Consider the following 72,089-nt stretch of genomic DNA (forward strand, 5'->3'; position numbering starts at 1 on the left):
CTATTCATGGCCAGACCATTCCTACTTGCAAGAAAGTCTTGGACACGCTGCCCACTCCAGCTGTGAAACAAATGGAAGTTCTTTTAGTAAGTTAAAGGAACGGGTGTTAGGTAATTAGTAGTGCCTCTCAACAGAGAGAAGTGGGATTTGCTTCTTGGGCCTCAGAGGGAAAAATGCAATAAGAGGAAAATCAGGTATATTCCGCTCTGAAGGCATTTTCCTCCCCTTTATTTTAGAATCCTTTGTTTATACTTTCCTTGTAAAAGAACATTCGTAGTTCTATCATTTAACATTTCAATCATACCGATCTATTTCCTACAATTTTCCCCAATCATAGTGTCATTTGTTTTATATAGTTGTAACCATGAGGTAGATAAATTTTGAGCCCTACATTTTTCTTTAAAAACATTTCAAAAGACATTTACCATTTTACTGCATGCTCTTTCTAAACATAATTTTCACTGTTGCTGAATATTCCACTGAAATTATTTTCTATAATTTACTTAACCTTTTGCCCATGTTTGATCTATTTTCTTCTTTTAAATATTTTGGCTTTCTTTTTAATATTAAAATAATGATAGATAAACATCTTTGTTGCAGTTGTTTTATTTTTTATGGCTTAGAATTTTGAATTATGTACAAAGAGCCATGTATTAGATTTGGAATTACTCTGTCAAGTAATAGGATTATTTTTAGTCTTGATATATATTTTTGGTTTTAATAGTCCCTGTTTCCAGGGTTAGCCTTTAGCAAAATTATGAAATTGGGTGACTTTAGATTGTCTTTGTTTCTGTAACCTTCCATTCTGTAGATCATTTATTTTTGGTGTATCTCACATTCCTTCCCATTTTCAAGTATCCGGTGCTTTTCTGCTCGTTTCCCCCATTTATATCCTGCTTTCAAAATGGATCTAATTTTAATCATTTATGTCACTTTAAAATTAAGTCAATATTTCCTGGCTCCCAGAGAATATTTGGAGAGGTAATGTACCTTAGTTACAGACTTAGTTTAAATATCAGTTTTGTCACTTACTTGCAATGTGTGACTTGAAGGAGTACTTCACATTTCTGAGCATGGTTTTCTCATCAATAAAATGAAGATGTTAACACCTTTAAGTCAGCGTTGTTATGAGGATAAAACAAGATAAATAGATAATATCTTAGATATTAGATATTAGATAATTAGATAATCAGAGATTTCAGCATGCTGCTAAGCCAATAGTCAGTATTTAATAGATTCTAGATATTATTAATCATAATTATCATCTTCATTTTAACACCATTTATACTCATGAAATGAAAACATTATTTACGCATAAGGAAACTACCCCAGGTTGAATATCACACAATATCTTACTCCTAGTATTTATTCAAAATATCTTTGATGACTTTTCTTCCCCTACTATCCACTAGAGAATCCTCTATAGAGTCCTTTAGATGATGTAATGTGAATACTCACTGACTACTGTGCAAATGGTGGCCACCATGCCAGGCTAAAGTCCTGAACATTTTTACTCACAAAAATTTCAACATAAACATTTAATATTTACATAGGAGACAGTTTTTTTTTTTTTAAAGAAACAACAAAATACAGTAAAATGTGTGTTCACTTTTAGACATAATGTGAATTGAAAAAAGAAATAGTGACATGGCCAGGTCGGGCCTGAATCATTAAGACATATCTTTGATGTAAATGTCAAAAAAAAAAATGTTTTAGGATGCATGCTTCCATAAATTAACCAATATAAACAGTAAATAGATTTTTAACAGTGAAGAATTAAAGCAAAAAAATGCTAGCAATTTCCTTGGGATAGTAAAAATTATTAATCATGACTATTAGAACCATCAACTTGTTCCATTCTTTTGTTAATTGAAAGAAATGTAGGCTCTGGCTTTATTCACATGCTTCTTTGAAACAAACAAACAGTACAAAACATTAGCCAGCAGAAATTAAGTCAATTTCAGCAAACATTAATAATTCCCTCAACAACCTAACAGAGCTAAAGCATGTCTCTAACCCAAGCCATCCCCTTTTGAAAAGGCAGTAAGGCAAGAGGGAAAAAAAGAAAAGAAAAGCAAATGCTACTGGCTTGTATATTTTGAGGGCCAGGGGAAAAGGAGATGAATAAAGGCTGAAGAAGAGAGCAAAGCTTGACAAAAATGAAAGCACTTTTTATGGTTGTGTCAGTATTTTCTACTACAGATATCCAATGTGTGGAGGTTTATAACTTTGTTCTAATAATTCATCTGCAAGTGGCAAAGAGGGTGGCAATGTGGGAATAAAAAAATGTGTGCATGTTTTTATAGAAAGATTTATAACTACTGAATTGAAAATCACTTACTTATTCCAGTGACAAAAGTCAGAACCAAATAAAATTCATGCTAGTGTTCAAAACCCCGGAATAGCTAGCTGTTGTGTGAATCCTTACAAAGAGAACAAAATTATGCATGGCATAAGAGACACTAATATTTGGTATTTTCTTTTGCTATCGCCTTTGTTTTATAATGTCACCTATTGAACAGATTCAATAAGGGACATTTGAAAAAAATTTCCCCCTTGATTAAAATTTCCAATAGTTAAGAGCTTAGAGACAATGAAAGTCTGCAAACTGAGTGCCACCCATTAGCACTGACCTTTACTAACATTGAACTTGACGTCTGTCTACTCTTTCTCAAGCGACTCCTCAGATGTAGGCATTCCTCTGACACTAGTCGTAGCCATTCATCCACATTAATTTTTTTTTTTTTTGTCTCTGTGGAAATTGTAGCTACTTCATGACATCATCTACCATGGTAAATGTTACCAAGTTTCTGAAACCTTCTTGGAATTTTCCCCAGCAGCATGAATCCGTGTTCTCATAGCAATCTGAATATCCCAATTAGAAGCTATCATATTGTTAGAGTTCCAGTACATTTTGACAGTGTCCTCTTGCAAACATCTGTGACTCTGCCTGAGCTTAACTCAGCCCTTATATAGAAGGGGCTGGCAGGGAGTGCTGAGTTTGGAGAAATCCTCAGCCAATATGGGATGGGAGTTGGAAGACACTCCAGCTTCCTCAAGGGGCTAAATCTTCAGACACATTTAGTACTGTCTCCCAGAGATCCCACTCAGAGTGGAAGGAAGCACAGGGTTACCTGCTTGTTCATACACCTTGTATTGGCTTTCTTCGTTCTCATTCTCATTTCTTATTCTGCTGATGCTTCCTGGGCATCGTCTCCCAAATAAATAACTTTCTTTTCAATCTTTGTCTCAGCATCTGCTTCTTAGAAATCCCAAATTAAGATAGTATCAGAAGTGATTCTAGGAAGCAGAACCTCAGAAAGAAAGGCTGGAATGAGACCACTTACCACATGAGTGCTAACAAAGATTCACTGATGGTGGTGAGAGGAGAATTGCTGATGGGTCTTGGCCTGTTGTAGCATCATGATTACAAAGACTTTCAGGTGTGGTTAAACTGGGACGGACTATAGCTGCATTAGCTCCAGTGCCCCAGAGATACGGTGGGAGTGAAAGGCGATGATAAGGATTGGATTCAGCTGGCTGTTGTTAACTGTGATTGGAGCCCTGAAGAAGGAAAATTGCGAGCTGAGGTCAACCAGCTCTCCAAATGTACTGTGAAAGTCAGAATGCTCCTCGGCGGCCATTAAGGAGATTCTCATATCCTAGAGCCAGAGGGCAGAAGGTGCTGAGAATCGCTACCAAGATCTGGTTTTAAAAGGGAGGTAGTTACAAAGAAGGCAGAATAAGCAGCTCCAGCAAATCCTAGGCTAAAGGTAAGCCCTGATGGGGAAAGAGGAATGCTCAGAAGTGGGATGGGGACTTTAAAAAAATATATTTATTTATTTATAGCTGTGCTAGGCCATTGTTGCTGTGCGTGGGTTTTCTCTAGTTGTGGTGAGTGGGGGCTACTCTCAGTTGCATGGGCTTCTCACTACAGTGGCTTCTCTTGTTGCAGAGAATGGGCTCTGTGGCTTGTGGGCTTCAGTAGTTGTCCTGTGCCATGTGAGATCTTCCTGGACCAGGTATGGAACCAGTGTCCCTGCATTGCAAGGGAGATTCTTAACCACCGGACCACAAAGGGAAGCCGGGCTGGAGGCTTTTGAAAGCAGGCCCTTGAAAAACCTTGAAGCAATAGATCTGCTCTCTTTTACCCTCATTGCTTCTACCAATAACCGGTCAAGTCTCAGCACGGCCTGCACTGGGGAGTTGCGTTCCAGCTCTACCGCGCAGATATGTACCAGTAGGAAATGGGAAAACATACCTGAGAAACATGTTGTGGGTGCTGGACTGGGATGAGGGTCACTGAACTTAAAGCTGGTTAGATATCTTATTGAGGCACTCTTCTGAATCAGAATTTAAAGTCCTGGCAAGGACGGGTGTGCGTGCATGCTGAGTCAGTCGTATCCAACTCTTCGTGAACCCAGGGACTGTGGCCCACCAGGCTCTTCTGTCCATGGGATTTACCAGGCAAGAATACTGCCATTTCCTCTTCCAGGGGATCTTCCCAACCCAGGGATCAAACCCATGTCTCCTGCTGAGCCTGGAACCCCCCTGGTGAGGTGGCTGGGAATACCTTGGCAGAGTATTGAGTATCATCAAAAAACTTAGAGAAGTGAGCATTGGTGTTTTATTATTTTTTTAATTGAGTATGGTTGTTTTACAATGTTGTGTTAATTTCTGCTGTGCAAAAAAGTGATTCAGTTATACGTATATATACATTCTCTTTTTTTAATATGCTTTTCCATTATGGTTTACCATAGGATAGTGACTATGGTTTTCTGTGCTATACTGTAGGACCTTGTTTATCCGTTCCACATATAAAAACTTATATCTGCTAACCCCAGTCTCCCATTTCATACCTTCCCCAACCCTCTCCTCCTTGGCAACCACCAGTCTGTTCTCTATGTCCATGAGTGTGTGTTTTGTAGATAGGTTCATTAGTATCCTGGCCTGGAGAATCCCATCCATGGACTATACAGAACATGGGGTCACAAAGAGTCAGACATGACTGAATGACTTTCACTTCACTTCATTTGTGTCATATTTTAGATTCCACATATAAGTTATATCATATGGTATTTGTCTTTCTCTTTCTGACTTACTTTAAGTATTGAGCATTGTTAAATAGATTTTGGAAAGCCAGAGAAGTCTTTAGTGCATGACATTTCTAGGAAGGTAGCTGTAAGTTACATAAACAAATAGTCCAAACCTCCATGCCACCCACCTCTGTGCTGACATTTATCCCTGAGCTTTCACCTATGACTCTATAGAATCTTCCCAGTGATTAACTGATGAAAGAGTTAAAATTCTGTTCTGGTATATGTGTGGCTCAATGTGTTAGTGAAAGCAGAAATGAATACATCAAGCCCTACTGAGGGGTGGCCTTAAATGATGGAGTGATGGTGAAAATACCTGAGTTTTGGGTGCTACACCTGCTCATCAACTTGTGTGGTGGGCTATTAGGCCTCAGCTAAGACTATTTGGAAACCTTGGCAGTGGTAAATGACTTGGCTTGTTGGCTGATGCTCTTTGAAGGAGCACAATGGGAAAAACAAAGATCAGAAGTCAGATGAGAAGGCATGTGGCTGTATCTCTGGGAGTGGTCAGGTGTAAAGTCTGTGAATCTTTGTTTTGAATGTCAACGTCTATTGAATATCATTCAGCACAGAAAAAGCACTGCATTAGAAAGGGAACAGGATGATTGTCCAGTGGACATCAGCAACCTCTATCCTTAGCACCCCAGTGGATTCCTTATGGCACGATGATTCCCCGAATGACGTAGCCATGTGGGCAGGATGAAGGTTGCACATGGGTACAGCAGCACGGGCCTCTCACACCCAAGCTGGTCTATCTACTGCCATGTCTGCACATCCAGCCTGTCAGTGGCAGAGAACAATGATGAACCCTCAGTGGAGGACCATCTTTAAAGGAGAATAACAGCTGATGACAAATAGATTACATTGAATCCTTGTATTAGTTTCTTAGGGCTATTGTAACAAATAACCCCAAACTTGGTGGCTTAGGACAATAGAAATTTATACCCTCACAGTTCTGAAGGCCAAAAATCAGAAATCACCTAGCCAAATTCAATGTATTTGCAGGGCACTTCTCCCTCCCGAGGCTTTAGAGGGAAATCCTTTCCTGTCTCTCTCAGCTTTTGGTGGCTGCTAGCATTCCTTGGTGGGTGGCCACATCACTCCAGTGATGGTCCATACTGCCTTCTTGGTCCCACTGCCTTCTTCTCTGTGTGGCAGAGACCCTTTGTCCCCTCTCTTACCACACATTACTGAAAGGGTTTAGGACCAACTGGAATAATTCAGGATAATAGCCCCGCGGCAAGATCCTTCATTTAATCACATCCACAAAGACTTTTCCCCATACTATGACACAGTTTCCAGGGATCAGTACCTGATCTCTTTATTCAGACCACTGTATACCCTCCGCTTAAGATGAAGCAGATATCTGTTCTTACTGAGGTTGACATGTGTTTCTGGTATGGCTTTGGCTTCCCTGCCTGTGATAGTAATGCTGACACTAGTACCTGAAAGTTCACAGAGTGTCTTATTTACTATTATATCGATAGAATGCCATGGAACATAGCCTTATACACAGGGATTCACCTTCTGAAAGGTGAAATTGGGAGCTGTATGCACGGGTCCCTGGGATTCCCTGGTCCTCCCATATGCCTTATTGCCTGGTCTATTTTCATGTTTAAATGGCTGAAAGGGGAGCTTAGAGATGAGAGTTTATAAGTTTGGGACACTGTTCAAGATTCAAGAAATGTGTGAACCAACAGCCACTATATAGTTTGCTGTATTCTTCATAGATAGAATATACAGATTCGGGAAGAAAAAAGTGGAATTAGGAATTAACTTTCTCATTATTAGTCTCAAGGTCCCCACTTGGGGAATTTATACTTCCCATTCATCCATATTTAGGTTAAGTTGAACTAGAAATTGTAGCTCTAGAGGGTGGTGGTGGAATCTACCAGGGGACAAAGTGAAGTGCCACTAAAGCTAAAGTTAAAGGTACTGAGAGTGACTATTTTGAGTTCCTCACATCAGTAGATCATCAAGCAAAGAGAGGATTTACTATATAGTCCTGACTGATTGAGCCTGATGAGTATGAGCAGATAGGATTGTTGCTACACAATATTCACGCGTGTGTGTGCTCAGTCGAGTCCGATTCTTTGCGATCCCATGGCCCCTAGCCTGGCAGGCTCCTCTGTCCATGGGATTTTCCATGCAAGAATACTGGAGTGGGTTGCCATTCCCTTACATAATATTGGGTTGGTCAGAAAGTTTGTTTGGATTTTTCTAACCCAGGCAGAGGGAAGTATTTTTTTCTGGAACTCAGGAGACTCACTGGAGTGGTCCTTGGTGCTTCTCTGCCTGCTGATAACCTTGAACACGCAATTGCCTCAATCATGGCCTGAAAAGGACAAGGTAACCAGGACCCCAGTTTCCACAGGGCAAGAAACCTAGACCAGCACAAGTGCTGGCCAGAGAGATGAGAATCAGGACTGGGTGTTAGATGTAGGAAATGAAAAATCTTGCTTCTGGCTTCAAGATCACCCATAGTGGTATGATACTTGTGTTTAAAAAGACTTTGTTCTGAATTTTTTTTTTTTTTTTTAAGAAATGATGACTGGCTGAAGAAGCAGTGCCAAGACAGAATAAACTTAATGTGGACACAAGTGGAACTGAATGGTGCAAGGGGTGGATGACAGCACATATTCTCAAGTGCCCCGTTCACATCCCCTTGGCAAAAAGTGTTTGAATGTTATGTTCCACAACATAGGTATAAGGGTACAATACACAAATGACTATCAAAGTGCTTGGTAGTATAATAGGTACTCAGCAAATGTTTGCTGAATTAATAAATGAATACATGGATGTATGAGTATACAGATGACTTCTGTGGTAAGCAGAATTATAAGATGCCTCCTCTTTTCTTAGTTTTCTTTGTTTTGGGGCCATACCCCATGACATATGGGATCTTAGTTCCCTGACCATGGATAGAATCCATGTCCCCTATAGTGGAAGTATGAAATCTTACCCACTGGACCACCAGTAAAGTCCCTCCTCTTAATATCTGTTATCTCCTCATGTTACTCCTGTGATGCTGTTAGCTTACATGGCAATCAAATGAAATTTTACAGACATGATTAGGTTATTAATAAGATGACTTTAATATAGAGAGATTATCTTGGTAGACCTAATCTTATCACATTGGCCTCTTAAAGGCAGAGTTTTCTCTGGCTGAGAGCAGTGCAGATATCAGAAAGATTAGAAATGTGAGAGGGATTCTTGTGAGGGAGTTTCTCTTGAGATGGATGTGGCCACAGGCCAAGAATCTAAGAGAGGTCTCTGGTTGCTGAGAACAATGCCTGGGCAACAGCCAGCAAGAAAACAGAGATTTCAGTCATATAACCTCAAGGAATTGTATTCTGCCCACAACAGGAATGATGTTGGAAGTGGATTCTTCCCTTGAGTCTCCAGACCAACATTGACTTAGGCCTTCTGAGCCCCCTTGCAGAAAAATCCACCTGGACTTGTGATGATCAGAACTGTGAGGTAAAATTATGTGTCATTTCAAGCCACTAAATTTGCAGTAAGTTGTTACAAGGCAATAGAAAATTAATATGACTTCTAAACCTAGAAACCTTATCCAGATCTAGGCTGAAGCTTCTGTCTTGAATGGGCCACTGAGTGCCAGAATGCTTGAGGATATTTCCTTGTCACCTAAAACCAAGTATGCATAAATCAGAATCTGTCATGGTCTATGACCTACTAACTCATCTTCTGGGAATTCCTGTGACCCCCAAAATCTTTTCTGTAAATGTGACTCCAAACCTCTGAGCTTTCATCCAAGCCAAGGTAGCTTTTGTCATTTACTGTAGTATTGTCAAACTCCAGTCTATCACCTTCAACATTTTTGCTTCACAGTAAAATTAGCTACAATGCTCTTAATATTTTTCTGTACATCCGCTCATTCTTTTACTTAAATGCATGCATGATAAAAGCATATCACTACCATAAATGGCAAACTAGTATCATTGACCATAAAAAGAGGGTAACTGTAAAAATAAATACAATGAAAATAAACTTTTGAATTTCAGCTAGATACTGCTGGCTGCTGAAGGCTCTGAACATAAGGCCTGCTCACTCTTTGTTTAAAAAAGGAGATTAGCAAATGTTAGAGAGGTGTTAAGTCAAAATAGCTCAAATAGCTCAAATTGAGAATTTCTCTTGATATAATTAGAGGGATTGAAAGAGGTTTAAAATGGAAATAGCATTTTTCCCTATGTGATAGTTACATTCTTTAATGCCTTTTCCACTGCAATTTAAATTATTTAAATATCACCCCAAATCATCTTGGATACCTTGTGGTGAGAGTCCAACACTCTGCAAAATATTCTGAGTGACTAAAAATTAGCTTTCCATCTAAGAGAACTGTGTAAACTTGGGCATGTACTGAGTAAATGTTCAAGATGTATCATTATTGTTATTATCACCAGTATCATCACATTACCATCATCGTCTCCACCCTCCTCCACATTCTTTATCTCAAATCAGTTTTACTCTATATAAAACATATCAGTGGTTTCTCTTACAGTTATTACTCCTCCCCATTCACTTTCTAAATCTTTATTTTGGAAAAATAATTATTGTCTCCTAATAAATACTGTTGTGTAAAAATCCTTTGCATTACCACTAGCTTTCCTTCTAAAATTAATGTTTGATCACTTCTGAATAACATAAGATCAGAATGTAATATTGGGGTTATCATGAGCCATTGAGTAAGGCAGGCTCTTCTGCCTCACCCCCAGTCACTCCCAGGGCATTTATCCTCATTTGTAAATTTTCTTATTTTTGGTGGTTTTGTTGAAAGTCAATCTCACTCGACCAAAACATAAACTCAGGGAATATGAGGACCTGGTTTTTCTTTGTGTCTCAGTGCAGCATCAGAGGAGCACCTGCCACATAATAGGTCCTCAGTGACCTTGGTTAACCTTTGCCTCCCTAACCTTCATTTCATAACCTGCAAAATGGAGATAACAGTGCCCAGCTAACAGTAGTTGTGAGGACTAAATGAGATTACTTATGTAAAGATTCTGGAACATCAACAAAAGCTATTAGTATATCTTCATATTTTTGTTGGAATAAGGTCCATCTTAGACTAGTATTCAAAGGCTTGTAGACTTATGTCATCAATTTCTATTTCTCAACCCATTTTTCACGTTAACCTGATACTCCAGCTCTTGTTGTAATATTTATTTATTGATTGTTTGACTTAGGCTGGGTTTGGGGTATACAAAACAAAAAGACCCGGTTCCTGCCCTCATAGAGATATAAGATAAGAAAGACTCATAAAGGAGACAAAAATGGTGACAATAACCCTAATGAAATAATGCACAACATGTAGTGCAGATATTAGAGAAACAGTGTCCTGGGCTACCCGGCTAGGAATGAACTAGGGGTGGAGGATGCAGGGGAAGAGGAACAAAATGCCATTGTTGCATAAGCAGGGCTTTTGCAGCCCTCTGGGATGCCTGGGCTTCCCGGGTGGCACTAGTGGTAAAGAACCTGCCTGCCAATGCAGGTAGATGTAAGGAACCGGTTGGATCCTTGGGTGGAGAAGAGCCCCACCCCAGTATTCTTGCCTGGAGAATCCCATGGACAGAGGAGCCTGGTGGGCTGCAGTCCATGGGGTCGCAAAAGTCAGACACGACTGAAGAGAGTTAGCAGCAGCAGCAGTGGCAAGGATGCCTTTGTGTCCTACTTAAATATCTCTTTTTATATGAACTTGCCTCCAAATTTCCTTAATAGCATTTACCCTGATTTTTCCTTTACTCCTTCACTCCTAGCTCATACTTTGTTGATGTACTTCTTCCAGATTCCAAGCTCTCCTATTTAATTTTTACTTTTTTCTGTTCATTTCACAAGATAGGGAGTTTCCAAAGCATGGTAAACGTTTTTTGTTTGTTCTTCTCTACAGACCTTGTGGTTATTTTGGAAGTTACTTTGGTAAAACTAGAGCTTCTGTCATTTCTTTGGGTCTACAGGTCCCAAATCTATTCCTTCAGTTTACTGCAAACTATCAGTATCTCTGCCTAAGAGCATTATGTTCTTATAAAATATTAATTTTATGAAAGTAGCCATATATAACTCTTTTTATCATGTGTTGGAAAAAGGATTTAAAGCACAGAACAAGTCACTAGGCACAATCCGGTGCAAACTCTAAACTGGTGCTTGAGTTTAAATGAGACTGAATATGGGAATAAGAATAAATGTGGGAAAAAGTAGAAGTGAGTGAAAAATGGTTGTGGCAAAATTACCAGCTGTTATTTATAGTCTGTGCCAAGTATAAATATGTCCTTGCAAAACTTGAAGAGATGAGTCGTCAGTTATTTCAAGACAAATTTCTGACTTGCCTTATATTATTTAAGAGTATTTTATGGAGACAGTATTAAAAATTCTGTATATAGAGGGACAGATAGATGGAAGGACATTATGATGTGACCAGTGGGCTTCACCTAAAGATGAGAAACTTGTGATCATCAAATCTTTTTGGTTTTTCATACATGTCTACTTTTTCTGAAATAATATGGAAAGAAATACATTCGAGTTTACAGTAATCATAGCACTTCACAGCTTAACACCAGTTTACCAGGCTCATGACAGAGAGCCTTTGGTCTGTAGCTTCTCCAAGGTAAGATCAAAGCAAGAAGTTTCCTGCACTAAATACACAGATCTCAGCCACTCTGCATATTTTGTTTTGTGGTTGCTATTTCTTTTGTCCCTAATGGTGATTGCACATATTTATTTAATGTGGGATCACAGTGGGCATGAACTCCCAAGAAAATGAATCATGACCTTCTGCTTCCTTTATGCACTCAAGAATGTCTTATGTGTAAGGCTCTGTGCTAGGGGCTGGGATAAACAAGAAGGAAGACAGCAAAATCCCTCCCTTCAAGAAAGTTATAGAAAAGTAGAGAAGCTAAGATAGAGAATACAGAAAATGGAAAGACAGAGAAGTCAATCCTTGACAATATGGTGTGATATTCAAGTAGTGCATATTCAGCGTTGTTGGGTCACTAAGTCATGTCCAACTCTTTGTGACATCATGGACTGCAGCACCCTGGGCTTCCCTGTCCTTCACTATCTCCCAGAGTTTCTCAAACTCATGTACATTGTGTCGATGATGCCATCCAACCATCTCATCCACTGTTACATAGCTAATCACTGTTTCTTGTCGTCAGGGTGGTGTCTCCGAAATCCTTACCTCTATTCACAGCTTTCATCATACAGGATCCAACCTGATTGTTTCATGTAGATCTTTTTAATAAGAACGGGCATTTGTGATCATCCAAATCACTCATTTTTATAGAAACCAAGTTCACCCAAAGTTTAAACAGCTAGCTAATGGTTTAGTACCTTAGAATCCAGGTCTCCTGATTTACAACCCCAAATGCTACTTTAGCCACATTCATCCACATCTTCACTCTCTAAAGGAATGTAGCACAGAACTGTTAACAGATTAACTGATAATAATATTTATAATGCTTGAAAAAGTTGATCAGACTCATGAAGTTTCATATCTATTACTGTATAGCACCCACGAGCTACTTAAAGGAGAAGGCAATGGCACCCCACTCCAGTATTCTTGCCTGGGAAATCCCATGGACAGAGGAGCCTGGTGGGCTGCAGTCCATGGGGTCGCTGAGAGTCGGACACGACTCAGTGACTTCACTTTCACTTTTCACTTTCATGCATTGGAGAAGGAAATGGCAACCCACTCCAGTGTTCTTGCCTGGAGAATTCCAGGGATGGGGGAGCCTGGTGGGCTGCAGTCCTTGGGGTCGCTGAGAGTTGGACACAACTCAGTGACTTCACTTTCACTTTTCACGTTCATGCATTGGAGAAGGAAATGGCAACCCACTCCAGAGTTCTTGCCTAGAGAATCCCAGGGACGGCGGAGCCTGGTGGGCTGCCGTCTATGGGGTCGCACAGAGTCGGACACTACTGAAGCGACTTAGCAGCAGCAGCAGCTAGTTAAAAAAAAAAGGATTTATTGAACCCACTTTAAATCTTATTTAAAAGTATGTAGATAACTGAATCTCACTTGAGGCAACAAATATTTATCAGATTTTAGTAAAAACAAATCTTTTGTTGTTGTTTTTCTTAATTTAATTTTTGTTTTATATTGGAATATAGTTCATTGACAGTGTTATATTAGTTTCAGGTATATAGCAAAGTGAATCAGTTAAACATATACATATATCCATTCTTTTTCAGATTCTTTTCCCATATAGGTTGGTATGGAATATTGAGAATTCCCTGTGCTACGTCCTTGTTGATTATCTTTTATATATAGTAGTGTGTATATGTCAATCTCTAACTCCTAATTTAGCCCTCCCTTCAATGTTTCCCCTTTGGTAACTGTAAGTTTGTTATCTATGTCTGTGAGTTTATTTCTATTTTGTAAATAAATACATTTTTTTAGATTTCACATATAAGTGATGTCCTATGATATTTTTCTCTCTCTCTGTCTTATTTAACTTAGTATCATAATCTCTAAGTCCATCCATGTTGCTGCAAATGGCATTATTTCATTCCTTTTTATGGCTGAGTAATATTCCATTGTATATATGTACCTCATCTTCTTTATCCATTCCTCTGTCAGTAGATGTTTAGGTCGCTTCCATGACCTGGCTATTGTAAAGAGTGCTGCAGTGAACATTGGGGTGCATGTCTCTTTTCAAATTAGTTTTCTCCAGATACATGCCCAGTAGTGGAATTGCTAGATCATATGGTAGCTCTATTTTTAGTGTTTTAAGGAACTTCCATAATGTACCAATTTACGTTCCTATCAACAGTGTAGGAATGTTCCTTTTTCTCCACACTCTCTCCATCATTTATTATTTGTAGACTTTTTGATGACGACCATTCTGACCAAAGTGGGGTGAAACCTCATGTAGTTTTTTTTTTTTTAATGAGAGGATAATTCTTCTACAATATTGTGATGGATTTTGCCATACATCAACATGAATTGGCATTATGTGCCCACCCTCTTAAACCCCCCTCCCAGCACCCTCCCCGTCCCATCTAGCTTGTCACAGAGCACTGGGTTTGGGTACATTGAACTCCCACTGGCTATCTGTTTTACATGTAATGATGTGTATGTTTCGATGCTATTCTCTCATATCATCCCACACTCTCCTTCCCCAACTGTGTCCAAAATGTCTGTGTCTCCTTTGCTGCCGTGCAAGTAGGATTGTCAGTACTATCTTTCTAGATTCCATATATATATATGTGTTAATATATGATATTTGTCTTTCTCTTTCTGACTTACTTCACTTTGTATCATAAGCTTTAGGTTCGTCTACCTCATTAGAACTGACTCAAATTCGTTCCTTTTTATGGCTGAGTAATATTCCATTGTGTATATGTACCACAACTTCCATATCCATTCACCTGTTCATGGACAACTAGGTTGCTTCTGTGTCCTAGCTATTTTAAATAGTACTGCAAGGAACATTGGGGTACATGTGTCTTTTTCAATTCTGGTTTCCTCAGGATATATACCCAGTAGTGGGATTGCTGGGTCATATGGTAGTTTTATTCCTAGTTTTTTAAAGACTCTCCATACTGTTCTCCATTGTGGCTGTATCAGTTTGCATTCCCATCAGTAGTGCAGGAGGGTTCCCTTTTCTCCATACCCTCTCCAGCATTTATTGTTTTTAGACTTTTTGATGATGGCCATTCTGCCTGGTATGAGATGACACTTCCTTGTATTTTTTATTTGCATTTCTCTAATAATGTATTTATCTCTGTCTTCTTTGGAGAAATGTCTATTTAGGTCATCTGCCCACTTTTTGACTGGGTTGCTTGTTTCTCTGGGATTGAGCTGCATGAGCTGCTTGTATATTTTGGAGATTAATTCTTTGTTAGTTGTTTCATTTGCTATTAATTTCTCCCATTTTGAAGATTTTTTTTTCATCTTGCTTATAGTTTTCCTTCATTGTGCAAAAGCTTTTAAGTTTAATTAGGTCCCATTTGTTTATTTTTGTTTTTATTTCCATCATTCTAGGAGGTGAGTCATAGAGGGTCTGGTTGTGGTTTATGTCAGAATGTTCTGCCTATGTTTTCCTCTAAGAGCTTTTCATTGTAGTTTTGATGTGCATTCCTGTAATAATTAGTGATGTTAAGCATCTCTTCATGTACTTTTTGGACATCTGTATGTCTTCTTTGGAGAAATGTCAATTTATTTATTTATTTAATTTTTCTTTTTTTAATTTTACTTTATAATACTGTATTGGTTTTGCCATACATCAACATGAATCTGCCACAGGTGTACACATGTTCCCAATCCTGAACCCCCCTCTCACCTCCCTCTCCATACCATCTCTCTGTGTCATCCCAGTGGACCAGCCCCAAGCATCCTGTGTCCTGCATTGAACCTAGACTGGCGATTCATTTCTTATATGATATTATACATGTTTCAATGCCATTCTCCCAAATCATCCCACCCTCTCCCTCTCCCACGGAGTCCAAAAGACTGTTCTATAAATTTGTGTCTCTTTTGCTGTCTCACATACAGGGTGATCATTACCATCTTTCTAAATTCCATATATATGCCTTAGTATACTGTATTGGTGTTTTTCTTTCTGGCTTACTTCACTCTGTATAAGAGGCTCCAGTTTCATCCACCTCATTAGAACTGATTCAAATGTATTCTTTTTAATGGCTGAATAATACTCCATTGTGTATATGTACCACAGCTTTCTTATCCATTCATCTGCTGATGGACATCTAGGTTTCTTCCATGTCCTGGCTATTATAAACAGTGCTGCGATGAACATTAGGGTACACGTGTCTCTTTCAGTTCTGGCTTCCTTGGTGTGTATGCCCAGCAGTGGGATTGCTCGGTCATAAGGCAGTTCTATTTCCAGTTTTTTAAGGAATCTCCACACTGTTCTCCATAGTGGCTGTACTAGTTTGCATTCCCACCAACAGTGTAGGAGGGTTCCCTTTTCTCCACACCCTCTCCAGCATTTATTGCTTGTAGACTTTCGGATCGCAGCCATTCTGACAGGTGTGAAATGGTACCTCATTGTGGTTTTGATTTGCATTTCTCTGATAATGAGTGATGTTGAGCATCTTTTCTTGTGTTTGTTAGCCATCTGTATGTCTTCTTTGGAGAAATGTCTATTTAGTTCTTTGGCCCGTTTTTTGATTGGGTCGTTTATTTTTCAGGAATTGAGCTGCAGGAGTTGCTTGTATATTTTTGAGATTAGTTGTTTGTCAGTTGCTTCATTTGCTATTATTTTCTCCCATTCTGAAGGCTGTCTTTTCAATTTACATTTGCCCATTTTAAAGATTTTGGTTCAGATGTTTATCACTCCCCTGACCACTAAAAATTCTATGAGATTCTTTTAAATTCTCTTATTCTTGAGGGGAAGTCATGAATTTTAAGCTGGATTGTCGTTTTTGAAAGTATGGTAAAGGGAAATACTGGAATAACTACTGGAATTGTTGCACCTTTGTTTTGTTTTGTTTTGTTTTTTTCCCCACAAGTCTGGGAGGAGTCTGAGATGCAAAAGGTAAGCATCATATGGATGTCTATGGTTAGCATGTCAGGAATTTGTATTTCAGGGTTGAATGAGTCAATAAAGTCCCTTATCTTGATTAGATCGGCTACTTGGGAGGAGAATTTTGATTGAGGAGGTGGGTGACTTTGAAAAAAGAACATAGTAGAGGTTAGGGCAGAATGTTAAATGTAGGTGGTAAATTACAGTTACAGTAGCAGCAAGATAATGTGTCCTTAAAAGATGAAGGATGGTGACACTGTATTTCTTCAATGCTTATACTATGACTGATAGATTTCTAAGCACTTTATGGGAATTAACTCATTTAATTGTCCGAACAGTCTACTAGCTGAGTACTATTAGTATCACCATTTAACAAATGAAGAAACAGTATTATGGTCTGATCCAAGTCCATTTGATCATACTCAACTTTAAGTTATTTAAGGTAGATATTTGTGGCAGCCATTAGTTAAAGGGGGTGGTGAAGGCAGCAGGCTTCCCTCATCATCTCACTATTAGGAAGTTTACTGTATAAGCAAGTTTGATACCTTTACACCAGTATTCATTGTAGCACATTTACAATAGCCAAAAGGTAAAAACAACCCATGTCCTTCAACAGATGGATGGATAAAAAAATGTGGTATATAAATACAATGGAATATTATTCAGTCATAAAATAAATGGAATTCTGATGCATGTTACAACATGGATAAATCTTGAAAAGAGTATGCTAACTGAAATAAACCAGACACAGAAGGACAAATATTTTATAATTCCGCTTATATGAGGTACCTAGAATATGCAAATTCAAAGAGACAGAAAGTAAAATAGAAGTTACTAGGGAATGAGGGAGGAGTCAGGGTAGTTATTATTTAATGGTTACAGTATTTCTCTTTGCGATGATTAAAAAGCTCTGGTAATAGATAGTGGTGATGGTTACATAGCATTGTGAATGTGATTAATGCTGCTGAATTGTATAATTAAAAGTGATGAATTTTTTATTTTATATATTTTACTACAGCACATTTTTTTTTTAAATTTGAAGATGAATTTAAGAGACTTCAAGCATTTGTGAAACAAAATTTATTAGTCAGCAGGCACAAAAAGAACTTAACCCATCCTGTAAACTCAGTAAAGTCTCAGGGTGGGTGTTCGTACCATATCTTACATGCAGACCCTACAGGAGGAAGACACAGCAATCTAGGAGAGTTCCAATAAATTTACAGTCAACATTAGGTGTAGACAATGCTATAAATTATTGGTTGGATAGAGGACAAGTTCAGAATCAAACTTTGGCAACATTCCAGAAAACCAGGAGCTTGTTTGTTCCCTCTATCAGATTGATGCAAGGATGCAGAGGGCCTCTCAGAGAGTTTAACCCATCCACACATATCCTGGATGTTAAATTGCACTCTATATCAGGCAGTTTCCTAGCAAAAAAACACTCACATGGCATAGTCAAATGTTATAGTTGGGAAAAGTTCGAGAAAAGGATCATTCTTTTAATTGAAGTCTAGTTAATTTAAAAATGTTGTGCCAGTTGACTCAGTTATACTCATGTAGACATTATTTTTTAATATTCTTTTCAATTATGGTTTATCACAGGAAATTGAATATAGTTCCCTGTGCTGTACAGTAGGACCTTGCTGTTTATCCACCATATATATGATAGTTAGCATCTTCTAATATTCATAAAAAGAATGAAAAGGATCATTCTTTATTATAGAAAGCAAGCCAGTAAAATATGAAGTTTTAATATCCAAACTTCATAGAAGTTATGAATCTCTCTATATTTTTTATTCAAAGTTTATACCTGGAAATTTTGTATTTATACCCATTTGACTCAATGTAATATTAAAAACACACAATGTGAAGAAAAAGTTTCAAGTTACATTTCAAATACAATTTCTAGAATTTCATAATCTAGTGTCGATATTAAAATGCAGACTGACTGTCAACACATGGGATGTGTGGGATTTGGGGATTAAATAGGTTTTCGTGTGTTGACCAGCTCACCAGTTTTTTGATCCAACTGTATTTAATTCAAATATATATGAAATTTGAAATAAATCTGTTTGTACCTAGATATTACTATTGATCCCAATATATTACCTCTTTTTCTGTGCTTCAGAGTTCTTACTACCCTTGGACTTAAGGGGAAGCATTGTCAGCAAAGGAAATTGGCATTCCTTTCTCCTGAAAGATTTTTCTCTTGTTTTGGCAGGAATTAGAGGAAGGGGAAAAATTTCACTCTGCCTTCGTTCCTCCAAAATGTCTTACCTAACTGACCATTCCTCTGTAGAGTCTTCTTCAGCACTGATGCTGTCAGCCCCTACTTTACAAAGAGGTACTACTCTGACACTTGGCTTTGTGGGTTGTTTAGTATTTTTCTTGTGTGTGTGTGTTCTGCTTCCCCAACTAGGCTGTTGGATCTTTGAGGGAATGTGTCTCTTATTTTGTATTCCCTAAGTCCTGGTGCACTAAACACTCAGGTTTCAAATGCACAGGAAGCACACAGTTGTCAAGAACTTCATTTTAGCCAAAGAAAGAATGGAGCCACCATGTTTCCAAGCAGAGTTTTACAAGTGCTCCCTACCCTGCATCTGAGATCCTGAGCTTTCACTCAGCAGAAGTAGATGAAAAGATTTGTTAGCATTTGTCCCTGATCATTATTTCATTTGGTTGTAGGACAGCTCCTGGGTATCATGCTTGCCTTAGGGGCTGAACATAGGGAAGACAAGGCCAAGAAAATTCTGTACACTATCTGGGACCAAATGCGAAGTGGGAACTAATGCTGTTCAATATATTTTGTCCCTTGAAAATGTCTACTTTTTGTGAAACTAAGGGGAAAAAAGGGAATAAGAGTGGATAGAATGCTGTAGGTGTCAGAAAACTGTGACCTATTGGCCAAATGCAGCTCACAGCCTGTTTTTGTAAATAAACTTTAAAGGGACCACAGTCATGGCCATCTGTTTCCATACTGTCCATGGCTGCTTTGGTGCTGCCATGCATAAGGGGACAGTTGTGACAGGGATCCTATGGCCCACAAAGCCTCAAGTACTTACTCTGTGGCCCTTAAGAGAAAAAGTTTCCTGACTCCTGGAACACTCGATCCATGGAATTTTTTTTTTTAATCCTGACTTTTAAACATTGTTTTAAAATAAATAAGTAAATGAAAATTTAAATGGCTGGCTTCTGTTTGCCCAAGGTGAGAGCACTGCTTTGGAGTTCATGACTCCTTCTGTGGTATGATTTGAGGCACTGCTTTGGAGTTCATGACTCCTTCTGTGGTATGATTTGAGGCCCATGCTTGTCCCAGAAGAGATGGGCCCTTTCCTGGCAAAATGTGAGGAACCTACCACTACGCTGCTGCTGCTGCTGCTAAATCGCCTCAGTCGTGTCTGACTCTGTGCAACCCCATAGAGGGCAGCCCACCAGGCTCCGCTGTCCCTGGGGTTCTCCAGGCAAGAACACTGGAGTGGGTTGCCATTTCCTTCTCCAAAGCATGAAAGTGAAGTCGCTCAGTCGTGTCTGACTCTTAGAGACCCCGTGGACTACAGCCCACCAGATTCCTCCATCCATGGGAGTTTCCAAAGCAAGAACACAGGAGTGGGTTGCCATTGCCTTCTCCAGGGAATCTTCCCGACCCAAGAATCAAACCCAGGTCTCCTGCATTGCAGGCAGATTCTTTACCAACTGAGCTATGAGGGAGGCACCTTGTGTGGATGCTTGAGCCCTTTTCCCCTACCTTGCCCTGTGCATCTCTTCCATCTGGCTGTTTCTCAGTTATATACTCTTATAATAAACCAGTAATCTAATGAGTAAAAAAGAAAATAATTTAGATACTCTTGTGGAAGGTTGCTCAAACTCTGGTCTTTCTGTTCCTTGTGTATGTGTGTGTGAATTAACCTCCATCTTTTCATTCCTGCAAGATGAGGAGGGTGAATGACAGAGTGATCATTAAGAGTTGAACACTGAGCTGGAAACATGGAGGAAATAGCAGAGAAGGAATGGAACTGATGTTATATATATTATCTCATTGGACCTCACAACAATCCTGTGAGCTTCATAAGGTATAATTGCCCCATCCTTAAATAAAAGGAAGCTACGTCTCAAAGAAGCCAAGTGAATTGCCTAAGGTTAAACAGTTAATAAATAGCAGTGAAGGTCTTTATTCTCGCTCTGAGATTTTTTCCCATTATACTCCATTGCTTCTTCAACATCTTGCCATCTCCCCTGAGGCTACCATGCTAAAAGTGTAATTTCCTCTCTCCTGGAAATATGTCTGCCTTCTGGAACTTAAAATCATTCCCATAAGAGTTGTTGCTATAAGTTGGTCCCACCTAAAATCCCCAAATTAAAATCAAACACTCACCATTTAAAGATGTTTCTTAAATTCTGTCTAGATATTCAGTGGGCAACCCAACACTAAACCGATACCCAGTAATAATCACTCTGTTTTATCAGATGTGATAGAGGACATTGCTCTGTACTGAATTATAATAATTCAGGTGATACAAGTCCTGAATTAAAATCAGGCAAATTGTCTTTTTTCATATAACTAAATCTCATAATTAAGCATGTATAATAATTAGTTTCAAAGTGGGGTAAATCATCAAAGAAAGTTAGATATCCTGGGAGTTATTTACATGAGAATAGATGCCTATGGTAGTTAAATGGAGTGTGGAAATTTCACAGCATGCTGTAGTAGTAGAGATAAATTAATAAAATGATCACATATCAAGTTATGTCTGGTATGGTATGAAATAGAATTTTTATATATTTTCAAAGATTCCTATTTTCAGGAGCAAAAGATAGGGGAAGGTTCAAAATAGTTATTTCTGTCAGTATGATTGCACAAAACACCACCACACACAAATACACCTAACTTCATACATACAGTGTATATATACAAATACACATACACAGAGTGGACAGAAATCAGGAGCAACAATTTTGAAAATCCAAAAATGATTGCTGCATGGACACTATCAACAAGCTACTATTGGAATTGGAAGGCGCTGAGCCCCTGCTTTCAGGTAGGACCTCATAAACACACTCAGATGGATGGTTCCCATAACTGTAACAAACATCAGAGCCTATCAGGCATTTGAGTTTCACCTAGATCAATGAAATTACAGTTTAAGCCTGTTCCTCTGCCCTGCTTCCAGAGAACTGAGGTCAGGTAGGAAAAAACCACCCTCTTCCCTCCTTAGTTCACACCTACCGTATTGTCTCTAGTTGACTTTCAAATATCTTTGCCTGGAAAGTGATATTTAATCCTATACTATTGGTTAACTTTGAAATGCCCTAATTAAGCATTCATACTTCAGGTGTGGTAAATTAGCATTGCAACAGATTAATTAGAGTATGCTTTCCTGTTTTGGCTTCAGTTGTCTCATATCAGAGCAATGCAAGAAGGTTGACTAATTTGCATATGAGCTATTGGAGATTATTTTTCACTGTGAAAAGAACGGTATTTCAATACGTAGACACTGGTTGGAAAGAATGAACTGATGCCTCTGACCCCGCATGAGCATGACAAACCCTCTGAACCTCCATCTTTATGTAGGGTTCTGTTTAGCACACTTGGGTTCAACAAAGTCTGTGGTCTTTCCCAAAGTTAGCTGAACCTGGCCACTAAATGTAGTTTATGTGCCTCAAGTGAATCTTTCATGCAGACTTCTTGTCAAAGAAACAAAAAAGGCAGAGGGTTGTAACGTTATGAATTTGTAAGAATGGGATGTTTGTGAGCTTCTAAGTATTTGGAGGTCTGGCAGAATTTTGCACTCTTCAGCACTCCTTGACATGTACATACATCGCTCCAATCTCTGTTTCTGTTGTCACATGACCATCTTCCCTCTGTGTCTGTGTGTCTTTATATGGTGTTTTCTTCTCTGTGAGTTTCTGTGTCCAATTTTTTTTGCTTATATGGACACAGTTACATTGGATTAGGGCGCATGCTAATGACCTCATCTTAACTTGAATATACCTGCAAAGACCTTATTTCCAACTCAGGTCACAGTCACAGGTACTCAGGATAAGTACTTCCGCATGTATTTTGGGGGGAATCAAAGTTCAGCCCATGATAGTGACCATTCTTGTTCAGTCGCTCACTTGTGTCCGACTCTTTGTGACCCCATGGACTGCAGCTTGTCAGGCTCCTCTGTCCTCCGCTGTTTCCCAGAGTTTGCTCAAATTCATGTCCATTGAGTCGGTGATGCTCTCTAACCATCTCATCCTCTTCCACACACTTCTCCTTTTGCCTTCCATCTTGCCCAGCATCAAGGTCTTTTCCAATGAGTTGGCTCTTCATTTCAGGTGGCCAAAGTATTGGAGCTTCAGCTTTAGCATCAGTCCTTCCAATGAATATTCAGAGTTGATTTCCTTTAGGATTGATTAGTTTGATCTCCTTGCAGTCCAAGGGACTCTTAGGAGTCTTCTTCAGCACCACCGTTCGAAAGCATCATTTCTTTGGCCCTCAGCCTTCTTTATGGTCCAACTCTCACATCCATACATGACTACTGGAAAAACCATAGCTTTGACTAGATGGACCTTTGTTGGCAAAGTGATGTCTCTGATTCTTAATATGCTGTTTTGGTTTGTCATAGCTTTTCTTCCAAGGAGCAAGCGTCTTTTGATTTCATGGCTGCAGTCACAGTCTGCAGTAATTTTGGAGCCCATGAAAATAAAATCTGTCATTGTTTCCACTTTTCCCCCATCTATTTGCCATGAAATGATGGGATGTAATGGCATGATCTTAGTGTTTTGAATGTTGAGTTTCAACTCAGCTTTTTCATGCACTCTCCTCTTTCACTCTCATCAAGAGGATCTTTATTCCTCTTCACTTTCTGCCATTACAGTGGTATCATCTGCATATCTGAGGTTGTTGATATTTCTCCTGGCAATCTTAATTCCAGCGTGAGATTCATCCTGCCCAGCATTTCACACGATGTACCCTGCATATAAGCTAAATAAAATACAGCCTTGATGTACTCCTTTCCCAATTTTTTTTTTTTTTTTTTTTGCCATTTCCTTTCCCAATTTTGAACCAGTCCAGTTCTAACTGTTGCTTCTTGACCTGCATACAGGTTTCTCAGGAGACAGGTAAGGTAGTCTAGTAGTATCTAGTTCCCATTTCTTAAGAATTTTCCAGTTTGTTGAGGGTCAAAAAATGTATGCTGTTACTAAGTATTTTGGAATGATAGTTGTAAGCTGGCACTGTCCCAGGCATACTTGGATATATGATCATCCTATCCATCATATAGCCTGGCCCATCCCTCCAACTCTTATTCCCCTAGTAAGCCTATCACTTCCAGTCAGTACCCTAGGCCACATGTTGGCAAACTTTTTCTATAAAAGACTAGATAGTAAATATTTTAGGCATTGTAGGCCATGTAAGCTCTATCTTAACTATTCTACTGTAGACAATATCTAAACAAATGGGTGTGGCTGTATTCTGATAAGGCCCCTTGGATTTGAGCTGAGGGTGGAGTTTGGCAATGGTTCAGTTCAGTTCAGTCGCTCAGTTGTGTCTGACTCTTTGCAGCCCCGTGAATCACAGCACGCCAGGCCTCCCTGTCCATCACCATCTCCCGGAGTTCACTCAGACTCACGTCCATCGAGTTGGTGATGCCATCCAGCCATCTCATCCTCTGTTGTCCCCTTCTCCTCCTGCCCACAATCCCTCCCAGCATCAGAGTCTTTTCCAATGAGTCAAGTCTTCGCATGAGGGGGCCAAAGTACTGGAGTTTCAGCTTTAGCATCATTCCTTCCAAAGAAATCCCAGGGCTCATCTCCTTCAGAATGGACTGGTTGGATCTCCTTGCAGTCCAAGGGACTCTCAAGAGTTTTCTCCAACACCAGAGTTCAAAAGCATCAATTCTTCGGTGCTCAGCTTTCTTCACAGTCCAACTCTCACATCCATACATGACCACAGGAAAAATCATAGCCTTGACTAGACGGACTTTAGTCGGCAAAGTAATGTCTCTGCTTTTGAATATGCTATCTAGGTTGGTCATAACTTTCCTTCCAAGGAGTAAACGTCTTTTAATTTCATGGCTGCAGTCACCATCTGCAGTGATTTTGGAGCCCAAAGATAAAGTCTGACACTGTTTCCACTGTTTCCCCATCTATTTCCCATGAAGTGATGGGACCGGATGCCATGATCTTGGTTTTCTGAATGTTGAGCTTTAAGCCAACATTTTCACTCTCCTCTTTCACTTTCTTCAAGAGGCTTTTTCGTTCCTCTTCACTTTCTGCCATAAGGGTGGTGTCATCTGCATATCTGAGGTTATTGAGATTTCTCCCAGCAATCTTGATTCCAGCTTGTGTTTCTTCCAGTCCAGCATTTCTCATGATGTACTCTGTACAGAAGTTAAATAAGCAGGGTGACAATATACAGCCTTGACGCACTTCTTTTCCTATTTGGAACTAGTCTGTTGTTCCATGTCCAGTTCTAACTGTTGCTTCCTGACCTGCATACAGATTTCTCAAGAGGCAGGTCAAGTGCTCTGGTATTCCCATCTCTTTCAGAATTTTCCACAGTTTATTGTGATCCACACAGTCAAAGGCTTTGGCATAGTCAATAAAGCAGAAATAGAGGTTTTTCTGGAACTCTCTTGCTTTTTCCATGATCCAGCGGATGTTGGCAATTTGATCTCTGGTTGCTCTGCCTTTTTTAAAACCAGCTTGAACATCAGGAAGTTCACGGTTCACATATTGCTGAAGCCTGGCTTGGAGAATTTTGAGCATTACTTGGCAATGGTTACCTGAGACCATATAAAGGGGAGAGAAAACTGGATGTTCTGTGAATTCTTAAGGGTATACACACACACACACACATAGGTATATATATTGGTGAGGGGCTTCCCTGGTAGCTCAGCTGGTAAAGAATCCCCTGCATGCAGGAGACCTTGGTTCAATTCCCAGGTCGGGGAATTCCCCTGGAGAAGGATAAGCTACCTACTCCAGTATTCTTGGGCTTCCTTGGTGGCTCATATGGTAAAGAATCTACCTGCAATGCAGGAGAACTGGGTTTGACCCTGAGTTGGGAAGATCCTCTGGAAGAGGGCAAAGCAACCCACTCTAGTATTCTTGCCTAGAGAATCCCCATGGACAGAGGAGGCTGGTGGGCTCCATACAGTCCCCAGGATCACAAAGAGTTGGGTACAACTGAATGATTAAGCACAGCACATATTGGTGAGACTAACCCTTTCTTTGTGGTATGGACTGAATTGTGTTCCCTCACAATTCATATGCTAAAGTCATAACCCCTAGTACCTCAGAATTTGACTGTATTGGAAATGGGGCCTTTAAAGAGATAATTAAGGTAAATGAGGTCATATGGATGGGCCCTAATGAAATGACTGGTGTCCTTATAAGAAGAGATTAGAACACAAACAATGGGCTTCCCCAGTGGCTTAATGGTAAGGAATCCACTTGCCAAGAGGAGATGCAGGTTCAATCCCTGGGTCAGTAAGATGCTCTGGAGAAGGAAATGGCAACCCGCTCCAGTGTTTTTGCCTGGAGAAGTCTGTGGACAGAGGACTCTGGCAGGCTACAGTCCATGGTGTCGCAAAGAGTCAGACATGACTGAGTGACTGATCACTAGCTTGATTTAAGAGAAAGAGACCAAAATCACTCTAAAGTCCATCAAATGTGCACTGTTTGAATAAATATGGGACATCTTGCTCTGTAGCAGTGTGGAGAGATGGGGGTGAAAGGGGTTGAGAAAATTTGACTGCAAAGTCTTTCTGTTGAATTATTTGTAAGACATTGCATGAAAGAGAGAAATGAAGGAAAAGGAAAAAGGGAAAGAAAGATCAGAAGAGAACGTTTACTAATTATATGTTTTATAAGAAATTGAATGAAATATGGATATTTATCCACTTATATTTTCAAAAATAAAATTTTGTTTTATAAGCAATTAATATGACTGTAAAAGGGAAAAGAAGAGACTGAAATGGAAACTAGACCTCTCTGAATGTGCAGCATTTTATAATTTAACATAGGAACCATGTAAATTTATTTATTTTTTTTGAACTTGGTCTCACTTTCTTTTTTATTTATTTATTTTAAATTAATTTATTTATTTTAATTGGAGGCTGTTTGCTTTACAATATTATAGTGGTTTTTTGCCATACATTGACATGAATCAGCCATGGGTGTACATGTGTTCCCCATCCTGAACCCCACTCCCACCTCCCTCCCCATCCCATCCTTCAGGATCATCCCAGTGCACCAGCCCTGAGCACCCTGTCTCATGCATCAAACCTGGACTGGCGATCTATTTCATATAAAATATACATGTCTCAATGCTATTCTCTCAAATCATCCCACCCTTGCCTTCTCCCACAAAGTCCAAAAGACTGTTCTTTACATCTGTGTCTCTTTTGCTGTCTCGCATTTAGGGTCATCATTACCATCTTTCTAAATTCCATATATATGCATTAATTTACTGTATTGGTGTTTTTCTTTCTGGCTTACTTCACTCTGTATAATCGGTTCCAGTTTCATCCATCTCATTAGAACTGATTCAGATGTATTCTTTTTAATAGCTGAGTAATATTCCATTGTGTATATGTACCACAGCTTTCTTATCCATTCATCTGCTGATGGACATCTAGGTTGCTTCCATGTCCTGGCTATTGTAAACAGTGCTGCGATGAACATTGGGGTACACGTGTCTCTTTCAATTCTGGTTTCCTCAGTGTGTATGCCCAGCAGTGGGATTGCTGGGTCATAAGGCAGTTCTATTTCCAATTTTTTAAGGAATCTCCACCCTGTTCTCCATAGTGGCTGTACTAGTTTGCATTCCCACCAACAGTGTAAGCAGGAACCATGTAAATTTAAAAACAAAAAAATTATATCAAAAAGTTTAAAAATATATATGAAATTGAAAGCAATGACCTGTGTATCAAGTTGGTGGCATAATCCCAGGGAGAGGAATTATAATATTTCAAGTAACTTTAAAACATAGTACTTTGACTGAATAACCTATATTCCAAAGACAAAAATAATATCAAAGTCATCTTAAAATTTCATTTAGCAGATTTATTGTTAATATTAAAACTCATATAGTTGTTTTGCAATTACATACACACATAACAACACATACCCAAATACATACATATATGTATAACACACACACACACACACACACACACACAAATATATATATAAGAAGAGAAGTCCCTCAGTTGTGTCCATCTCTTTGCAACCCCATGGACTGTAGCCTACCAGGCTCCTCTGGGATTTTTCCAGGCAAGAGTACTGGAGTGGGTTGCCATTTCCTTCTCCAGAGGATCTTCCCGACCGAAGGATCGAACCCAGGTCTCCCGCATCGCAGGCAGATGCTTTACCATCTGAGCCACCAGGGAAGCTCACACATATATATATATATACACACACACACAGTTTAGCCATGTGAAATTGCTACTATTCTATAACTTTGATCTATAAATCTATTACTTTAAGATGCCTCAGCCTTTATGTATATCTATGATGAAGAAGGCATCACTGACTTAATGGGCATGAGTTTGAGCAAATTATGAGAGATAGTGAAGAACAGAGAAGCCTGGCATGCTGCAGTCCATGGGGTCTCAAAGAGTCAACACAACTTAGCACCTGAACAACAACATGAAGAAGAAGAAAAAAGTGAAGCAAACATCTGTGCAGGTAGACCAGATAGTATAAGGACTGAGAACTGTCCATTGGTTTTAGAGATATTAGAGGTTGCTGGTAAGAACTTGATAGATGTGTTTTTCTTGGAGTTGTGGAGGTGTAAAATCAAATGAATTAGTTCTAAGAAAAAATTAGAGGAACGGTAAGCACAGGCAATTTTTTGGGAAAAGTTTTGCTGCCACAGAGAGCATAGAAATGGGGTCATATCTACTCTGGGAAAGAGCATCAGGGGACATTTTTATGAGATGAGAGATCATGCAGCAGGTTTGTGTGCTGATCAGAATGGTCTGATGAAGAGAGAAAAACTGATGCAGTAGGCTAGATTGAAGATAATTTCTAGAAAAATGCTTTTGAGGAGATAAGAGGTATGCTTGAAATGGGCCACTTCTGACAGAGGTGGGACCCCTCTGGGATGCAGCGGCTGCTGGATTTCCCGCACCATGGCCAAGACCCTCCCACAACTGCGCTCCAGTCTAATGCTCTTACTGGATTCTCCTTCCAGTTTACAGATGTTAGATCTACACTGAGCCCTGAAATCTTCCCTTGACTTCTCTCACTCCGTCACACTTGATCTTTCACATGCAGTTTTCCAAAAGATTTTGTGCACTTCAGATCTTGTCTTGATGTGTGCTTCTTGGAGAACCCAGATTGACTCACCTAGTAGAGCTGTCAATAGTGCTTCATGAAATAGCCATTAGATAAATTTTTTCCTAATTCTCCTATAGAAATCCGGTATTATATATCCTTTATTTTACATTAGTTTGGTAAATTAATTTTCCTAGCACATTATCTATTTCATCCCAAATTTCAAATTTATTTATGTATAATTGAGCAAAATAGCATCTTATGATACTTTTCATTTCCTCATCTATTTCTTATTTATTCTTATTTACTTATTTCTTATAAGTAATTACTTAAGTACTTAAGAAATTTACTTATTTCTTATTTACTTTCCCCTCTTTTCTTAATTTGGTTAATGCAAAAGTTAGCTACTTAATTATTCCTAATAGATACTTTTTAAAAATTGAAGTGTAGTTGATTTTTAATACTTTGTTAGTTTCAGGTATACAACAGAGTGATTCAGTTATATGTATTCTTTTCTATTACAGGTTGTTAAAATATACTGAATATAGTTCCCTGTGCTATACAGTAAATCCTTGTTCTTTATTTTATATATAGTAATGTGTATATGTCAGTCCCAAATTTGAGGAGAAGGGGACGACCGAGGATGAGATGGCTGGATGGCATCATGGACTCAATGGACGTGAGTCTGAGTGAACTCCGGGAGATGGTGATGGACAGGGAGGCCTGGCGTGCTGCGATTCATGGGGTCGCAAAGAGTCGGACACGACTGAGTGACTGAACTGAACTGAACTGAACTGAACTGAATGTGTATAAAGTGAAGTGAAGTCGCTCAGTCGTGTCCAAATCTTTGCGACCCCATGGACTGTAGCCTACCAGGCTTCTCTGTCAGTGGGATTTTCCAGGCAACAGTACTGGAGTGGGATGCCATTTCCTTCTCCTGGGGGTCTTCCTGACCCAGGGATTGAACCCAGGTCTCCCGCATTGCAAGCAGATGCTTTACCCTCTGAGCCACCAGGGACTAATTTATCCCTCACCTCAACCTTTCCTCTTTGGTAACCATAAGATTGCTTTCTATGATTGTGAATCTGTTTCTGTTTTGTAAATAACTTCATTTCTATTATTTTTTAGATTCCACATATAGAGTGATGTCATATTTGCCTTTCTCTGTCTGACTTCGCTTAGGATGATAATCACTAGGTCCATCCATGTTGCTGCAAATGGCAGTATTTCATTCTTTTTTATGACTTAGTAATATTCCATTATATATATTTAACACATCTTCTTTATCCATTCTTCTGTTGTTGAACAGTTAGGTTGCTTCCCTGTCTTGACAATTATAAACAGTGCTGCTATGAACATTGGGGTGCATGTCTCTTTTCGAATTACAGTTTTCATTTTTTCTGGATATATGCCCATCCATAGTGGACTTGCTGGATCATATGATACCTCTATTTATAGCTTTTTAAGAAAGCTGTTCTCCATAGTGGCTGCACCAATTTACATTTCCACCAACAGTATAAAAGGGTTCCTTTCTCTCCATACCCTCTCCACCATTTATTATTTGTAGACTTTTTGATGACCATTCTGACCAGAGTGAGGTGATATCTCATTGTAGTTGTCAGTCTGGATACATAATTTTCAGTGATTATTTTCTAGATACTCTTAATTTTCCATTAGTATTTCCTTTTTGGGAGAAGGCAATGGCAACCCACTCCAGTACTATTGCCTGGAAAATCCCCTGGCAGGCTGCAGTCCATGAGGTTGCTAAGAGTCGGACACGACTGAGCGACTTCACTCTCACTTTCCACTTTCATGCATTGGAGGAGGAAATGGTAACCCACTCCAGTGTTCTTGCCTGGAGAATCCCAGGGACGGTGGAGCCTGGTGGGCTGCTGTCTATGGGGTTGCGCAGAGTCAGACACAACTGAAGCGACTTAGCAGCAGCAGCAGCCTTTCCTTTTTGGCCCAACTAATATACGAAAGTATGTAAAAATTTTAGTAGATAAAAAAGTTTTTTTAATTTCTGGGGTTTGTTATTAACATCTTGATGTATTCTCATTAGAGAATGTTAATCATTTATTCTGTTTCTACATTTTGCAGTTGTTGAGATTTTCTTTGTGGCTAACATATTACTTATTTTTGAGAATATTTTAAGATTTTTTTAAGATTGGGTTATTTGAAAAGAATCTGTATTGTCTTCTTTAGTAATACAGCATTTGGTTCACTTTATATTTTATTAAATATTCTATTTTCATATACTATTTCTTAGAGATTTTTTTGGTCTTTTTGATCTTTTATAGACCAAGAAATGTAAATTATTATCTCCCGTCACCAGTGTTAGTCTGTCTCATTTTTCTTTTACTATTTGTAGTATTTGCCTTATGAATATTTTTGCCACGTTATCCGATGTATCGGTTCAGTCGCTCAGTCGTGTCTGACCCTTTGCGACACCATGGACTGCAGCACACCAGGTTTCCCTGTCCATCACCAACTCCTATTCATAAGTATTACAACCTCATTGTGAATTTTGCCATTTATTTTTAAAATAATTTCTTTTATTTTTGGCTGTGCTGGGTCTTCATTGATGTGTGGGCTTTTCTCTAGTTGCAGTGAGTGGGAACTATGTTAGGGTCCACAAGGGGCTCATAGCATATCATTTAAAAATGGCCCATTGTTGTCATCTGACAAACAAGGGATGAATTCACAGTGGCCACATTGCTCTGGTGGCATCCTGCTTTTTCCTTAAGGTGATATCCTGTTTTTTTCCTGCTGGTGCCAGTTTCTCAAGACTACGTGACCACCCAAACCATGAGACCCCTCCAACTACATGATCAGAAGAGCCCAGCTGCAGGCTCAAGATAAGCAAAGGCCCCCTGCCTTCGGGGCACAATTTCCCATCAATAGGGTATAAGAAGGGTTGGCTGTAAAGGGTGAGCGCTGGTTTCTCTCTAAAGTCAGTCACTTTCTTCCTATAATAAATCTTTCTCTGCCTGAATGCCTGGTTTGCTCTCTTTTTCCTCCACGTTCGCCGTACAGACTAGTCGTTAGTTGTGGAACACAGACTTCTCATTGGAGTGGTTTCTCTTTTGGCAGATAACGGGCTACAGGGCGCGGGCTTGCAGTAGTTGTGGCATGTGGGCTCAGCAGTTGCAGCTCCAAGGGTCTTGAGCATAGGCTCAGTAGTTGTGGTGCACAGGCTTCGTTGCTGCATGGCAGGTGGGATCTTCCTGGATCAGGGATTGAACCTATATCTCCTGAATTGGCAGGCAGATTCTTTAGCACTGAACCGCCAGGGAAGTCCCCATTTATTTTTATAAAGTGTACTTCTTTGTCTCCTTTGAGACTTGTGACCTGAACTCCAGTTAAACTAATATATTAAGAATAGTATTCCAATTCTTTTTTATTTGCATTTATTTATATAATTTTGCCATCCATTTATTAGTTAATTTTGTGGAGCCTCAGCTGAACAGATCAATTAAACATAATTATTGGTTTACAATGAATTATCATCACTGATTCATGCTTGGCCTTCATTTGTCTGTTTATTACATAATAAATCCCCAGGAATTTATCACTCAACCCAATCCACCAAGAGATCCTTAACATTAGCTTATTATTCACAAGCTCCTTCTCTATTGCATTCCCCTGCTTCCATCACTCCCTCGGGTATTCACTATCCCAAATTTGGTATTTATTATACTCTTACTTTAAACATACATTATTTAGTTTTGATTTCTTTTGACCCTTAAAAAAAGACATTAAGCTATTTGAGACTGTGGATTCAGGGAGACATGAACAAATTGTCAGCCATTGTTAACAATCTACCTATTGGTAGGCATGTGGTATGTGCATGTAAGGTTCACTGAGGTGTTGTGTTAGAATCCCTGGTGGCTCAGATGGTAAAGAATCCTCCTGCAATGCAGGAGACCTTGGTTCGATCCCTGGGTTGGGAAGATCCCCTGGAGGAGGGCATGGCAACCCACTCCAGTATTCTTGCCTGGAGAATCCCCAGGGACAGAGGAGCCTGGCAGGCTACAGTTCATGGGGTCACAAAGAGTCAGACACGACCGAGCGACTAAGCACAGCACAATGGATTCAGAGTCAGCCTGAACTATTTAAGCTCTTTCATGTTGGAAGATGTAGAGATTTACTTAGATAACCTTTGTTAATGGAATATTAACAAAGGTTATCTGAGTAGTGGCAACATCTGCTTAGAGGTACTGGTAAATGAATGAAAGGTAACTCTGGATAAGACAAATGACTAGTGACTGTACTGTTATTTTCCCTTCTCTGGTTTTCTGACACTTTTGTGATTCAGCTATTTCCTTGTTACTGTCAATCAATTGGTTATAGTTTGGAGTGACACTTGGATGAACTACAATATTCACCAGGTGCTGTGGGGACTAATATTAGGTGGAGCCTTTGTGCCTTGTCACCCTTGACTATCGGTAAATTATTAGGTGACTATTACTGAGTCAAATCTTCATCACTAATTCAGGCTAGCCTAAAGGGTCATTTAAATATATATCTTTGTGTAGGGGGATCCCATTGGATGACACTAGCCAATATTATCTTCTCTACCCTTCCTCTAACTCTTCACATTGTTCCACTCCCATTGAGTCCTCTGAGTTTAATGAGGCATTTAATTATTTGCTCCAGGGAAGGTAGGACACAAAAGATTTCAGAAACAACAAAAGAATCAATTGAGTTTCTAGATAAGGTTTTAAAACTCTTTTATTTATGTGCAGAGTTTTTTTTTTTTTTTAACTTGAGGTATAGATGACATACAATATTAGTTTTACATGTATAACAAAATTATTTGACATTTGTATACATTGCAAAATGATCCCAAGTCTGGTTACCATCTATCACCATAAAAAGTTAACAAAATATTATTTACTGTATTCCCATGCTGTGCTTTAAATCTCCATGTCTTAGGGTTTGTACTTCCCAATTCCCTTCTCTCATTTTGCCCTTCCTCCCTTCCCTCTAGCAACCACTAATTTTTTTCTATACCTGTGAGTTTTTATTCTGTGTGTTTATTTTTTAGATTCCACATATGGATGAAATCATGCAGTATTTGTCTTTCTCTGTCTGACTTATTTCAATAACCATGATACCGAGGCACATACTCTTGATTATCAAGACCTAAGTATTTTGAGAGAGAAGCATGAGGATTTTGTTGCTTTGTTTGGCTTCATTTTACATCTGGAAGCTTAGCATCAGAGTCAGGACTTCAATTTACTTTAGCATCATGGATAAAAGCAAAGATAAAAGAGATAGACTACATCATCCTTAGGAAAAAGACTGGGAAGGGTTAGTGAGGGTATAAATGCTTTAAGGGAAATATTGCTGGGCCATCAGATAAAAGGTACTCTCATTAGCAGGAGGCAGAGTTGGCATTTGCAGACTGTCTCCCTAGTTCTGGGTCTCCTCCTCATGGTTTCACACCTACAGCAGCTGGTCAAGCATTTGATCAGTCCCAGGAGGGCATCCTCCCTTTTAAAGGTCCAGGAATGTTTTAGCATGGGGCTTAGAACAGCCAGAGGAGACTTTTTCCTGTTTGCCCTGGGAAGCACTGAGGGAAACAAGACTGTTTTCCTGAGATAACCAGGAGAGTGGTGAAACTCTTTAACAAGTGAAAACAAGGGTGAATTTGTATGGGATAGGCTTTGGACTATTATTCTAGATGTCTTTCTACCCTGTGTGACCCTAAGCATGATATTCATGCCTGCCTATTATCCTAGGTTTTCTCAAGTATAATATATAATCATAATGTGTAATATACACCTGTGCTTACCTTCAATTTTAGGTTATATTTGAACTGATCCAGATACAAAGAAGGAAATGTACTGAAACCGTTTACCTCAGATTGAGACTCAGACCCAGCCAAAACCCTGCTTGGGACTTGAACCCAGGTGCTAGGACTCGAACCCAGCCAAAACTCTGCTTGGGACTTGAATCCACATGGCTGGGACCCAAACCCAGCCCAAACCCTGCTTGGGACTTGAACCCACGTGGCTGGACTCAAACCCAGCCAAAACCCACAGTACATGGTTTCAGGACTTAACGAAGTTCTGATGTCTCATTACAGAAAGAATTCAGAGAGAGACAAAGTGATGGGTAAGAAGTAGATTTATTTAGATTTAGAGAGAAGTACACTCCACATTCAGTGTGTGAGCCATCACAGAGGGCAAATGTGTTGCAAAATGTGGTGTGGTTAGTTTTCATGGGCCCACATGCTAATGAGGGGGAGGATTATTCCATCTATTTTGGAGATGGGGTGGACGTTTCCAGGAATTGGGCCACTGCCCACTCCTTAGTCTTTTGAGAGTGGCTTGAACTGTCGTGGCACCTCGGGGTTTATCTTTTTGCTTGCTCATTGAAGATCAAGTCTTGTCTTGTCTGCCATCTTGGTCCCATTTGATTCTAATCATTGGTTTATGTTGTGTCCTTGGGTTATGTCATTCTTTCAAAATTTATGCCCTGCCTCTTTCCCCACTATTAGAGTACCAGTCAGTCATTTTCAACTCACTGACTCATCTTTGCTGCTTGTGTGTAACTTGCTAGAGGCACTTGACTTCACTTTTAAAAATAAATACATCTTCAAATGTGTACATTCTTTGTACTTAGGTGATTTTTTAACTATTCGAGTCACATAATTTGGTGCTGACTAGTTTCTTATGAAGACCCTACTGGTAAAACAATCTCCAGTTGCCTTATACATTTTCTTGGTGAACTATTCCCCTCACCACCCCAAGGAACTGGTTCAGGATGATTCAGTATATGAAACTGGAAAATACTGATAAAACTATCTTAATAGAAATGTTTTCATAGAGATATATAAAGTATAACAATGTGTTCAATTAAAATATATGAAGTTTCCATTTATGAGAGATTTAGTAGCAGCAAAAAGTCAGTCTCTTTTCCATGAATTCTATTAATAGAACAAGAAGTTTCACACCCCACACCTCCATGGGTTGTTTTACCCCAGCTATTCATTGAAATAGACTGTTAAATTGTACACAACTTAATCCATAAAGTCTCCAGCTTTACACACATTGGAGGTTTGATTTTTTAAAAAATGTTAAAACTTAAAATACAGTACTGTTGATGAAAAATTAATCAGTTGATCTAAGAAAGAAATGGAAATTTTTACTTAAAAATAAAATTGAGAGTTATTACCTGGAAACGGGCTTCCCTGGTGGATCAGAGGGTAAAGCATCTGCCTGCAGTGTGGGAGACTTGGGTTTGATCCCTGGGTCAGGAAGATCACCTGGAGAAGGAAATGGCAACCCACTCTAGTACTCTTGCCTGGAAAATCCCATGGACGGAGAAGCCTAGTAGGCACCTGGGAACAGGTTCTCAGAAAGTTCTGAGAAGTCTTCCTCTGGTTGAGGATCAATGCACAGTTATATAAATATTGAGACAGAGGGCTGTACATTAAATGATGTATCATTGACAGTTTACACAGTCTAGTGAGTAATGGGTTATGGGTCATCATGGCCCCTCACAAGATTAAAAAGAAATGTTATCTTTAAGGAGTTATCTTGTTGATGCTGAGAGAATGTTGCTTTTTATAAGCAGGTATTTCTGTTGATGGGGGAGGCTTGATTGATCTGTAATGTAGATACACAATGCACAGTGCAGGGAGAGAGTAGGCCAAAGGGCAGAGAACATTTTTTTTAATGTTTAAATTTTTCTTGTCTTGTCATAAAATATGAATTTATTTCATACTATTAATCCATATAATATAAGGTCATTTTAATCTTATAGTACATTCTGAGTAATCACCCAGAGAAGTAAAAACTATATATATAAACTAAGGACTTCCCTGGTGGTACAGTGGATAAGACTCCATGCTTCCAGTTCAGGAGGATGGGTTTGATCCCTGGTCAGGCACTTAAGATCCCACATGCTGTATGGCATGGCCCCCAAAATAAAAAATATAGAAATAACTGATGTGGGGAAGTAAAACTTGCCACCTGAAAATGTCTCTTTGGCATGCAGATTTTTCTGCAGCCGAAAACAATCCAAACCCAAAAAACTCGGGAGGAAGTTTTGACCTTCCCCCTAAACTGCCTAAATCCCCTGGAGAAGGAAACGGCAACCCACTCCAGTGTTCTTTCCTGGGAAATCCCATGGACAGAGTGTTGCAGAAACCAGTACTCGAGAAACCAAGCACCACACTCGGAGAGGTGGAGAACTCAAGTTTATTATGCTGGCGCACCCAGAGGAGTTAACATTCCAAGCTCCGAGCCCCGATCAAAGGGGTTACAGAGTGTTTTATACACGGATAGACATGATTAAGTGGGTTTGCAGGGGCTGGAGCGATTGCAAAGAGCAGGACAGGGGTGAGTGAGATAAGCTCCAGTTCCTACTGTGAGTCCCCACTTTCTGAGACCTACGTGATCTAGACTTTGCAAGGAGCAAGCTGGATTACAGAGGCAGAAGGAGCAGGAGGTTATGTAAAATTTTAACTTTTCCTTTTCATTCCCCCCTCTTGATGCTTCTATCAGTCGTTGTAGAAAGCATCATCTCATGTTTTGGTAGGACATTCAGAGCTCCTCATCATTTAGGGGGCTATATTGAGCTATTATCATTTGTAACTTTATGGATTTAATCTGAGAGATTATGAACTGGTAATTGCATTGAGAATACAAGGGCCAAACAAGAGTGCTGCAAAGAGCATGAAGAGAGGACCTGTTAAAGGGAGAAGCCACGATGTCCAGCTCCAGATATTGTTTGAATTACCCCAGGAATTAGCTAGTTTCTCTCTCCTTTTTATGATTTGTTCCCTTAGCTGTTGGGCCATGTCCCTGACTACTTCTGATTGGTTTATATAAAAGCAGCATTCTTCATTCAAGAAGAGGCAGAGTCCTCCCTCTTCAGCTGTCAGTAGGTCTAGCCCTCTCCTGTTCTGTAAGACCACCTCAGCCAGGGAGTCGAGTTGGTCCTGTAATGAAGAGCACAGCAATAATATCGATTAGGAATAGAGGCCAGGGTTCACAATGAAAATCCATCGATATTTTGATAGCTGGATCCTCAAGCTTTTGCCGTGCATCAGCCAGCCAGTTGCCGGATTGTGGCTGGAGCAAGGCTGAAGAATCCTCAAGCTTCTGCTGTGTGTTGACTAGTCAGCTTCTGGAGTGACTAGAGCAGGGCTCAGCATCCTTCATGGGCGAGGGCTGTTGTCTTCGGAACCAGACCTTGAGGAGGTTTTCGAGGTCCCACACTGCTTTTCAAGTGTCCTCATCACAGGAAGCTGCTGCCTTCTTGACTCTGGTGTGGTGGATCCAAGGGATGACGCCTGTAACTTTAACAGCAGTAGGGGTTGCCACGATGACCATGTGAGGGCCTGTCCACACTGGCTGAAGTGGTTCCTGTTTTGAGTCTTTAACCCATATCTCATCTCCTGGCTGATAGGGATGAACCCTATTGCCCAAAGGAATGGGTGTCCTTTCTAAGGTTTCTCGGGCGACATGGCGGAAGCCTTTTCCCAGGGCCTGGAGGTGCTGGGACATCTCCAGGTCAGCTAGTTGTTGGTGGTCTCCCTTGAGCTTTTCTATCACTGGTGGTGGTCTCTCATATAAGATCTCAAAGGGGAGAATAGCCTGAGGACCTTGGGGTGCATTTATAGAGGGAGATGAGAGTCCACAGAATGATAAGGCAGCTTGTTCTAGCACTGTGGGGAATATAGTTTTTGTACTACTACCTAGAGAAACAAACTTAACAAGAAAGTTAAAGATATATGGCCCAAAGATTAATAGATGTAGGAAAACTGCTGAGGGGCTAGCCAGGCTGAGAACCAGGTCCAGACATTGATTTGTGACATTAGTTTCTCTAGCCATAAGAAGATACAAGAATTTGGACTCATGAAAATCTTTACCTGAAAACATCTGACTATCTGAAGGCCTGTTTTTCTGGTTTTTTTCCGGAGCACCCAACACACTGCAGAAGCTTGATTTTATTTTTTGTCTCCACCTTGAACTCCTTTCAAGGGGGTGTTGAAGGTCAGCATCTTGTAGTAGTCATGATTTAATCTTTGTAGAGGCAGCTGGCAAGGACCAACTTCAGTCAGCAGGGCCCCTTCATAGCCACATATTTGCCCATGTTTTAGGGGTATTTCATGGTCATTGTGTCCCGTGGTGCTGGGAAGGCTCATTCCCAGGTCTAACGAAGATTCCATTGACAGGCCACTCAATGTGTTGTCTCTAGACCAGGCCTTGTAAGTAGCTAAAGTCTCTGGACCATACCTGTCTTACTAGCCTCTTGGTCCAGGAAAATATTTCCTCTTGTTGCTTTTTTTAATATCTAGATTTGCATTATTACCATTATTTATCTCATATGAAACTGTATATCAGCATTTTATCACAGGCTTAGTCACACATTTAATAATGTGAGAAATAATCTTCTGAAGCAATCTACACAAAAAATAGTATAGCTAGCAGTTATTAGTAAGATCCTAAGGAAGAATTTATGTCAAGAACTTTCATTGGGTGTAGCCCGGTATACCCCAGGTCATCTGACTCAGTTAAATGGTTATAGCCAAGCGTTAATCTCCTGGTTGTACAATATGGAACATCTGACCTTTATCCAAAGACTGGTTACTGAGATAAGCTTTAGAAACAATCTTAGAGTGTCCTTTTAATAACTTAATTAAAACTTTCAGCAATATAAAATATAATAAGGAACTATATCAAAAGTGAGTCTTACTAAGCACAGACCTTAATTAACAAAATTAGAACTTAATATTCAGTGAAACATAATATATATGTATTTTTGATAACTCATTGTGAGGGCATTAACACTGTAGCCAGGTAAGGCTTTAACCCATCAAATAAAAATGAGGTCTGTCAGGGAGCCGGGAAAAGCCAAGCAGCCATCTTGGATTTCCCATAGCCCTGGGTCTTTGATTTTCAGCTGTTGTTTCTCTATTTTTAATTTCCTGATTTAGGAGCAGACTATTGCCATATTTTAAGGACATCAGGATAGCAAAAGTCTAACTGTGAAGTCTAACTATTTTTTGTTGTTGTTGAAGCAGAAAGAGCTTTGTCTACATGTACCATAATCTTAAATAATGTTTATTTACTTTATCAAAATAGCAAAAAGATTTTTAAAACAAATATAAATCACTTAAGGGCAAGGAAATTCATAATCTGTTATCAAAAGCTGCATTTTAAGAAAACTTTGTTCTTTAAATAGAAGACCAAATTTCAGTCTGGTACCAGCTTAATGTTAATAACAAAATTTGTTTATCTGCTTAACCTTAGAAAGTCTTTTCTGTAAATCTTGAAGAACTAGCAGTATTTTTCTAAAGACATGAGAGTAAAACCATAGAAGGCATGTTTAAAACCTGATTATATTGCAATTGACAAAGAAACCTGATCATAACACTTTAAAATGATAACTAGAATTATAATTGACCATATTTTATGAAGGTATATCAGATCTATATGAATTTTACACAATTTTAGAATATCTATATTAGTAGCATCAACCATACAGTATAATCTGAAAAGATTTATCACCCCTTCAACAGTACTTCCCATGTAATTTAACATGTCCAGTGAACCCAGGAAGCTTAATAGCTCTTTGGGATGTCTCAGGGGCCCTCTGAATCATCCCAGAGTTAGCTAGAAGTCAAGTTATTTAGGAAGTTGTGTCAATAAATATCAAAAGGGTTTATAACACTCAGTCAGGTAGGATCACATAAGTCACTGTGAAATAATAGCTATTCACTTAGCCAAAGTTAATAAGATTTTAAGGTAAATACAGAACAGATCAATTAAGAGGTAAAGAAACTTAAATCTATTATTAAAAGCTGTTCAATGTCTGAAGAAAGTACGTCCTTTTAACAGAGAGAAAGGCCAAATTCAAGTTTTGCATCAGCTTACTTTAAACTCATTTAGGTAAACTTAATTAAATTTATTTTAAACTTAGTTAGTCCTAACCATGCACAAAACTTTTTAGGGTCCACTTTCCACAAACCTTTTAATCACTTTCTGTAACAGCCACCTGTAAATCAGACCTACTTTATTTTCTCTTTATTAAACATAATTTTATTTTTTATATCTTCTTTATTAAAAACATACATCTGACTTCTTTATTAGGTTAACAAATAAGCACTAATAGTAGATTTTAAATATTCAATATTTCCCAGTTTATGTGCATCTGAAATTTATTTAGGTTAATTTTTCTTGTATTTAGAATTGTTTGATTTGTAAGCACTTACTTTTTTAGGCCAATTAAATTAAAATGCATTTACAACTTCAACAATATTATCAGAAAACAAACAAACAAACAAAAAACACAAGACATACACTGAGACATACATAAATCCAGACAGACAGACAGAGATTTTATAGTTTTCTGTTTGAGATTTAAAATATCTCTTTGACCCCTCCTTTTTTTTTTTTTTGCTTTAAGTTCTAATTTGCCCAAGACTGAGGTCTCAAGCAAAGTGGGCTGTGTATTTCAAGGGCATGGAAAGGGTTAACTTCAAGCTTTTTTCCTAAGCAGGCCTTTTAACAAGCTAATTGTTTTTAACTGTGTATGTAAAAGAATTAGCTTTGCAGTTTCCGAAAAAATTTTCTCTCACTCTGTTCAATCAGCAATCACGCACTCACAATCATTTAGAGGCTATCACAATGTCTCCCTTCTCCTGAGTCCCCAGGTTTGCTTAATTGTTGCTCCCTTCCTGGGAGCCCCAAGGAGGTTATCAGGCACGATGCCTCCCTTCCTCCCGAGTCCCCAGTTCTCCCTATCTGATGCTCCCTTCCTGGGAGCCCAAGGAGGTGATCAGTCTCCTTTTCTACCTGCTGGGGTATATCCTGACTGGGGACTGGCCCCAGAGCCTTACCTTATCCTGTGGCCATTCCTGGTGAGTTGGTCCATCCCTCCAATCAGTCTGGCTGGGGCTTGGCTATCCAGAGTCAGAACAACAGTCTGAAAGAGAACCCGGAATACCACTAGCCTTCTCATTCTTCTTGGGGTTCATTGGCTCCAGCCCGGTGGAGCCACCAGTCTGGTGGCTCAAGGGGCTGGCGTGGTTGGAATCTTGCTGGGGCCTCCAGAAATGTTGCAGGAACCAGTACTTGAGAAATCAAGCACCACACTTGGAGAGTTGGAGAACTCAGGTTTTTTATGCCCATGCACCCAGAGGAGTTAACACTCCAAGCTCTGAGCCGAACAAAGGGGTTACAGAGTGTTTTATTCATGGACGGGCATGATTAAGCGGGTTTGCAAGGGCTAGGGCGATTGCAAAGAGCAGGACAAGAGTGAGTGAGATAAGCTCCAGTTCCTATTATTGTCACCCTGCTTATTTAACTTATATGCAGAGCACATCATGCGAAATGCCAGGCTGGCTGGAAGAAATATCAATAACCTCCAATATGCAGATGACACCACCCTTATGGCAGAAAGCAAAGAAGAACTAAAGAGCCTCTTGATGAAAGTGAAGGAGGAGAGTGCAAAAGTTGGCTTAGGGCTCAACATTCAGAAAACTAATATCGTGGAGTCTGGTCTCATCACTTCATGGCAAATAGATGGGGAAACAATGGAAACAGTGAGAGACTTTATTTTGGGGGGCTCCAAAATGACTGTTGATGGTGACTGCAGCCATGAAATTAAAAGACACATGCTCCTTGGAAGAAAGGTTATGACCAACCTAAATAGCATATTCAAAAGCAGAGACATAACCTTGCCAACAAAGGTCTGTTTAGTCAAAGTTATGGTTTTTCCAGTAGTCATGTATGGATGTGAGAGCTGGACTGTTAAGAAAGCTGAGCACCGAAGAATTGATGCTTTTGAACTGTGGTGTTGGAGAAGACTCTTGAGAGTCCCTTGGATTGCAAGGGGATCCAACCAGTCCATCATAAAGGGAATCAGCCCTGAATATTCATTGAAAGGACTGATGCTGAAGCTGAAACTCCAATACTTTGGCCAACTGATGTGAAGAACTGACTCATTTGAAAAGACCCTGATGCTGGGAAAGGTTGAAGGTAGGAGGAGAAGGGGACGACAGAGGATGAGATGGTTGGATGGCATCATTGACTCAATGGACATAAATTTGAGTAGGCTCCGGGAGTTGGTGATGGACAGGGAAGCCTGATGTGCTGCAGTCCATGGGGTCACAAAGAGTCTGATATGACTGAGCGACTTAACTGAAGAACCTAGAAGGGTAGAGGAAAATTTCTTCCTTCTATCACTGACATACAGTATATTGTGCCATAGGTACAATTCAAGGTTCAATTGAATTCTTTTTTCTTAAAATACCCAATAAACTCATAATTCTTGAAAGTTCCAACAGTCAATTCTGGGGTTTAGGTGTGGGGGATGAGTGGGTATAATGCTGGTGAATATTGATAGCATGTGATTGTCCAGAAGACCTAAGTGATCATAGAGACCTTATGGCTGCTTGTTCTGATGACCCCATGGAGAGGAAAATGAACAATTTTAGGGCCGAAGAGGAAAGAAAGTCAAACTGAGAAAGAATATGAAATACTAAAGAGAAAGGAAAGTAAAAAGAGAAAGGGCAAGGCTGAAGCCAGTAGGGGAAGAAATAACATGAGAGAGTGTGGATGGCTGGTTGGATAAGTGATTTAGGAATGAAGGGGAATGGAATCATAGGAAATTAGGATATGAACACTTCCTTTCCTGGATACAGTGAATTGTCATCTCACAGTAAGTAGCTCTTAAAGACAGAGGAGCTCTAATTATCTCATTTTTTAGGTGAAGCAGCTGAGTTCATAGACACTAATAAATATAGAACCAAAGTTGAGATTAAAAGTGGGAGCAAGTGAATCCTAGATTAAGGAGTCAGGATTCCTCCCACCAGCTTTTACAGATATCAGTATAAACCATCTCTTTTTATCAACAGTCAAAATATTTGCAATGGAAGCCAAAGGTGAGACCTGTTAGTCTGCACACATTAAAAAAGTGATATCTGTATATTATGAAGAAATTTAGAATAAGAAAAAAAATTTCCTATAAAAGGACACTATTTCCAAGACCTTACTTTACTGCAGTGGGGCAAATTGATCAACTTGACAAGTTTTGGGGAGCAGTGGAAGGTTCTTAGTATGTAGATTTTACCTGTAAGTGTGCTTAGACCAGAAAAGATTATTGGGTCCCTTTTTGTCTCCATTTTCATTGAAGAGTCAAAATATTTCACACAAGCCAATCCAATTGCATATATTCTTTGGATTATTTGTGAGGATGCTGTGGTGTTTTAAGATTCCCTGAGTCATTAGAAAGTTTCAGTTCAGTTCAGTCGCTCAGTCGTGTGCGACCCCATGAATTGCAGCACGCCAGGCCTCCCTCCCGGAGTTCACTCAGACTCGCGTCCATCGAGTCTGTGATGCCATCCAGCCATCTCATCCTCTGTCGTCCCCTTCTCCTGCCCCCAATCCCTCCCAGCATCAGAGTCTTTTCCAGTGAGTCAACTCTTCACATGAGGTGGCCAAAGTCCTGGAGTTTCAGCTTTAGCATCATTCCTTCCAAAGAAGTCCCAGGGCTGATCTCCTTCAGAATGGACTGGTTGGATCTCCTTGCAGTCCAAGGGATTCTCAAGAGTCTTCTCCAGCACCACGGTTCAAAAGCATCAAATCTCCGGCTCTCAGCCTTCTTCACAGTCCAGCTCTCACATCCATACATGATCACAGGAAAAACCATAGCCTTGACTAGATGGACCTTAGTCGGCAAAGTAATGTCTCTGTTTTTGAATATGCTATCTAGGTTGGTCATAACTTTTCTTCCAAGGAGTAAGCATCATTTAATTTCATGGCTGCAATCACCATCTGCAGTGATTTTGGAGTCCAAAAAAATAAAGTCTGACACTGTTTCCGCTGTTCCCACTGTGATGGGACCGGATGCCATGCTCTTCATTTTCTGAATGTTGAGCTTTAAGCCAACTTGTTCACTCTCCTCTTTCACTTTCATCAAGAGGCTTTTTAGTTCCTCTTCACCTTCTGCCGTAAGGGTGGTATCATCTGCATATCTGAGGTTCTTGATATTTCTCCCGGCAATCTTGATTCCACCTTGTGTTTCTTCCAGTCCAGCATTTCTCATGATGTACTCTGCATATAAGTTAAATAAGCAGGGTGACAATATACAGCCTTGATGTACCCCTTTTCCTATTTGGAACCAGACTGTTGTTCCATGTCCAGTTCTAACTGTTGCTTCCTGACCTGCATACAGATTTCTCAAGAGGCAGGTTAGGTGGTCTGGTATTCCCATCTCTTTCAGAATTTTCCACAGTTTATTGTGATCCACACAGTCAAAGGCTTTGGCATAGTCAATCAAGCAGAAATAGAGGTTTTTCTGGGACTCTTTTGCTTTTTCCATGATCCAGCGGATGTTGGCAATTTGATCTCTGGTTCCTCTGCCTTTTCTAAAACCAGCTTGAACATTAGGGAGTTCACGGTTCACATATTGCTGAAGCCTGGCTTGGAGAATTTTGAGCATTACTTTACTAGCATGTGAGATGAGTGCAATTGTGTCAGTAGTTTGAGGATTCTTTTGCATTGCCTTTCTTTGGAATTGGAATGAAAACTGACCTTTTCCAGTCCTGTGGCCACTGCTGAGTTTTCCAAATTTGCTGGCATACTGAGTGCAGCACTTTCACAGCATCATCTTTCAGGATTTGAAACAGCTCAACTGAAATCCCATCACCTCCACTAGCTTTGTTCATAGTGATGTTTTCCATGGCCCACTTGACTTCACATTCCAGGATGCCTGTTATCTGGGTCATGAAGATCTTTTTTGTACAGTTCTTCCATGTATTCTTGCCACCTCTTCTTAATATCTTCTGCTTCTCTTAGGTCCATACCATTTCTGTCCTTTCTCGAGCCCATCTTTGCATGAAATGTTCCCTTGGCATCTCTAATTTTCTTGAAGAGATCTCTAGTCCTTCCCATTCTGTTCTTTTCCTCTGTTTCTTTGCATTGATCGCTGAAGAAGCCTTTCTTATCTCTTCTTGCTATTCTTTGGAACTCTGCATTCAGATGCTTATATCTTTCCTTTTCACCTTTGTTTTTCACCTCTCTTCTTTTCACAGCTATTTTTAAGGCCTCCCTAGACAGCCATTTTGCTTTTTTGCATTTCTTTTCCATGAGGAAAGTTTAATGTTTCTTAAAAAAAAAAAAAAACAAGTTTAATGAAGTTTAATGTTTCTGGTGAAAAGCATTAACCTGACCATGAAGTGGGAGGAAAAAAGGTGACTATGTGAGAAACTGAACAGCTTAACATTTCTTCTGCTACCATACAGCCTTGTTGAAAATGGTTCATTTGGTCAAATTCATTCCTGTATTTCCATCAGGTGCAAATAAATCTAGAACTTCTAATTTGGAACTGATTCAAGAGATAAAAATACAATGTGTATTCTAGTTCCAGTTTAGTCATAATAAAACTCTTTGCTAATGCAAGAATAGGAGTTTATTACATAATACATATGATGTATATAGAGAAAATAGCTAATTGTTTGACAGACATACCATACTTGGAATACATTTAGATGATATATCTAAACCAGTTTTCTCCCCTCATGGTAGAATGCTAAAGAGGAGGGTCTTAGACTTCCCTGGTGGTCCAGTGGTTAAGACTCCACTCTTCCAATGCAGGGGGCACGGGTTCAATCCCTGGTCATGGAACTAAGATCCCACATGCCATGTGGTATGGCCAAAAAAAGAGAAAAAGAAAATACTTCATATCATTTTTAGTACAATAACTGTGAGACCAGAGAAGGTAGGCTTTGGAGGGCACAGTGGTGCCTAAGAAAAGACTTGCTCTTTAAAAAAAATTTGTTTTTTTTTGTTTGTTTGTTTTCATTAGGTGACATCAGGATTTTCGTCAAGTATTATCTGAGAGAAGAGACTTTAGCCAAATTCAGTTTTTTCTGTCTCTTCCTCTCTCCCTCCTCCTTTTCCTTCCCCTGTCTTTTATGTCCTTTCTCCCCATCTCTTTCATTGACTGCTGCTGCTGCTAAGCACCTCAGTCCTGTCTGACACCCCATAGATGGCAGCCCACCAGGCTCCTCTGTTCCTGGGATTCTCCAGGCAAGAATACTGGAATTGGTTGCCATCTCCTCCTCCCTGTCATTGACAGCTTTAAGCAAAATATGACACACATTTTTGGAAAGGAAAGTCACCCATGTTTTAGGGTTCATTTACTTCTTAGGAATAACTACAAAATTTGCTTATTTTCTCTAATCATCATTAGCTTTTGTGAAATGAAAGTAACAGAACATATGTCATGTAATTCTTGTGAGAATTGAATGAAATATGCAAGTTTACAACACCCAGAACGTAGTAAACCCTCAGTAAACCTTCACCATTATTATTACTGGGGAAAGCCTGTGGCCCAACACTCTGTTTCTTCAGAGACTTAACTGATCTGCCCTGCTTATGAGCTTCAAAGCATTCCTGCCAAAAATGCATTATTCTATGGTTCTGTTAAGTAAAGTAGTGGGAAATGAAGTTTGAACCTGGAATTAGTTTCAGATGAAACTATCTTCTCTGAGGGGGCCCAGGCTGAACTGGCCTCTGATATCAACATCTCCTTGAGGCCAGAGGCCAGTTCAGCCTGGGACCCTTGAAGAACATAGTTGCATCCATGGTGGGCTCCAGAGGGTCTACTCCTGTCTAAGTGGCCACAGGAGGGATTTGACAGTGCTAATGACAATGCTAATGACTACTGACAAGAAACTGGGAATAGTCTTAGATGTTTTCAATGATAGTATAACTCTGCAGTACAGCCAAATTACTAGAGGAGAATTCGGGGTCAGCTTCTTTTTGATAGAATCTAATTCATCCACCCAGAGAAATGTGGCACACTTTGGGCTAGATTTAAATAGATTCTGGAATGCATACTCAGGAGAATCATTCTCACTAAGATTTCTGTTGGATTTTGGTGAAATTTGACTCACTGGTACACTGGATGCATTAAATCAAGGCACTGCACTCTGGAATTCATATGCTACAAATAGGTAACTTATCTTCTTTGGAAGCAAAAGTGCATTTAGTTATATGACTCTAACAGTCTTTTTAAAGATGTAACCAATTTGATAAATTTTTCATCCATAAGGGCTCTGATTTTTATTTGAATCCAATTCCAAGTTGTCTAGACATCAGCAACTTAACCCTCGAACTTAATGCCACCACTTATGGAAATTCTTGCTTCTGAGGTCAAAAGAATTTAGGCAAGAAAGTGGGTTTTATGGCAAGTCTAACAGAAAGCAGCATTATCTTTACCCTTTAGTAAGATTCTGTGTTTATCTGAACACTCATATTGTTAAATCACTGGGAAAAGACACTCAGGAAACTTGCCTAAATTTGGTTTCCTTTATTTGCATTTCTGCCTCTAATCTCCATGCCCAACTCAAATGAAATTCATCTTCCTGTTCTGGTAGATGAGAAGGACATGGTATGCGTGTGTATACATATTTCTCAATTGATAGGTCTTTTTCTCTGCACATTTTCTTTCCTTAACTTCCAGTGATTTCCTTCTCCTTATATTTAAAGCGAGGTTTCACAGATAACTAAAAAGCCACTTGCTATCTTTAGAGATGCTCTTATGCAGCTTCTCTTTTTGGTTAACATGAAAAAACAAACGAGGAGCTATGATCGTGTGATAACCACTCATCTATTAATTCTCCTGAGTTTTAGGGAACATTTTCACTGCATGTGGTCGTAGATGGAGGTGGAAGGGGGGACTTCATAGGAAAAACACTTAAATAGATAAAAAGATAATAGATAATTAGATTAAAAGATAAAAGTAACCTCAGTGTGAAATTATAATATCTGTCTTATCATTTCAGTTAAATTGGAATTCACATCTCAGTATCTCTGTGGTCTAGGGAATTAATAATGATAAAGAGAGAGACATCTCTCTCCGTGGCAAAACTACCATTTTCCAAGATTTTTGTTCACATTTGAACTAAAGCATGTAAATGTATATTTATGATTGCATAAATAACACTTAATGATCCTTATTTTATTAAAATCATACTCATATAATATTATTTATGAAAGAAATTTGCAAAATGCTTCATTCAAATCTGTATTAGCATAACAGATGTGTATTTATTCCAAAAAAAATCATTGTTGCCCTTTAGTTATTTATATAAATTTTTTTCATTAAGATTAAATAGAAGGACTTGGAATCAAGAAAGAAAAGGTTTAGAAGCTTGAAAACATGCCTCTCTCTTTTTTTTTTTGGTCCCTTCTCTATTAATTTCAATTTTGAAATGAGCATTTAGAGACACTAATAAAATTGATCCTGAATGAGATCATATGCTCTTTACACCTTCTCATTTTTTTTGGTTGCAATGAGTACTAGTTAAAGATGCCTCCAAAGATAGGGATCTGGAAATACTGATTCACTTTTGATATTTGCCTGCATACTTTTAGAAATAGCATTTTTTAATGTAATATGCTTTTTATTTGCCTAATAATAGCTTAGGAACTCTTTCTGCTCAGTTACTTAATCATGGTGTCAGGCTGAGCTAAGCCTCACATAGGTCTCAATATTGAAAACTTCACATTTTATCACATTACCTTTCCTGGTTGTAGTGCACAGATTTCCTGAAAATAGTTTAACTGCATTTTCCTATTCTCTCCCAAATTAAGGTCTCATTTACTCATTGCTTCATTGTGATTTCTCTTCCTTCAGAAATAACCCCTTACCTATTATTATCATGTCCCAGCAGAGATCAGGGCTTAAATAGGAAAAGCTGGCAGAGAAACTCACTTCTTCATGCTTATCTTTGTCCCCCAACTTGCAGCTAATCTGACCTTAGAAAAAGTTGGGTGCTTTTACTGATCTGCTCAAAGTGTGATGGGTGTCTCAAACCTTTATTTTACTTATTTTTTCCAAGAAAGTGATATTTGCAATATTTGTTTGCCAACATAGAGTCTTATGTGTGACTTTCATCAGGCATTAGATGAAGCACTCATTCTCAGCTCTATGCTATTTGCTTGGCTACCTGGATGAGTTACATCAGATCATGTTAAGATGGCAGCAAAGGCCCTTGATTAATCTGCTGTTCTGAATGAACTCTTGGATATGTGGAGAATGATCTTACTCAGATTCTCCCACTTCACATTGCCTTTCCTATAAATATCAATGCCCCTCAGTTGCCTTCAGTTCAGTTCAGTCGCTTAGTCGTGTCCGACTCTTTGCGACCCCATGAATTGCAGCACGCCAGGCCTCCCTGTCCATCACCATCTCCCGGAGTTCACTCAAACTAAGGTCCATTGAGTCGGTGATGCCATCCAGCCATCTCATCCTCTCTTGTCCCCCTTTACTCCTGCCCCCAATCCCTCCCAGCATCAGAGTCTTTTCCAATGAGTATCCCTAAAAGTTCATATTAATTCCAAATCCATAGAACAGTGGCTCTCAAAGTGTGGTCCCTGGATGAGCAACATCAGTGTCACCTGAGTACTCACTAGAAATGCAAATTCTCAGGTTCCCCCCTCAACTGAATTCCTGGGAGACGGGTCCAGTAATTTGTGTTCTAACAAGCCCTGTGTGTTTGGAAATCGCTCTCGGGTCTTAGGCTTTTTATTACCGACATTGCACAGCATGATATCTACAGAGACTAGGAACTCAGTGCTATATACAATGGGAAACAGCAATGCTGACTTGAATTCTTCATTCCTCCCTCACATTCATGCCCTTTACCATGAGAACATGGACTTCCTCTTACTAAAGATGCATAGTCCCATCCCTTGAATCTATACTGATTAGATTTTGATCAGTCCATAGTATATGCTGAAAGTGATTATGGACGAGTTCTGAGCTTAAGTCTTTAGAGCCTTTGCATATTACCACTTGCTCTCTTTTGTACCTTAGCCATTGTCATAAGAATATGCCTGTATTAACCTTCTAGATGATGAGAGAAACGCAGACTATGCCTAGTTCCTCCAGTTATCCAAACTGGAAAGAGTTTAGATCAACCGATAACCAGCTGATCCTCAGACAAGGTCAGCAGATAATTCCAGACATGTGTAGGCTACTGAGGTTTTATGATGTTTGCTATGAAGCGTTACTGTGGCAAGAACTAATCGATGTCTATGTGTGTACAGTGAATTAAGAAATCTAAACTTCTATAGTTGTCTGGTCCAGGCTTCCCCAAACCTGGTCCAAGTCTTTGCTTTTTACCGCCACCCACTGAAAGGGTCTGACCTAAACTTGTATGCTAGATTTACAGGTAATTTTTGCAGTGCCATTCCTGTAGCTTTCCTTTCAGACAAAATGCTTTCCTTTCAGAGTCAGACTGATGTCAGCTGATTGCCATTCTAGAGAATGGGCTGTTTTAAGCTCATGAAAGACATGAAGACAATACATCTGACTCAATATTATTTTGACATTCTCAGTCATCTAAAAATACCAGAACATAATTCATAAAGAAGCAACACAAGCCAAGTACCATGGAATAAGAAATTTCCTTGCTTCCGTTTACATCATGAGAAATATCTCATTGTAAAGATCTCTAGGCCTATCATTTCGTTGAGAGGCAAATTGGGATTCGGCTATAATTCTTCCGCTAACTTTAAAGATATGTGATAATTTTTAAATTCACTCATCCATGACTTAGCTTTCATCCTTTTGGCTTTTATTTCTTGGTCTTCTTACAGTCACAGCTACTGAACTGAAATCTGTCTTCTTTCTGAGTAATACTTTTCAAATTATAACAATGACATATCTTGAATAGTACCTTCTGAAGCAGACAGAAATGCATTTTTATCCAGCTTTCACCTCACATTCAGAGAGACATCTATTTTCTAATTAAACTCTACATTTATCTTTTCTAAGATTGACAGAGCTCATCATTACAGATTGAATATTTATTATGAAATTGTATCAATTTCTACATTTTTTACAGCACCAAGTACAGGGCACTGCACAGAAGTATGTTTTGATGATAATTTAAATCCCATTGTTCTTTTTCCTTAAATTTGAATTACTTGCTAAATGGTATGCTAATTGCCTTCAAGAGTTCTTGCAAGTTTCTAAAGGCACAGAACTTTCTTCTAAGTTGCAGTGAGAACGCTAAGAAAATCAAGTTCATTGTTAGGCAATAGTTCTCAGATTGGAGGGACGTACAGCAAACCTCAGGTGGCTCAAAGTTCAGATTCCATGACCTCACTTCTAGAGTTTCTGATTTATTAGCTTGGGGAATAGGTCCAGGAATCTACATTTCTAACCTTAACATAAATGGTTGTTCTTAAGGTTCTGATATAGCTGTTCCAGGATCCACGCTTTTAAAATTCTGGTAGCTATTTAGAATATCACATTTTATCACAGAATAATCACATACTTAAAGAAAAATCAAATCATCTTCTTAACAATATGGTGTAGTACCTTATATAGTGGGCTTCCTAGGTGGTGCTAGTGGTAAAGAATCTGCCTGCCAATGCAGGAGATGTGGGTTCTATCCCTGGGTCAGGAAGATCCCCTAGAGAAGGAAATGGCAACACACTCCAGCAATCTTGCCTGGGAAATTTCATGGACAGAGGAGCCTGGTGGGCTACCGTCCGTGGGGTAGTAAAGAGTCAGATGTGACTGAGCACACACACCTTATATAGCATAACAGTTTTAGGATGCTATGCTGGGAGACCCTGAGAGGGTTGGGGAAGTGATATAATTTATAAGATATTTATAATTGTATCTCTCAAAGCATATATTCCCAATGAGGTAATATACGTGAAACCACTTATAAGTTGTAAAGCACTCTACCCATATAAGAAACATTCTTTAGAATGTATAGAACAGAACCTTAGAAGTCATTTCTTTACCATTCAGATTTTTGATCTGTGGATGTTGTTGATGTGGGTAAGGCACAGGTGGTGCTGATGCAAGTAAGATATTAAACAACAATAATTTCTGAGAACTATAACAGAATGTCTTTCTTAGTTATGTGTCAGTTTGGATCTAAGATAGCTGTGAAATGATGAATAGCCCAAGGCATTTGCTTCTGAAAGATTCTGAAAGCATTATACCAAATATTGTTGAGACTCCGTGATACCCAGCTATCCATTGGGTGACAAGGACTGAACTGTCTGTGAAGAACATGAAGAAGAAAGGTGATAGCCCATGAAAAGAAAGTCTCCAGAAACCAATCTCATATTAGCTGGTAATTATAAACTGAGTTTGAGATGATGCACAGGAAAATGCTTTGCTCACTATGTAGTGCTACCAAAAATCAGTGATGGCCATAATTGTGAGAGCAAAGACTTCACCTAAGGTTTAGGCCACTTTCCTTTATAATGTTAGATGATGTCCAGCTGAGCCACCCTGTCATTGACAGCTACAGAATTCTGGGACACTTGCTCTTCTCAAATTATGTCTTTTCATTTATGGGGATGTGCCATTGGGTTGGCCAAAAAGTTTGTTTGGGTTTTCTGTAACGTGGAAAAAAACCGAGTGAACCTTTTGCCCAACCCAGTGCTACACTGTGGCTGATGCTCAGTATACCCTTAAAATGTAAATTGCCTGAAAATCCAACGTACTGTCATATCTCAGACTAACAGGGATAAAGAGGTGGTTATCTATATGGGCTCATGGCCCACATTTTTTTTTTTTCTTGGGCTCATCACTTTTTGGTCTGGGTATAATAGAGTACTAGGTGAAATCAGAAAATTGGACCAAATATCTTAAGTGCCTTCAAATTTTCTAATCCTCTAGTTCTCCTAGCCAGGATGCACATTTTTAAAAGTCTTGAAACACGAGGATCTTAACATTTCCCTTTCTTACATTGATGCTTAATGCCACCAGAGTGTTAGCTGAACCTTTGAAGTGACTGTAACAGAGAAAAGAAGCCTCACTATAAGATGTGACAAAATTGTTTCCTAAATCACATTTTATTAAATGGTAGAATGCAGCCACAAGGTACATGATGAAACCCTTAGCACTAAAGATAATTATAACAAAACAAAACAAAAAAATATCAAAGGGAAAGCTACAAAAATAAGTGACATAGGCTGGATTATCCAGCATCTATTTTTAATCTTTAACTCATGAAGTAGATAGGAACAATGCACATTTGGTATAAGTATGTGGCATAGGCTTAAAGTAAGTCACTCATTAATGTGTGAAAACCAGATCCCAATTTTGCTCCCTCAATTTCCCTATAAATCCATTCACTCAACTGATATTCATCTAGTGTCTGCACTGTAGCACTCACCAGTAGGTGCTAGATACGTAGCTGAGCACAAGACACTAGCAGTGGTACTAATATGATGAATTGGTTTCCTAAACATTATTTTGTATCTGGTGCTAAAAAATAACAGTGGTAGTTGTGGAGGTATGCATTGGTAACACCAGAATTTGGGGTATGACTGTATGGTTCCCAGGGTTGTAGCAGAGGTGTGCGTATAAACACTGGCTCGGGGGTGTATGTCTTGCAGTATCTGATGGGTTATTAGCAATAGGACACAAACAGAGGTCTGAAAGGTACTTGTTCACTGGGGCTTGTCTTCTCCTGCAACCTCAAGTCTACCATGTGGACAAACCATGAGTATCACATGGAAAAGCATGTTGCAAAGATGAGGGACTCCAGCTGAGGCTCACTATGAGAACCAGTCTGACAACCAACAGACACACGAAAGGAGCCATCCCAGACCATCCAGTTTCAGTTTCAACAAAACCTCTAGCAGAGATCAGGTGAGCCAACCTGGACCAGAATTGCCCAGCAGATCCACAGAATTGGGAGAAGCAACAAATGCTTGTTTTAAACCACTATGTATTAGTTGGTTATATGCATCAAAAGGTAACTGATACAGAGTATTTCCAACTCATCCCCTGTGGCTCAGTGGCAAATAATCCTCCTGCCACGCAGGAGACGAGGGTTCAATCCCTAGGTCAGGAAGATCCCTTGAAGTAGGAAATAGCAACTCACTCTAGTATTCAGTCCAAAGACTCTCAAAAGAGTCAGACATGGCATAGTAACTAAATAACAACAACCACCGAGGAAATCCCATGTATAAGTTGAAGTTAAATCCTGAATTCACACTATCTACAAAAATTAACTCCAAATGAATCAAAGACCTAAATGTAAGAACTGAAATGATTAAAACCATTAGAAGGAAAATAGGACTAAATCTTTTTGACATTGGATTAGACAATGGTTCCTTAGATATGAGATCAAAAACACAAGCAACAAAAGAAAAAAATTAGATAAACTGGGCATCCCTGATATAAGGAGAAGTACTTGGGGGTGGGGGTGTGGTCATTACTGCACAATCTAGCCCAGCCACTTGCTGTTTATATGATGTTGGGAAAGCAACTTCCCTTACTAAGCTTGATTTTTCATTATCTGTAGAATAGAGATACCATTTATATCAAAAGAATCTTGTAAATATTGATGATTATATTTTAAATTCTTTAGATGTTTTTAGGCTTGCTGTTTAGTTGTTCAGTCATGTCTGACTCTTGAAATCCCATCAACTCTAGCCCACCAGTCTCCTCTGTCCATGGGATTTCCCAGGCAAGAATACTGGAGTGGGTTGCCATTTCCTCCTCCATCTCTACTCAGGGATTGAATCCACGTCTCCTGCATCGGCAAGTAGATTCTTTACCACTGAGCCACCTGGGAAGCCCATTTAGACTTATACCACTGTCAATAAGAAAGGCACATATTTGTTTCATACTTTCTTCTTGGTCTATATTCTTCATAGGTTGTATAAACTACCTGGGATTAACTTCAGAATTGAAGTCAAAGCTACTCTATTTATAGGTATTATAATAATTATAATAATAGTTATAATCATATTGTAATATTATATTACAATAGTTATAATAGTAATAGTATAATAGTGATGATTTAGTTATTATTTTTAGATATTATTTATAGTTTTCTAAAATGACTGTGCCAGGATAATTAACAGTATGGTTGATGCCTGAGTTAGGATAGATCTATGAATCAATAATATTAAGCAAGATCATACTGAGAGCATATATGTTTGTAAATATGGGAATAATATATATTTCATATGTATTATATAAGTAATATGTAAATATCATAAATAAGAACTAGTGATTTCCTTCCAGCATTTATTTACCTTTGCTATTAATTTGTGAAATTAATTAGAATCAGAAATTACTATCAGTTTCTGTATCAATAGCAGCAAACCCATTCAGTTCATTAGTGTGAGAAGAAACTCAAGCCTACATTTTAAAGACTGTGTTTTCTATGTTAGAATGAATAAAAGTGATGCTGTTTAAAAGAGCTGAGTGGAAAAGGTCACTTTCTGAAAGCACAAAGTGAGCTGGAGTACAGAGGAGCTAGATATCTCTGATAGCTTCAAAAGCAACAGAGAAGTCAGAGAAAATTCCTACCCAGAGATTAAATATAGTACTTGACCCTTGGGAAAGGGTGCACGCAGGAGCAAATGATAAAGCCATATAGAGATGGATAACGCAAGGAACTTCATTTACCATGTGGATGGGTGGAAGATGGTGTTGAGTGACACATTACATTTTTGCGTCCCTACTCTTTTGATTTAACATATTAATCATTAGGATTAGACTTTTGATGAGAATGACAGAAGAAGTTTGAGATAAATACATTTTCTTTTTTTAAATTGGGGTAAGTACTCTTGCCTGGAAAATCCCATGGGCAGAGGAGCCTGGTAGGCTGCAGTCCATGGGGTCGCACAGAGTCAGACACGACTGAGCGACTTAGCAGCAGCATAGTTGCTCTACAATATTGTGTTAGTCTTTGCTGTACAACAACACGAATCACTCATACGTAAACATATAGTCCCTCTCTTTTGAGCCTCTCTCCTACCCCCAGTCTCACCCAGAGTTCTCAACTGAGCTTCCTATGCTATACACTATACACTAAAGCTTCCCCCTAGCTATTGATTTTACACATGGTAGTGTATATTTTTGTCAGTCTCAATGTCCAGTTTATCCCCCTCACCATGTCTGCATATCCATTCCCTATATCTGCATCTCTATTGCTGCCCTGAAAACAGGTTCAACTCTACCATTTTTCTAGATTCCACATACGTGTGTTAATAGACAATATTTGTTTTTCTCTTTCTATCTCACTTCACTCTGTATGACAGACTCTTTCCTTAGAGTTTAGGTCAGTTTGATTTCGATGCAATAGTGTATGTTCTTCTCTTGAACATGAACTATCTCAAGAAGAGATAGCATAAGAATTGATACTAATTTAATTGGACATTTGACATCATGCTGGGTCTACATTCGGATGCTTTCAAGCATCTGGGTCAGCAGGTGACTACCACTGTTGGAACAAGAAGTGTCTTTAATGAACCGCAGATATAAGGGGAAGATTGGCCTAATTCTAAGCTAAAAGAAGTCACAACTTACCACAGAGACAGCATACTGAAAAATATTCTAGCATTTTCTAGTGATTCACATTCTTTCAATTGGCACATCCATCTAAGATATTCCTGATATGAATACTGATTTACATTTTAAGATTTAATTAATTAGAAAAGAAAAAGTAATGGCCTTGGAGGTCCTCTTGCTCTGCTAAGTCTTTACTGTTTGAGGAAAGAAGTGACACTTAGAGGCAGTGGCCACAAATTTCAAAAGCAAGGCTCCTAAGTCTCTGAGGGAGATCTGCCAGAGATTTAACAGTTTGGATGATATCAACACTCACCTGGAAGAAGAATGAAAGAGGAATGCCATGAACACATTGAAATCACGTAGTACTGTTACTTTTCATAGAGAATAATTTACTACAAGCAGGTCTTTCTTGGCATCTATCCACGACAGTCTGGTTGAATTGTCACAGTCACCAAAGACTCTGATTTAAAGATTGTCCATCTGCAGAGAGACATGACGCTCCCACTAAAGAGAATATTCTAGCAAGGTTTTGTTACCTTCAAAAATGATTGCCCAGTGAATTGCAGAAGCTATTTATAAAGTGGTGAGAATACTGTATGTCTAATATTGGGAGAGATTAGACGCTTCTTATCTGGCACTGACATCCAAACCTCTTAATCAGCCATTAGTGAGTCATAGTAAGTTTTACAATTGTTGCATTAAAGGTTAAACATAATTGGCTATAATCTAACTTTTTTATCCACTGCAGTAGCTTCTGCTGTAACTTCAATTCCAGCAGAGTCTTTCAAACTCATAATCTCAGCTCTTATTTAGTGTTTCAATGGGTAATTTCAAGTTGTTATGAATAAAAATGTTAATGTGTCTATAAAATTTTCTTGAAGAAAAAATGTTACCTGGGAGGGTCACACTGCAGTTAACTGAATATGCTTAGTCAGTATATAGTTAATTTTAGTACTTCTATTTATGAAGAATCTTTCAGGAGCACAAAGGTTTTCGGAAACTGAACCCTGCTCTGCTTCCCTCATTGTCCTCGGTGTTATTATAATTCTGACCATGTGAACCTTGTGAATAGGATTGGTTACTAGGATTTGTCATTTGCTGTTCATACCGTTTGTAGGTTGCTCTGGGGTTTTGGTCAAAAGGAGTTGCTTGGTTGTTGTCTTTATCAGCTGAGGTAGCTAATGCTGCTTCAGAGGATTAAGAATTATTATTTTTCAGCTCTGTAGAACATTGTACTGAGTTGTTGCTGTTCAGTCTTTAAGTTGGGTATGACTGTCTGTGACCCCATGGACTGTAGCACACCAGGCTCCTCTGTCCTCCCAGAGTTTGCTCAAATTCAACTGTTCAGTCGGTGATGCTAGTCAACCATCTCGTCCTCTGTCACCCTCTTCTCCTGCCTTCAATCTTTCCCAGCACCAGGGTCTTTTCAAAGGAATCAGTTTTTTTGCATCAGGTGGACAAAGTATTGGAGCTTCAGCGTCAGTATCAGTCCTTTCAATGAATATTCAGGACTGATTTCCTTCAGAATGGACTGGTTGGATCTCCTTGCAGTCCAAGGGACTCTTAAGAGTCTTCTCCAGCACTACAGTTCAAAAGTATCAATTCTTCGGCACTCAGCTTTCTTTACAGTCCAACTCTCACATCCGTACATGACTACTGGGAAAACCATAGCCTTGACTAGATGGACCTTTGTCGGTAAAGGTGAAACAGTGAAATACAAACTTAAATTACAAGAGACTGTTTTTGAATTTATCAGTTTGGCAAAGATAAAATGGTTTGATTTGTGTTGGCAAGGGTGTAGGTAGTCAGGCAGCCCTTTACATTGCTCATGGTAAGTTAACTTGTATAATTTTTATTTAAGAAAATTTAGAAAGAGCTATCAAAACAAAATGCAAGAACTTTGAAACTAGTAATATCCCTTCAGGGAATATATTCCATAGATATTTGCAGTAACATACACAATGATAGTCATCACAGTATTGATTAAAATGATAAAACATCAGAAACAAATGTCCACCAATAGAGCATTTATTAAGTGATATAGTGCACCCATTTTATGTAACAGTATAAAGTTGTGTTAAGTGGAATGAGGCAACCCTGTGTACTGACATGTAATACTTCCTGAGATATATCTTTAAGTGGGGGAGGGGGCTAAGGAATAGAACTGTGTGTATAGAATGGTGCCATGTCACTAAAAGACTTATTTGTGAGTATACTTACATTTGCACAGAATTTCTCTGGATGAATACACAAGAAATGAGTAACAAGTCTTGTATACAGAGGGAAACTCTGTACCTTGGGAACAAAGTGGGTTGGCTTATTGCTCAGCATATATTCACACTCATGCCCTTTCCCCTTTACAGGTGTGGCCTTGAGCACTTCTGGCTTAGCCATGTGCTTCTGTGATTGCCATGAGAATAGCATAACCTAGGTAGCCACTGTCTCTTCAGCCCGTGACTCTGAATGACATGTATGAATTATCCCCAAACTTGACCCAAAGCCTAGAACCAAAGCCACACAGCCCATAATCTGAAGCAGAGGTGCTCCTGCCAATCTGTAGGCTTGTAACTAAGAGAAATCAATTCCTCTTGATATAAGTCACAAAGTTTTGGGGTGGTTTGTTGTAGACCATGCTTGCATCAATACCCAATAAATATAACCATTAGACTTATTTCTAATGTATAGCCTCTGTACTTTTTAAATGGTGTATAGTGCCTATGTATTACCCATTCAAAAAGTACATTAATTTGTTATCCTCTATCTTCTAAAAACCAATCCAAAAAATATACACAAGACAAGAAATAGCTTTAGACTGAACAGCACTGAAACTCATGCCTCATATTTGAACTGCTTGATTGAAATGGTTATTTGTAGTTTGAGATTCCTCCTTTCATCCTTAATCTGGCAATCCACTGAGGTACCAATCAGTCTTATAAAGAGGCTTACTAAAAGTGGAAAGAAAGTAAGTGTTGGAATACAGTGAAACACTACTTTTGTCTAGGAGAAGAAGAGATATTGATGGATGTTTTAATTGATTTCAAATATATTTTAAGTGGGGTTTTTTTGGCTTTCTCATTTTGTTGATCCCAATTATCATTCAATAAACCATGGAGTAGATAGATGACCAGTTTTCTCAAAGAGGATCTGGTTAGCACATATGCCCACGTGGCATGTGGGATCTTAGTTCATCAACCAGGGATTGAACTCATGCCCCCTGCACTGGAAGCATGGAGTCTTAACCACTGGACCACCAAGGAAGTCCTTATTTTTTTTAGTGTTTTGCAGACCTAATTTGATTATACCTGAATAGATGCAGAGAGAATTCAACAGCATTTTGTTTGAATCTTTATATAAAGGATTATACTGGAGTTGTTGTTGTTCAGTCACCCAGTCATGTCTGATTCTTTGAGATCCCATGGACTGCACCACCCCAGGCCTCCCTGTCCCTCACCATCTCCCAGAATTTGCCCAAGTTTATGTCCATTGCATCAGTGATGCCATTCAACCATCTCATCCTCTGTTGCCCTCTTCTCCTTCTGCCCTCAATCTTTCCCAGCATCAAGGACTTTTCCAATGAGTCAGCTGTTCGCATGAAGTGACCGAAATACTGGAGCTTCAGCTTCAGCATCGGTGCTTCCAATGAGTATTCAGGGTTGATTTCTCTTAAGATTGACTGGTTTGACCTCCTTGCTGTCCAGGGCTTCCCTGGTGGCTCAGTGGTTAAAGCATCTGCCCGCAATGTAGGAGACCTGGGTTTGATCCCTGGGTCGGGAAGATTCCCCTGGAGAAGGAAATGGCAACCCACTCCAGTGTTCTTGCCTGGAGAATCCCATGGATGGAGGAACCTGATGGGCTACAGAGTCCCTAGTATATACTGGAATACCTAGATGTTAAAGAAGTGTGAAAGCCTCAAACAGCAGTGCATTCCCCATAGATGTAGAAGATGGTAGACAGATGACTTTGTTTTGAAATTATCACGTGTCCCTGAGCCTGGAATGTAACTCAGTTGTTATGTAACTCAGTTGTTACATAAAACAATACTGAAGATGATTTTCCGAAGTGTGTTTGGAGATGACTCTATCGACCACGGGCGTTTATCCTAACCAGATCCTCTTTGAGAAAGCTGGTCATCTGTCTCCTGCATGGTTTATTGAATGATAGCTGGGATCAACAAAGTGAGAAGGCCAAAAAAAAAAAAAAAGTATTCTGTTAGGCATGAATTTTTTATATGAGAGAGTGACTGTAAATATCAGATTGTTGCTCTGAGGGTTTGATTGTGTGACATAGAGACACAGTGTTGGCAGTTGGGACAGAATATATGACTCTCTGAGACAGAAAATGCCAAGACATGGAACAAAGAGTCAAGGGCATCCTTGCGAGTGGAGAGGGCAGAAGTAGCATGAGCAGGAGCTAGATCAGCATTCCTGGTGTATCACTAGACAGAGGGTTATTGCAGGCCTGCTGGAGAATAGCCTAAGTTGTCCCAGGCTCTGAATTTGACTTGAATTCTTGAAGCTCAAAGGCTTCTCTTCTCTTTGGGCCTATTTCTGAGATGGTATCTTTTTTTCCCCTGTTTTTCCTGCACATTCTTACAACTACATGAGCATATCTCCATTCTTGCAACAACTTGAAAAGTTCAGCTGACCTACTGGTCAACCTCAAAGCCTTTAGTTATCTTCAGACAGAGAAAACCTGTTTTGTAGCAACTGATTTTATCTCTAAGCCCAGATATGGCATTTTAATTAGAATAAGTCAAGACTCCAAGGATGACTTCATGGAAATGTATTGCTGCTATTGGAAAGGGGAAAAAAACCTTGAATATATAGCTCTGTAATTGATTTTCTTTTTCATGTATTACTTATATATTCATATAATGATGAAAATAATATTTCTCAGTAATTTAAAGTCTTACTACCTGAGAATGATAAACTTTTGAAATGATGAAATGACATGGAGCTAGAAAATTAGAGGATTCCATTTAGTTATTATAATACACAAATTCTTTCTATTCTAATTCCTCTATCTATGAAACAGATATAGTTGTCTATTAACAGATGAAAATTAAATTATTTAAAGTGGATTTATCCCAACTGTATAGTTGTAAATATTAAATATCCTCCTACCACATCCTCCTTATAAAGCCATTGCTATCACTGTGGTAATTTCAGTAGAAATGAGGCTTCAGCTAACACTAATAGGATGAGGATTGATGAGGTCAATTTGCACTGACTGTCTTCAAATGATAAATGTCAAAAATCTCATTTTGTTCACTAGTCCACAGGGACCACCTACAATAAATGCTCTAAAAGCTGTAAACAAGTAGTTTCTGAAAAGTATTCAGCTGTATTCCTATCCAGCAAAACACTGAACTCATAATACCACGGAACAATTAGTCAGACCACAAATTAACCAAGCTTTACTTTTACTGTGTTTAATTCCCAAAATCAGCTCTAAACGGATAACAGACCCATTACTCTAGATCCAAGAATAAATGGGCCTTTGGACTTTTTTCTTCTCATGCTGCTGCTGCTGCTAAGTCGCTTCAGTCGTGTCCGACTCTGTGCGACCCCATAGACGGCAGCCCACCAGGCTCCCCCCGTCCCTGGGATTCTTCTCATGAGGCGACCACATGTTATGCAGTAATCTCAGCAACTTCACTTTAAATGTCTAGCTACATCATTTTTGACTTAAGAAGAAAACCATCATTTGAATGAAGAGGATTTCAAACATTAAACCCCACATTGAAAGCTTGTAACAGATAATGTATTAGCCTGTGATTATGATACAGCTATGGAAAAATTTCAAACACCAGGGAATGATTTCAAAGCATTTTTTTTATGTTAAATGCTTTTAACATTCAACACTTCTATACATCATAATTATGGTGTTCATAAACTAACATTAACTTTTTCAAACATTAATGGATCCCAAGCAACCAAATGAAAGGAGAGGTGTATCAGATGCTTTCTTGGTAGCAGAAAAAAACAAATATAGAGTTTTGCAATGGAAAATTCAGAGGATAATAGCTAAGTTAATTACTTGCACTCCCCTGAACAATTTTTGACCTCATACAGTTTATAAGATCAAAGTTATATATTACTTCCTTTTTCATTTGAAAATAGCAGATGAAAAGTGGGTTTTCTGAAATGAGTGGTAGTGTGTTTGTGTTCTCCAAGGTATATACATGGGTCGTAGAAATGTCCAAAATTGTCACTCAGATACTGAAAGCATATGTCTTACAGAAGTGACCTGTTTGGAAGTGGGATGAGAAAGGACGCCTGGCACTGGCCCTCAGGGTAGAGAGAGGCTTGCTCAGAGAGACAGAGTTCTAGAGAAGAGTCTGTGTTGCATGGAACTTCTCTGTGGCTGCATTCAGAATGTTGCTTTGCAGGACTTTTCCAAGCAGAATTAAGTTCCCTATCTCTGTTTTCCTACTTGGTCATCTCAAGTGAAAGTACCCCCATCTTCCTACACTGACCCCTGCTTACTTACACATCTTTCTTTCTTTCCTTCACCACTGCTCTAGAATCTAGATAGAATCCTAGCCTCTCTCCTCTGAGATGTTGATCTACAATCACTTTATTCTCTAGTATTTATTTAATCTCTCTATTAGTTCTTTCTCGTCATATGTGGCAGACACTATTGGCTGCCCACCAATAACCTTGATTTCTCTTTCTTTTTTGCTGGTTTTACCATTCCTCCATGTTAAAGACTCAGAATACCCAGATGAACTATTTCCCAGCCTCTCATATGGTGGAGGGAGAGCCTGATGACAAAGCTGCTGAGTCTTTTGCAAAAGACTGTCCTCACTGATAAGATGGTAGCATGTGAAGAACAATTTCTCCATGCTTTGGAAGTTGACTAGTGAGGACGAGAGGTTTGGAGCTGCAACAGCCATCTTGTAAGTATGACAGAAAAACACGGAAGGTACGCTGGGAAATGGAATCTGTGAACAACTGAAAGATCCCTGGGACCTAGATGATATCACTGAACTATTGGACATACTCTGAGCTCAACTAGTCGTCATTTTTTTCTCATGTAAGAAAAGCAAACCTCTTGTCTAAGCAATGTTAATTCCAATATTCTATTAGGTGTATTGGAAAGTATCTTGATTGATTTTGATTTAAGATAGCTGCCTCAGTTGGATGACCCAATTGTTTGATATCTTCTTCCTTCTTCTTCCTGTAGTTAAAGGCAAATGGGATGATTGAAAGTGAAACTGTTAGTCACTCAGTCATGTCCGACTCTTTGTGACCCCATGGACTGTAGCCCGCCAGGCTTCTCTCTCCTTGGGATTCTCGAGGCAAGAATACTGGAGTGGGTTGCCATTTCCTTCTCCAGGGGATCTTCCAGATCCAGGGATCAAACCTGGGTCTTCTGTATTGCAGGCAGATTCTTTACCATCTGAGCCACCAGGCAAGCCCAATGGGATGGTTGGATCACAGCAAACATTTTGGTCCATTAAGTAACTTTGAAAATGGAAATTGTATATTAATTATGACAAAGGAGAAAAATATAAAAAGCTTAAATCTATGATGACCATAACAGTTCTTGGCTTCCAAACTTGAAACTTCTTTTATATGACAAAGTAATTAATTTCTATCATTTTTAGATTACTTTTCTTGGCTTTGCTTTGTTTTCTGTTATAAGCATTTGAAATGAATACTGATACATGTAACTTGCATGTATAAGGAGACATGAATAAAATATTTAGCTAGATGTTTCAGGATGAAAAGTTATGTACATTTTAAATTTGTGATAGTTATAAATTTTTCTACTAAAAGTTAGCATAAATTTATGATTCCACCACATTTATGATCTCCTTATATCTTCATTTAATCCTGCATATTTTCAACATTTTAAGATATTTGTTTTTTGATTATTTTAAATGATGCTTGTTTTGGTTTACATTTTTTAAATTAAGAAAAGTTAACCTTTTCTTCCAAACAATTTATATTTCTTTTTCTGAAAACTTCCTGATATTTCCTTTATCCTACTTTTCTACTATTGTCTTTTTCTTTTCTTACTGATTTTAAATACATCAGGTGAATTTATGGGGGCTTCCCTAGTAGCTCAGCTGAGGAAGAATCCGCTGGCAATGCAGGAGACCAGGTTTGATTCCTGGGTTGGGAAGATCTGCTGGAGAAGGGATAGGATACTCACTCCAGTATTCTTGGGCTTCCCTGGTGGCTCAGCTGGTAAAGAATTGGCCTGCAATGTGGGAGACCTGGGTTCGATCCCTGGGTTGAGAAGATCCCCTGAAGAAGGGATCAGCTACCCACTCCAGTATTCTGTCCTGGAAAATTCCACGGACTGTATAGTCCATGGGGTTGCAAAGAGTCAGACACGACTGAACAACTTTCACTTCACTTCAGGGAAATTTATACTTATTTTGTTATGTATGTTGCTGCATTTTTACTTTTTTTCCCGTTTCTCTTATTTTTTATCTTTTTGATGCTACATTTTGCCATGGAGATCTGGTAAATATTTACTTAGTAAATAATTGGTCTGTACCCTTATGGCTTCCAGAGTTTATGCCTTAATTGGAAAGTGAAAGTGAAAGTCATTCAGTCGTGTCTGACTCTTTGTGACCACATGAACTGTCCATGGAATTCTCCAGGCCAGAATACTGGCCTGGAAGGGAAGGGAAAGGTTAGCCTTTCCCTTCTTCAGGGGATCTTCCCAACCCAGGGATGGAACCCAGTCTCCGGCAGTGTGGGTGGATTCTTTACCAGCTAAGCCACAAGGGAAGCCCAAGAACACTGGATTGGGTAGTCTATTCCTTCTTCAGGGGATCTTTCCAACCCAGGGATTGAACCCAGGTCTCCCACATTGCAGGCGGATTCCTTACCAACTGAGCTATATTTTCCACATTCCAAGATTTTATATAATTGTTTACACATGTAAGTGCATAATAGAAATATAAAAACTATTCCTATTTTTTTGGTGTTTTGTAAAGTTTTAACTTTTTTATATTTTGATATGTGTCAAATTTACTTTTAAGTGTTGCATGAGGGGTACAACAATTTTTTTTTCCTCAAAATATTAGTTAGTTGTTCCAATAACATTTATTGAAAAAGCAATCCTTTCTGCACAAACTGAATTGCATTTGATCATATTTAAATTTCATGGGATTTTCTAGGGAGTAGTGCAATACTTGACATAAAATAAATATTCAATATATATTTGCTGAAAAAATAAATTGTGAAAGTACCCCCCACAGATCCTATTGCTATTTTAATTAGGCTTACACTGCATTTATGGATGAATATAGAAAAGACTTATATTGTATATAATATAAAAATTTCTAACTGAAAATTATATATTTTAATTTATTTATATTTTTATGCTGTTCAGTTTTAAAGTTTAATTCTATTTTTATCTAGGTCATTTTCAGTTTTTCAAAACTGATTTCTATCATTTTCCCTTTCTGTATTGATGTGTTCCCTGGGTATATTTGTACTCTTTGCTCTCTTCTGCCCCATATCCCATATATGTTAAGTATCCTCTGATTCATAATATTCTTGCTATATGGTCCATCCGTGGGGATTGTCTCAGCTTGAGAGGTTGCATTGTCTTGTAGAACTGGTTGTACAACTAAAGTAATAAGTAAGCCACTATCTGTCAAATCTAACTTAACTTTATGTAGGATTTTCAAATGAAACATAAATTTCTTTGAAAAGTTTGGATTCATGGGATCTACTTTGTCTTTTTTGAAAATCATACCTGCACAAGAGATAAGTTGTTGGATAGCCACTGCTGCTGCTGCTGCTGCTGCTAAGTCACTTCAGTCATGTCTGACTCTGTGCGACCCCATAGATGGCAGCCCACCAGGCTTCCCCGTCCCTGGGATTCTCCAGGCAAGAACACTGTTTTGTTTTTTTTTTTAATCTTTGCTTGCCACTGGATTTAGGAGAGCTCAGAAAATATGACAGTGTTATATGGAACAGTTTCTTTATTCAAGCACTTTACAGTCTTATTTTGGAGACTAGATGGAAACTCACAAAACAAGTCAAAATAATACTAGACAGAATTGACTCCAGTAACAAGCTGTTCCCAGCAGACCAAGTGCTTACAGAGCAGTGACTTTAACTATTTTGGGGGCCACAGATTCCTTTGTGGTGATAACTGCAGATAATTTCCCTAGAAAAGAGTGAGAGCATTAAAGTAACATTGACTGTAATCCTATGTATCAGGTTCTCACAAGAAACAGATTTCTCTCCAAAAGTTTAAGTAAAGATATGTCAGACATAGACTGGCGATTCAATTCTTACATGATAGTATACATGATAGAATGCCATTCTCCCAAATCATCCCACCCTCTCCCTCTCCCTCTGAGTCCAAAAGTCCGTTATACACAGCTGTGTCTTTTTTCCTGTCTTGCATACAGGGTTGTCATTGCCATCTTTCTAAATTCCATATATATGTGTTAGTATACTGTATTGGTGTTTTTCTTTCTGGCTTACTTCACTCTGTATAATCGGCTCCAGTTTCATCCATCTCATCAGAACTGATTCAAATGAATTCTTTTTAACGGCTGAGTAATACTCCATTGTGTATATGTACCACAGGGAGGTGGGAGGGGGGTTCATGTTTGGGAACACATGTAAGAATTAAAGATTTTAAAATTAAAAAAAAAATGTGAATGGAAAAAAAAAAAGTTTATTAGTCCCTAAAATGTTGCAGCTCAGCTGTTCATGATAAAATTACCATTTTATCTGCTAGGACTGTTGAACAGAAATATCTAATACAAGTTAATGAAAACAATAAATATTTACTCCCCAATCTTAGTAAACGGAGCACACAACCTATTTAGCTGTCTCTTAAAGATGCAGGTCTTTAAAACCCCAAGCTGGGTATAATAAACAACTAAGGAAGACAGCTGAGGCTCCAAAAAAGAAAATATTTCAAAAAGCCCTAAAAAAAAAAAAAAAAAAAAGATATGTCAACAGGGGGGCAACTTCCTGAGGAATGGGCAATTTAGGGGAATGAAAACTGAAAGAGAATAGAGGCATCCAAAGAATAGCAGCTGCAGAAAATCAGGTGCTCAAAGGACTAAGAGGCTTCTTGGAGGAAGGTCTGTCTGATGGGAGGGTTGTGGTTGCTACCAGAGAATCAGCACTGAGCTCGATGGAGTAAGGAAGAAATGCCTAGAACTTTTTCTTCTCCCAGCCTCTGATCTTCTGCCAATAAGAAGCTAGCCAACAAAGGAATGTAGTGATGTAGTTCATGGGAGTCAGCTTTCCTGGGAACAGAACAGGGAAAACAGGTAGGGAAGGAACCTGGGTTGGAAAGAGGTGGAAGGAACAGAAATGAACCAGCATGATGTTCTTTAGGACGTTGCCCACTTTAGTAGTCTTTACACTTGGGAAGTGATAGCAAACTGACCAAGTACTTAAATTAAATAATAGTGTATTTTTATTTCATTTCTCTTCTCTACAATGGATTTCTGTTTTCTGTGATTAAACGGTGATTAAACTCATGGTGAAGGCAGGAAGGCTCATCTTACTAGAGACATGAAAGAGTAAAGAGGATAATAAAAGTTTTGTTTACAAAATGATTTATCTTTGTACCTCATTTGAGATATAGCATCAGGCTCAAACTCAAGTTTACAAACCTTATGAATTTTTATTTCTGTTTACTTCTTGCTAAGAGCTGTGCTTTAAGCAAGGTATGTTCCATGAGTGTGGAGCATAGTGCCTTGTACTCAGAAGGATTCTATATTTGCTAAATGCGCTGCTGTCACTGTCTTGGAATTCTTAGTAATATTGAAAAGAGGCTCCATGTATTCATTTTGCACTGAGCACTGTGACTTTTATGGCTGGTTCTCCATTTAGCGTATGGCAATGTCTCACTATTTTGTAGAGGAGGACTTTATATACTGTTAATGAAAATGATAACAATGATAATCTTATCTACCACTTTTCTACTGAGAAATATTCAAGATATTGTATTTTTCCCTTCTCCACCACATTTTCTGGTTCACTAAAGAGATATGATCATGCTCAAATCTAGATAGGAAAATAGTAAGAACATAACTGATATGCCCAAGATATGGGAAAAAGTAATGCTGGTATCAGAATTTGAACCAAGCGGTTCTGACTCTCAGCTTTAGGCATCATTAATCCCCAAAGTGTCTGGATGCTGTGGATTGCAGAGTAAAACCAACCAATAGTAATAATGTATAACTCGTGTTTTGAATTTTTTCTTTTAGAAAATATACATGCCCAGAGAAAATATATGTTAAGAGCTGTCAGCAGCAATCAGGGAATAAACTGAGGCCATGACCTAAAGGAGCTATGGAAATCTCTTTGGGGCAGCCACAGAGAGTCCTAAAGGAGGATATATATTTAGACACCAAGAATCCAAGTCTATTGTGGTTCATGTCTGTGGAAATAATATGGGGTGACTTCGTTGGCATGTCTTGATGTCAACATTAGAGACTTATCTTTAGTATTTCCTATATCTTGGTCTGAAGTGATGATTTTTCAAAAATCTCCTGTTAAACATATCTTTCAACTCTGCAAGTTTATAGAGAAGCAATCACCAGAAACAGTTCTTCTATCGTTTTCTGTCTTCTAGCATCTCTGGCATGAAGGACAAGTGTTGTGGGTTGGCTTGGCAACCACTGACCTGAATTCTTTTCCTTCTAGTATTTAAATACTGGATTTTTTTCAATGAGCTTTCTTTTAATGACCTATTAATAGAAAAGATTTTTGGGGACTGATGTCAGAAAAATAGCAACGTGTGAATTCTTAGTTCTTGTACTTCCAAGAAATAACAATTTGAACAAGTACCCATGCTCAAAAGTACCTTCACAGTGTCTAATAATTCCAGAAGGGAATGCAGTACCTGGATAAAGCACAGAAATAAGAAAAGGGTAGGAAAGATAGTCACCCTAACTGTATTACTCATCTCCCAAGCCCAGGTAGCCCAACATGGAGAGACCTCCTCATGGGAGAAGGAGTGTAAAGTGAGCACCTATCTTCACATGGACCATATAGCCAGCCTGCCTTAGAACTAGGATGACTCCCTAAGCTCTAGGTGATTCCTTATGGGTTGGGATTCCCCCAAATCCAGGCCCCTAGGGTCACCCTGTCACCTACTGACTCCAGCAGCCCCAGGCAGTTCCTGCAACACCAGGCTCTCAGCACATCCCAGGGACAGCTGACTCTCATGGTGTCATACAGTAGGGCCCATGTCGTCTGTGGTTTCACTTTCTACAGTTTAAGTTACCTGAGGTCAACCAGAGTCTGAGAATATTAAACAGAAATTTTCATTACCATCTTTCTAAATTCCATATATATGTGTTAGTATACTGTATTGGTGTTTTTCTTTCTGGCTTACTTCACTCTGTATAATCAGCTCCAGTTTCATCCATCTTATTAGAACTGATTCAAATGTATTGTTTTTAATGGCTGAGTAATACTCCATTGTGTATATGTACCACAGCTTTCTTATCCATTCATCTGCTGGTGGACATCTAGGTTGTTTCCACGTCCTGGCTATTATAAACAGTGCTGCGATGAACATTGTATGCGAGACAGCAAAAGAGACACAGATGTGTAGAGAGGACTTTTGGACTCTGAGGGAGATGGAGAGGGTGGGATGATTTGGGAGAATGGCACTGAAACATGTATACTATCATGTAAGAAACGAATCGCCAGTCTATGTTTGATGCAGGATACAGGATGCTTGGGGCTGGTGCACGGGGATGATCCGGAGAGATGATGTGGGGTGGGAGGTGGGAGGGGGGTTCATGTTTGGGAACTCATGTACACCCGTGGCGGATTCATGTCAATGTATGGCAAAACCAATATAGCTTTGTAAAGTAAAATAAAGTAAAAATAAAAATTAAAAAAATAAAAAAAAAAAAAAACAGAAAATTTCAGAACTAAACAGTTCATAAATTTTCAGTTGTGCATGATTCTAAGTAACATGATGAAATATTGCACCATCTTGCTTCATCCCACTTGGGATGTAAATCATCCCTTTGTCCAGTGTATCCATACTGTATATGCTACCCACCTGTTAGTCAATTAGTAGCTGTCTCAGTTATCAGATTGACTGTCACAGTATTGCAGTGCTTGTGTTCAAGTAACTCTTTATTTTACTTAATAATGGCCCCAAAGTGAAGATGAAGTGATGCTGGCTATTCAAATAGTCTAATAAGCCTAAGTTACAAATTACATTTGATGATAGATATATATGTGTGTGGAAAACATAATATATATAGGGTTCAGTGTAATCTGTGGTTTCAGACATCCACTGTGGGTCTTGGAACTTATCCCTTACAGATAATGGGGGAGCTACTCTATGCAGAACTTTCTACCCAACAGTAACAGAATACACAGTCTTCTCAGTGCACATGGAACATTTTCTAGGATAGATCATATGTTATGTCACAAAATAAGCCTTAGCAAGTGCAAGAAGATTGAAATCATAGGTTTGTTTTCTGACCACAATGATATAAAATTAGAAATCAATACCAGGAGGAAAACTAGAAAATTCACAAATTTATGGAAATTAAACAACACCCAGAACAAAATGGGTCAAAAAAGAAATTAAAAATATCTTGAAATAAACAAAACATACCAAAATTTATGTGATACAGCAAAAGCATTTCTAAGAGGCAGGTTTATAGCAATAAATGCCTACATTAAGGAAAAAAAGACTCAAATAAATAACCTAACTTTACATGTCAAGAAACAAGAAAAGAACAAATGAAGTCCAAAGTTAACCAAAGGAAGGAATTAACAAAGGTCAAAGCAGAAATAAATAAAATAGAAACCAGAGAAACAACAGAAAAGATCAACAAAACTAAGAGCTGGCTCTTTAAAAACATAAACAAAATCGACAAACTTTTAGCTAGACTAATTAAAAAAGAGAAGACTAATAAAAT

The sequence above is a fragment of the Budorcas taxicolor genome, chromosome X, assembly GCF_023091745.1.
Source record: "Budorcas taxicolor isolate Tak-1 chromosome X, Takin1.1, whole genome shotgun sequence".
Classification (NCBI taxonomy): Eukaryota; Metazoa; Chordata; class Mammalia; order Artiodactyla; family Bovidae; genus Budorcas; species Budorcas taxicolor.